Source organism: Hylobates moloch, unplaced genomic scaffold (assembly GCF_009828535.3).
Source record: "Hylobates moloch isolate HMO894 unplaced genomic scaffold, HMol_V3 SCAFFOLD_8, whole genome shotgun sequence".
Taxonomy (NCBI): domain Eukaryota; kingdom Metazoa; phylum Chordata; class Mammalia; order Primates; family Hylobatidae; genus Hylobates; species Hylobates moloch.
In genome coordinates this window covers 59,687,511-59,759,599 of record NW_026652283.1, presented here as the reverse complement: position 1 = coordinate 59,759,599, position 72,089 = coordinate 59,687,511, and the positions used below count along the sequence as shown (strand labels likewise).

At 40.3% G+C, this 72,089-nt stretch overlaps 1 non-coding gene and 1 pseudogene across 1 annotated transcript; both read right to left on the bottom strand.

The window, feature by feature from the left end:
* Positions 1–21,061: 21,061 nt before the first annotated feature.
* Positions 21,062–40,432, bottom strand: LOC116472436 (large ribosomal subunit protein eL30-like; annotated as a pseudogene).
* A 4,725-nt stretch (positions 40,433–45,157) lies between these two features.
* LOC116473978 (U7 small nuclear RNA) lies at positions 45,158–45,218 on the bottom strand. The gene has a single exon (XR_004249527.1). It is a non-coding gene; the product is annotated as a U7 small nuclear RNA (small nuclear RNA).
* Between the last annotated feature and the right edge of the window lie 26,871 nt (positions 45,219–72,089).

The following is a 72,089-nucleotide window of genomic DNA, read 5'->3' as shown; positions in this document are numbered from 1 at the left end:
CCTGCATTATGGTGAGTTGTATAATCATTTCATTATATATTACAATGTAATACTAATAGAAATAAGGTGCACAATTAATATAATGTGCTTGAATCATCCCTGCTGCTACTGGTTCACGGAAAAATTGTCTTCATGAAACTGGTCCCTGGTGCCGGAAAGGTTGGGGCTGTAGCACTAGACTACATAAAGTAGTACCTGATCTCTTGAAAGTTCATGAGCTGAAATATTGTATTTTTCTTTCATTTCTTCTAGATACCTACAGGAGGAGAAAACAAACTATGTTTGAACTGAGAAGGTACAAACGACCTGTTTAGTCTGTAAACTAGATAATTAGCATCCAAGAAACAGAATGAATGGAATAAACTTTTGAAGAGTTTAGCTATTTTATTTCATGCTATTTTTGCATCTTGGGCGTATTTCCTTTGTTTAACAATCATTCTTAAGTTTTAAATATGAAGCCAAAGTCATTATGTTTAGGTTTATAGTACTAAGTTGGGGGAAGTTCAAATTTTTCTCAATATTTACAGGAGAAAGAAACACTCGGCATGTATTTTAACTTCAGTTAACAGGTACGGAAAAGTAATAGTCAAAAATTCTAATTTTTTGCTTTGTATTTAGGGAGAAAGAGAAAAATAGTTACGTAAGTATACTAAAATAGTTAAGTCTTTAAAGATATAGAGAAGTTTGGGCACGAACTTCCTGTAATCCCAGCACTTTGGAAGGATTGCTTGAGTCCAGGAGTTCAAGACCAGCCTGGGTAACATAATGAAACCCCTATCTCTAAGAAAAAAGAAAAAGAAAAAAAATTAGCCAGGCATGGCGGCACATACCTGTAGTCCTAGCTATTCAGGGGGGAGAGCTGGGAGGATCACTTGAGCCTAGGAGGTTGAGGCTGCAGTGAGCCAAGATCATGCCACTGCACTCCAGCCTGAGAGATAGCAAGACCCTGTCTCAAAAATAAATAAATAAACGAACGTGGAGAACAAAACTTTTTTTAGTATATTAAAGTGTTTCCACCTTCAACCTGACCCACAGTTTTTTTTTTCTCTCTCTCTTTGTTTTTTATTCTCCCGCTCTCTCCAACTTAGGGTTTATGTATGTTATTTTATCTCTAAAATTACATTGTATTTCCTGGAAAAGGTAGGGAAATTTTTTTTTTTTTTGAGATGAGGTGTCTTGCTCTGTTGCCCAGGCTGGAGTGCAGTGGCACAATCTCAGCTCACTACAACCTCCACCTCCCAGGTTCAAACGATTCTCCTGCCTCAGCCTCCCAAGTAGCTGGGATTACAAGCATGTACCACCACACCCGCTACTTTTTTTTTTTTTTTTTTGTATTTTTAGTAGAGACAAGGTCTCACCGTGTTGGCCAGGCTGGTCTTGAACTCCTGACCTCAGGTGATCCGCCAGCCTCGGCCCCCTAAAGTGCTGGGATTACAGGCATGAGCCACTGCGCCTGGCAGTAACATCTTTTAATATCTTTTGTTGTTGCTAAAAAGTTAGCAATTTAATATTTTCTAAGCAAAGTCGTTCAAGACAAAAAGCTAAGGGAAACAATGATTTGAAACTTTAATTCTGCTCTCTTAAGCTTAAAATCTGTGGAAAACAGAAGGTAAAAGAAGAGAGAGGAACTTCACAGCCTAAGAATCAATTTTCCATTGTTGTTGGGAAACTGAAGAACATTAATCAAATAACCCAAGACGTTTAAAGAGGGAGGGAGCAAGTTTTCGTTTGGTGGTGACTTAATTGGGTTCAGTATGACAAGACGCATTGTGAAGCCAAGCAGTGGCTGCGTCATGTATTGGAACAACTGAGCTTCACTTCCAACAGGCAGCTGGATTTAGTATCATGTGGGAATTGAGAACAAAGGCAGCTGGTTTCTCTGTGTCATAATAAAGGCTCTGAAATGGTGTGGGGAGAGGGGTGGCTTCAGCATCATCTCAGAGAATCTTCAGAAAACTTTTCCTGGAGATTAGGCTCATTCGGTTGAATTCCGTTCCGTATGCTCAGTTGTTCCTGTCTTTGTGTCAAAGAGAGATCCATCAACTGTGAAATCTTGGACCGATAAAATTTACTTTCGGATAGGCAATGAAAAATAAGCCTTCCTCCTCTGTCCTCCAACTTCCCCGTTCCTTTCCCAAAGGCAAACGTTTTTTCCAGTTTCTGGAGTATTTATTTGCTGCTAAAATATTGTAACGTGTAGGTTTTAAAAATATACACTTTATATTTTTGCAGCCACAACCTCCTAAGTATCAATATATATATAATAGCTTTGTTTTAGAAAACGAATTTAGTCTTATGAGTTTATAATAAACCTCTGCTGATGCTTAATAATTGATTACTACTTCTTTTTAAAGTGATTCTAAACAATGTGTGTGTCCTCAAATTTCTCCTGGGACAGAATTCTGTAGTTTTTAGGGCTTACACATTGCAGTTTCTCTGAAGGCCAGGCAGAAAATTGAAACATAAAATGTCTGGAAGAAAACTGGAAGTGGTGGGTCATATACAAACTGAAGTTCCTAGTCTAAAGGTATTTCAAACGCCAAGATTGTTATAGACATGGTACAACTAAACTACTAGTTGTATGGTCCCTTATTATACAGTTCATTCTTCTTAAAAATCACAAATACGTGTATCTATCACCAGCCTTCTACTACCTAGCCCATTTTTCCTAATTTTTAAAAAATTACAGAGATCACTTCAATAATTTCAGGATCTGGTAGATAATTTGGTTTGGTCTCAAGAGATTTAAATCTAGTGTGGAAATATTGTTTTAATTTCATGAAGTGGCCAGGCACAGTGGCTCACCCCTGTAATCCCAGCACTTTGGTAGGCCAAGACAGGAGGATTGCTTGAGCTCAAGAGTTCAAGACCAGCCTGGGCAACATAGTGAGACCTTGTCTCTACCAAAAAAAAAAAAAATAGCCAGGCGTGGTGTTGTTTACCTGTAGTTCGGCTACTCAGGAGGCTGAGGCAGGAGGATCACTTGAGCCTGGGCGGTCAAGGCTGCAATAAGCTGTGATTGAGCCACTGTACTTCAGCCTGGGCAGCAGAGCAAGACTCTGTCTCAAAAAAAAAAAAAAAAATTATGAGGTCAAATCACAGAGTGCTTAAGGACACAGGCCCTGAGTTCTGAGACCTGAATTTGAACTTCAGGTTAGACATTGGCCAGATTGGGCAAGTTCTCCAACTTTTTGGGAACTTAGCTTCTTTTTTTTTTACAAAATAGGGATTAATAATTGTTGTTTCAAATGTTACATTAGGTAAGTCAGGTTAAGTGCTTCACACAGTACCTGATACCTACTTCATAACTCAATAAATGAGAGCAATGATTATTACTTAGAAAATCTTTATATATTATTATACTCCTTGGACTTGAATTCCCTGATAACTAGCTTTTTCCCACTTATTTTAATTTGGAGATCATTAAACTTTTTTTCTATCACATTAAATATTTGTCTCTTCTTTATGCTAGAACCATTCCAATTCTTCTCTTCTGGCTATTTTGAAATATACTATAGTCACCATACTAATCTATATAATAATAGGTCTTATTTCTTCTAGCAGAATGTTTGTTTGTACTCATTATTATCAACTTCTTTCTCTTCATTCCCTTTTCTCATTATCCTTCCCAGCCACTAGTAACGATGAATCTACTCTCTGTCTTTATGAGATCCACTTCTTTAGCTCTCACATGTAAGTGAGAACATGTGATATTTGTCTTTCTGTGCCTGGCTTATTTCACTTAACATAATGGCCTCTAGTTCCATCCATGTTGCTGCAAATGACAAGATTGCATTCTTTTTATGGCTGAATAATATTCCATTGTGTGTGTGTGTATCTATCTATCTATCTATCTATCTATCTATCTATCTATCTATCTATCTAATCACATTTTCTTTATTCATCTATTGAAGGCACTTAGGTTGATTTCATACTACGGCTATTGTAAATAGTGCTGCAATAAACATGAGAGTGCAGATATCTTTTCCATATGTTGATTTCCTTTCTTTTGGATAGACATACCTAGTAGTGGAATTGCTGGATCTTATGGTAGTTCTAATTTAATTTTTGGGGGGAAACTCCATGCTATTCTCCATAGTGACTATACTAATTTATATTCCCACCATCAGTGTATGATGGTTTCCTTATCTCCACATCCTCGCCAGCATCTGTTATTGCCTGTCTTTTTTTTTTTTTTTTGAAACTGAGTCTCACTCTGTCCCCCCAGGCTGCGGTGCAATGGCACAACCTCAGCTCACCACAACCTCCAACTCCCAGGTTCTAGCGATTCTCCTGCCTCAGCCTCCTGAGCAGCTGGGATTACACACACTTGCCACCACGTCTGGCTAATTTTTATATTTTTAGTAGAGACTGGGTTTCACTATATTAGTCAGGCTGGTCTCGAACTCCTGACCTCAGGTGATCCACCCGCCTCAGCCTCCCAAAGTGCTGGGATTACAGGCGTGAGCCACCATGTCTGGCTGCCTTTTTGATAGAAACCATTTTAACTGGGGTGAGATGATATCTCATTGAAGTTTTGATTTGCATTTCTCTGATGGTTAGTGACATTGAGCATTTTTTCATATACCTGTTAGCTGCTTGTATGTCTTCTTTTGAGAAATGTCTATTTAGATTTTTTTTTTTCTTTTGAGACAAGGTCTCACTCTATTGCCCAGGCCGGAGTGCAGTGGCACGACCTCAGCTTACTGCAACCTCCACCTCCTGGATTCAAGTGATTTTCCCACTTCAGCCTCCCGAGAAGCTGGGACTGCAGGTGCACCACCACACCTGGCTAATTTTTGTAATTTTTGGTAGAGACAGGGTTTTATCATGTTGGTCAGGCTGGTCTTGAACCCTTAACCTCAAGCGATCCGCCCACCTTGTCTTCCCAAAGTGCTGGGATTACAGGTGTAAGTCACTGTGCCCAACCTATTCAGATTTTTTTTTTTTTTTTGAGATGGAGTTTCAATCTTGTTGCAATGGTGGATCTCAGCTCACTGCAACCTCTGCCTCCTGGGTTCAAGCAATTCTCCTGCCTCAGCCTCCAAAGTAGCTGAGATTACAGGCATGTGCCAACACTCCTGGCTAATTTTGCATTTTTAGTAGAGACAGGATTTCTCCATGTTGGTCAGGCTGGTCTCCAACTCCTGACCTCAGGTTATCTGCTCGCCTCAGCCTCCCAAAGTGCTAGTGTGTCCGGAATTGGTGGGTTCTTGGTCTCACTGACTTCAAGAATGAAGCCGCGGACGCTCGCGGTGAGTGTTACAATTCTTAAAGGCGGCGTGTCTGGAGTTTGTTCCTTCTGATGTTCGGATGTGTTCGGAGTTTCTTCCCTCTGGTGGGTTCATGGTCTCGCTGGCTCAGGAGCGAAGCTGCAGACCTTCGCGGTGAGTGTTACAGCTCATAAAGGTAGTGTGTACCCAAAGAGTGAGCAGCAGCAAGATTTACTGCAAAGAGTGAAAGAACAAAGCTTCCACACTGTGCAAGGGGACTGGAGCGGGTTGCTACTGCTGGCTGGGGCAGCCTGCTTTTATTATCTTATCTGGCCCCACCCACATCCTGCTGATTGGTCCATTTTACAGAGAGCCAAGTGGTCTGTTTTGATAGGGTGCTGATTGGTGCATTTACAATCCCTGAGCTAGACACAAAGGTTCTCTACCTCCCCACTAGATCAGCTAGATACAGAGTGTCAACACAAACGTTCTCCAAGTCCCCACTGGAGTAGCTAGATACAGAGTGTCTATTGGTGCATTCACAAACCCTGAGCTAGACACAGGGTGGCAATTGGTGTGTTTACAAACCTTGAGCTAGATACAGAGTGCTGATTGGTGTATTTACAATCCCCTAGCTAGGCATAAAGGCTCTCCAAGTCCCCACCAGACTCAGGAGCCCAGCTGGCTTCACCCAGTGGATCCCGCACTGGGGCAGTAGGTGGAGCTGCCTGCCAGTCCTGCGCCCTGTGCCTGCACTCCTCAGCCCTTGGGTGGTCAATGGGACTGGGCGCCCTGGAGCAGGGGGCAGGGCTGTCGGGGAGGCTCGGGCTGCACAGGAGCAGGGGCCGGTGGGTGGGTGGGAGGCTCAGGAATGGTGGGCTGCAGGTCCCAAGCCCTGCCCCGTGGGAAGGCAGCTAAGGCCCAGCGAGAAATTGAGCACAGCCACTGCTGGCCCAGGTGCTAAGCCCCTCACTGCCCGGGCCGGCGGGGCCAGCCGGGGGCTCTGAGTTAGCGGCCCGCCGAGCCCACACCCACCCGGAACTTGTACTGGCTTGCAAGCACCGCACGCAGCCACGGATCCCGCCGGCACCTCTCCCTCTGCACCTCCCCGCAAGCTGAGGGAGCCAGCTCTGACATCGGCCAGCCCAGGAAGGGGCTCCCACAGTGCAGCAGCGGGCTGAAGGGCTCCTCAAGTGCTGCCAAAGTGGGAGCCCAGGCAGAGGAGGCACCGAGAGCGAGCGAGGGCTGTGAGGGCTGCCAGCACGCTGTCGCGTCTCACTAGGATTACAGGCCTGAGCCACCGAGCCCCGCCAACCTATTCAGGTCTTTTAACCACTTTTTAATCAGATTATTTCTTCTTTTGCTATTGAGTTATTAAAGCTCCTTATATATTCTGGTTACTAGACTATTGTCAGATGGGTAGTTTGCAAATATTTTCTCCCATTCTGTAGATTATCTTTCCACTTTATTGGTTGTTTCCTTTGCTGTACAGAAGCTTTTAAACTTGATGCAATCCCATTTATCTATTTTTGCTTTGGTTGCCTGTGCTTTTGAGATCTTATCCTAAAAATCTTTGCCCTTGCCGGATGCAGTGGCTCATGCCTATAATCCCAGCACTTTGGGAGGCAGAGGCAGGCGGATCACCTGAGGTCAGGAGTTCAAGACCAGCCTGGCCAACATGGTGAAACCTTGTCTCTACTACAAATACAAAAACTAGCTGGGCATGGTGGCAAGCACCTGTAATCCCAGCTACTTGGGAGGCTGAGGCAGGAAGACTTACTTGAAACCTGGAGATGGAGGTTGCAGTGAGCCAAGATTGCGCCACCACACTCCAGCCTAGGCAACAGAGTGAGACTCCATCTCAAAAAAAAAAAAAAATCTTTGCCCATACCAATGTCCTGGAGTTTTTCCCCAATGTTTCCTTCTAGTAGCTTCATAGTTTCAGGTCTTACATTTAGGTCTTTGATTCATTTTGATTTGATTTTGTATATGGTACGAGGCAGGGGTCTAGTTTCAGTCTTCTGCATATGGTTATCTAGTTTTCCCAGCACCATTTATTGAAGAGACTGTCCTTCCCCCATTGTATATTCTTGGCACTTTTGTCAGAGTTGCCTGTAAATGCATGGATTTGTATCTGGGTTCTCTATACATTCCATTGGTCCATGTGTCTGTTTTTATGCCACTCCAGTGCTGATTTGGTTGCTATAGCTTTGTAGTAAATTTTGAAGTCAAGGTAATATGGTGCCTGCACCTTTGTTCTTTTTGCTCAGGATTGCTTTGCTATTCAGGGTCTTTTGTGGTTCCACATAAATTTTAAGATTTTTTTTTTTTTCCTATTTCTGTGAAGAATGTCATTGATATTTTGATAGCAATTACATTTGTTTTTTTGTTTGTTTGTTTCAAGACAAGGTCTCACTCTGTCACCCAGGCTGGAGTGCCATGGTGCAGTCTCAGCTCACTGCAACCTCAGTTTCTTCAGCTCAAACGATCCTCCCACCTCCAGCCTCCTGAGTAGCTGGGGCTACAGGCACATGCCACCATGCCTGGCTAATTTTTGTATTTTCTGTAGACACGGGGTTTCACCATGTTGCCCAGTTTGGTCTCGAATTCCTGAGCTCAAGTAATGTGTCCACCTCAGCTCCCAAAGTGCTGGGATTACAGGCATGAGCCACCATGCTCGGCCTGTTATTGTCTTTATTTGGAAATTGAATATATTTAAGGAGATTTGTATGGGTTCCAAGTTAACGAGGGGTGAACTTTTGGACTTGATTTTAGGTGTCAACTTGTCTAGATTAGAGAATACTTAGAAACCTGGTAATGTATTATTTTGGGTGTGTCTGGAAGGGTGTTTCCAGAGGAGACTGTAGTGTGAGTCGGAGTGGATTAGGTGGGAAAGATCTGCCTTCAGTGTTCGTGGGCACCACCCAATCCACTGACGGCCTGGAGAGAACAAACACAAGAAGGTGAATTGGTCTCTCTCTTAGAACTGGGCCAAGCTTTTTTTTTTTTCTTCTGCCTTGAACATCAGAACTCCAGGCTCACCAGCCTTTGGGCTCCAGATTTACATCATCAGGCCCCCGAGCCCTGAGGCCTTTGGCCTCAGACTGAGAGTTACACCCTTGGCTTCTCTGGTTCTGAGGTCTTCAGACTTGGTCTGAGCCATGCTAATGGCATCCCAGGGTCTCCAGCTCACAGAAGTCGTGGGACTTCTCAGCCTCCATAATTGCATGAGTCAATTCCCCTAATATTCTCTCCTATATGTATACACATATCCTATTGGTTCTGTCTCTCTGGAAAACCCTGACTAATACAGACTCAGTATTGGGGAAGCTGAGTATGATTCCCCCTTACTGACTTTCTCACAACATAATGGAAAAGATCTGTGAAATTGTTTCCTTACAAAAAGGCTGTGATAATTGTATGAGTTTTCTTAATGATGAAATATAAAAGTCTAAAAGCTAATTATTACTGATGCTGTGAAAGCAGAAAATCGCTTAATTGCAATGGCTGAGCAATAACCCGAGTTTCAAATGGACAGCATATACTTTAGAAATTTGCAGGCCGGGTGCGGTGGCTCACGCCTGTAATCCCAGCACTTTGGGAGGCTGAGGCAGGCGGATCGTTTGAGGTCAGGAGTTCGAGACCAGCGTGACCAATATGGCGAAACCCTGTCTCTACCAAAAACACAAAAAAATTAGCCAGGCATGGTGGTGCATGCCTGTAGTCCCAGCTACTCAGAAGGCTGAGGCAGGAGAATCACTTGAACTCAGGAGGTGGAGGTTGCAGTGAGCCCGAGGTGGTGCCACTGCACTCCACCCTGGGTAACAGAGCAAGACTACATCTCGAAAAAAAAAAAAAAAAAAAAATTTATACCACAACCACTCTTTAAATACAAGTGCAGTGAGTATTTTGAAGATTACAGAAGTGAAAACACAGGCAAAAAATCCACAAGTCTCCCCTGCCAAATTATTCAATCATGTACAACTTTTGCCCCTTCATACACAGCACCATTCTTACCTTTAAAGAATGTCCTTTGTCAGAGAATAAAAATAATTCAACAAGCTCGGCAACCTTCTGAATCAAAGTTATTTGCTGATATTGAATGGCGAACTATCCTGAATTCAGGATTTGACTGTTGAAGAAGATAGACTTCTTATACTTTCCCGTAAATCTAACAGAAAAATCAGCACATGCTTATCTTTGGCTAATGGATGGCACTTTCAGAACTGTCCCCACTGTTTTTTCTTTTTTAATGAATTATATGCAATTTATGCCCCTGTTAAATCCAAAAGTTCTAGAATTTATTTTTTTGTTTACGTATCAATGACTGAAAAAAGTGAGGCACTTTATAAAACCGTATTTGTAGATTTGGTGGACTTGGTAGAAGAAAATGGATTTCAACTGAATCCTCAAACCATAATGACAGGTTTGGAATTAGGACTAATCAAGCTTTCTAAAAGTGAATTTCAAGGTATTACTAATAAAATTTGTTTTTTCCATTCAGTCCAATGCATTTGGTGGAAAATTCGATGAGTGGATTAGCCAGGCAATAAGGGAACAATGAAAACCTCAGTTTAAAAACCGTGTCATTTGCCTGCATTGACATTCCTTCCAGATGATGACATTCCAGGAGACTTTGATAAATTAAAGCCACATTTGCCTGAAGAAGCCAGTGAAGTTACTGACTAGTTAAAAAATAATTGTGTACATGGTAGGATGAGAAGACACTCAACGGTATTGCTGAGGTTTTTTTGTTTTTTGTTTTGAGACAGAGTCTTGCTCTGTTGCTCAGGCTGGAGCACAGTGGCGCGATCTCAGCTCACTGTAGTCTTTGGCTCCTAGGTTCAAGCAATTCTTGTTTCGCAGCCTCTCAAATTGCTGGGATTACAGGTGTATGCCACCATTCCTGGCTAATTTTTGTATTTTTAGTAGAGATGGGGTTTTACCATATTGGCCAGGCTGGTCTTGAACTCCTGACCTCAAGTGATCCACCCACCTCGGCCTCCCAAAGTGCTGGGATTATAGGTGTAAGCCATCTCGCTGGCCTGATATTGCTGTTTGATCACCAGTATTGTTTTCACCAAATCTGTGATCTGTATATGAGTGCATGTGAAATGGATTTCCACATGGCCAAAACAACATAGAAGCATGGCATGGGAAAAAATAATAGGGAATGCTGGTGTCTATGTATAGAGAATCATAGAAAAATTCCAAAAAGAGTAGCGTCACATAGAAAATGAATGTAAACGTATTTTTCAAGGAGACTCATGCCCTAAAAGAAAAAAAAGCAGGTATTCATTGAGATGTAAGACTTCAAAACATAGTCAATGATTATTAAAGTTGTTCAGCTCTTATGGACTACCTCTGTGCAGTTACTCAGTCTATCTCTGTAATGCACTTTTTTGTATGTCAGATTTTTTTAGCTTTTGGTTTAGTTTAGTTTAGTTTTTTTTTCCTGCTATTTTAAATTGCTGGCATTATTTTTTAGAAGTCTCTATGATATGTATCTCATCTTTGCATCATTTCCAATACTGGAGGTATAAATTGTGCAAAGACTTTCAGAGTTCTAATTCATTTTTTTTTTTTTAATGGAGTTTTGCTCTGTCGCCCAGGCTGGAGTGCAATAGCGCAATCTCCGCTTACTGCAACCTCCACTTCCCAGGTTCAAGTGATTCTCCTGTCTCAGCCTCCTGAGTTTTTCATGCATTTTTTGCAAATTTGTTTCCACAAAGGTGCATTTGTGTATAAGCATGTGCATGTACATAAAAACATTGAAATGTCCTCAAAAAATGAAGAGATGTTCATTTTGTGCATTTGCATTAGTGAAAGATAAAATTTCTCGAGAGTTCAGCTCTTTGGATGACTGCATCTGCAGTGGTGAACCATCATAGTTTTTGATTAACCTCATCAGAAGACTTAAGTTGCCCATCACAAGATGTCAGATTATTGAAGTTATATAAGCTCGCTTGCTTTCTCTTTCCTTCCTTCCCTCCTTCCCTCCTTCCCTCCTTCCTTCCTTTCTTTTTCTTTCTCTTTCTTTCTTCCTTTTCTTTCTCTCTCTCTTTCTTTCTTTCTCTCTCTCTTTCCTTCTTTCTTTCTTCTTTTGAGACAGATTCTTGCTCCACCACGAGATATCAGATTATTGAAGTTATACAAGTTCTCTTTATTCTTTTTCCCTTCCTGCCTGCCTGCCTGCCCGCCCGCCCTCCCTCTTCCTTCCTTCCTTCCTTCCTTCCTTCTTTCCTTCCTTTCTTTCTTTCTTTCTTTCTTTCTTTCTTTCTTTCTTTCTTTCTTTCTTTCTTTCTTTCTTTCTTTCTTTCCTTTTCTCCTTTCGAGACAGGTTCTTGCTCCATCATCCAGGCTGGAGTGCAGTAGTGCAATCTCCACTTGCTGCAACCTCCGCCTCTTGGGCGCAAGCAATTCTCCTGCCTCAGCCTCCTGAGTAGCTGGGACTACAGGCATGCACCTAATTTTACCCCATGCACCTAAAATTAGCTCAGCTAATTTTTGTATTTTTAGTAGAGATGGGGTTTCTCCATGTTGGCCAGGCTGGTCTCAAACTCCTGACCTCAAATGATCTGCCTGCCTCAGCCTCCCAAAGTGCTGGGATTACAGGCATGAGCCACTGCACCTGGCCATAGTTCTTTATGAATATGGTTCATCTGCTCATAAATGTTACACCCAAGTGACTGTTTTTAGGATATCTGAGTGTTTATGCTTGCAAAAATATGTATCTTAATGCCTAATCTATTGTGTAAAGTGGTCTATAAAGTGTTCTGCTTGTTGTTGTTATTGTTTGACTCAGGGCCTCACTCTGTGACCCAGGTTGGAGTGCAGTGGCGTGAACGCTACAACTCCACCTCCCGGGGTCAGGCCTCCCGCTTCAGCCTCCCAGGTAGCTGGGACTATAGGTGCTACCACACCTGGCTAATTTTTCATATTTTTAATAGAGACGGGGTTTTGCTATGTTGCCCAGGCTGGTCTAGAACTTCTGGGCTTGAGCGATCCACTCACCTCAGCTGTAAATGCTGGGATGACTTGGGTGAGCCACCACGCCTGGCCTACTTCTGTTCTGTTTTTGTTTCTCTAATAAGTCCCCATTTAAATATGTAAATAAATATCTTTAAAATTTTTAGAATTATGTTTCCAGAATTATATTTTCATTTTTGCTCTTTTGAGATTTCAGCATTCAGGATTATGGTGTTCAGGATTGTGTCTTTCAGGGTTATAATCGGCTCCTACCACAGTGACCTCTTTGGGTGCTGTTCTGTTTTGGTCTTTGCCAGAGGCATTTGCAAATGTTTCCCTAACACTATGCTAGCTATACCTATAGTCATGTAGCCATCCTTCCCTGGATCATCTCGGAATTCTCCCTGTAAAAACCTCAAGACACAATTTATCTTTTTGTCACATTTCCCCTACCTCCCACCCACAACTCTGCTCCACAAAATACTGAGAAGAGCCAGTTTTTACTAAAGATTTTATGGAAAGAAAAAGGTGAAGAATTTACAAGGCACACCACACACAAATGACTTAAAGTTTCCAGTTGAACATTTTTTGTCCTCTCCCCAAAATGCTACCAGCCAGTCTCTCGCTCTCGCCTAATCTTTCATACACCCTCTCTTAGAGTAATTTAGCACTTTTTGATTTCTCTATCATTGCCAACCTTCCCATGACTTTTGAAGCCTAGTCTCTCTAAATGGGTTTAATCAAAGCAGGACTGTCCCCAGGGAAGGATTCTCCTGCTTCTTCTCCCCTCATCATCTTATTCATGTTGTGACATTCCTGATTCTCTCTTTCCAGGCCAAATCCCTTATGAACTTTTTCATATCTAGTTGCCACCTGTCTTCTCTGCCTGAATGTCGCATAGCTACTTTATTTGATGATGTCTCAAATCCAACTTGCATTCTTTCCTGTCTTTCCAATTCTATTTCTCTTATTTCAGAAAAGGGTACCGCAATCCACCCAAGTATTCCAAGGCAGGAACCTGGGAACCATCCTTGACTCTTCCCTCCTTCTTCACACCCATGTTATCACTCCTTCCATCCATCTAGCAATCAATCACCAGGTACTATTGAATCTGATATTTCAAAAAAATATTTTTAATCTACTCCCTTCCATCCCCACTTGCCATAATGAATGAATCTCTTCTGCTCAGAAATTTATAACAGGCTGGGTGCAGTGGCTTATGCCTGCAACACCAGCATTTTAGGAGGCTGAAGTAAGAGGATCGCTTGAGCCCCAGAGCTGGAGGCCAGCCTGGGGAACATAGTGAGACTCCGTCTCTATAAAAAATAGAAAAGAAGTAGCCAGGCATGATGGCATGCCCCTGTAGTCCCAGCTACTATGGAGGCTGAGGTGGGAAGATGGCTTGAGCTCAGGAGGTTGAGGCTGAAGTAAGCCATGACTGTGCTAGTCTTGGCAACAGAGCAAGACCTTGTCTCATTAAAAAAAATAATAATAAATTACAACAATGCTCCATTGTTTGACACATAAAATAAAAACCTCTCTGCCTTTTAAAATGGATACTAATATGAAAACACTTCATTATGATCACAGGGTTGTCTGTTTTCCTCCCAAGAAAGCTATTTGCATCTGATTAAATTGTAGAGGTCCCTTTCACTATCTCCCCTTATTTATTTATTTATTTATTTATTTATTTATTTATTTATTTATTTATTGAAACTGAGTCTCCCTCTGTTGCCCAGGCTGGAGTGCAGTGGTGCAATTCAGCTCACTGCAACCTCTGCCTCCTGGGTTCAAGCGATTATCCAGCCTCAGCTTCCCAAGTGGCTGGGATTATAGGTGCTCACCACCATGCCTGGCTAATTTTTGTATTTGTAGTAGAGATGGGGTTTCACCATGTTGCCCAGGCTAGTCTCAAACTCCTGAGCTCAGGTGATCTGCCTGCCCCAGCCTCCCAAAGTGCTGGGATTACAGGCGTGAGCCACCACGCCTGGCCTCCTCACACTTCTATACAACATATTCCTCTTTCTTGTTTTATGTTTCCCCCTAATTTGGGTGAAGCACACACCAGTAGCTTCCTAAGAAAGAGTACATAAGAGGTAAATTTTTTGAGACCTTGTATGTCTGAAAATTTCCTTAATTTACTCTCACAGCTAATTGGTGGTTTGATCAGATATATAATTCTAGGTTAGAAATAACTTTTCTAAAAGAAAACATTGGGCAAACACTCTAGGACCTTGGACTGGGCAAAGATTTCTTGAGTAATACCCCCAAAGCACAGGCAACCAAAGCAAATTTGGACAAATGGGATCACATTAAGTTAAAAAGCTTCTGCGCAGCAAAGGAAACAACAAAGTAAAGAGACAACCCACAGAATGGGAGAAAACTACCCATCTGACAAGGTATTAATAACGAGAATATATAAGGAGCTCAAACAACTCTATAGGAAAAATCTACTAATCTGATAAAAATGAGCAAAAGATTTGGATAGACATTTCTCAAAAGAAGACATACAAATGGGCTGGGTGTGGTGGCTCACGCCTGTTATCTCAGCACTTTGGAAAAAGGTTAAGGTGGGTAGATCACCTGAGGTCAGGAGTTTCAGACCAGCCTGGCCAACATGGCCAAACCCTGTCTCTACCAAAAATACAAAAATTAGCGGGTGTGGTGGCACCCACTTGTAATCCTAGCTACTCAGGAAGCTGAGGCACGAGAACTACTTGAACCTGGGAGGTGGAGGCTGCAGTGAGTCATCATCATGCCACTGTGCTCCAGGCTGGGTGACAGAGTGAGATTCTGTCTCAAAACAAAGAAACTAGTGAGAAAACTAGACATTATATGCTGTCAGATGTTAGGCAGTATCAGGTATACAACGCCATTATTTAAAAAAAAAAAGAAGAAGAATAAGAAGGAGAAGGAGAAGAAGAAGAAGAAGAAGAAGAAGAAGAAGAAGAAGAAGAAGACATACAAATGGCAAAGAGGTATTTGAAAAGGTGTTCAACATCACTGATCATCAGAGAAATGCAAATCAAAATTCCAGTGAGATATCATCTCAGCCCAGTTAAAATGACTTATATCTAAAAGATGGGAAATAACAAATGCTGGCAAGGATGTGGAGAAAAGGGAACCCTGGTACACTGTTGCTGGGAATGTAGATTATACAGTTGCTATGGAGAATAGTTTGGAGGTTCCTCAAAAAACTAAAAATTGAGCTACCGTATGATTCAGCAATCCCACCACTAGGTATGTACTCCAAAGAAAGGAAATCAGTATATCAAAGAGATATCTGCACTCCCATGTTTGTTGCAGAGCTATTCACAGTAGCCAAGATTTGGAAGCCACCTAAGTGTCCATCAACAGGTGAATAGATAAAGAAAGTTTGTTACATGTACACAATAGAGTGATGTGCAGCCGTAAAAATGAATGAGATCCTGTCATTTGCAACAACATGAATGGAACTGGGGGTCATTATGTTAAGTGAAATAAGCCAGGCACAGAAAGACAAACTGCGTGTTCTTATTTGTGGGAGCTAAAAGTTAAAACAATTAAACTCATGGAGATAGGAGAATGATGGTTACCAGAGGAAGGGTAGTTGGGGCGAGGAGGGCGGGCAGATGGTTAATGGGACAAAAAATAGATAGAATAAATAAGATCTAGTATTTGATAGCACAAGGTAACTTTAGTTAACAATAATTCATTGTACATTTTAAGGTGACTTAAAGAGTGGAATTGGATCGTTTTATAACACAAAGAAAGGATAAATGCTTGAGGTGATGGATACTCCATTTACCCTGATTTGATTATTATGCATCGTATGCCTTTATCAAAATATCTCATGTGCCCCATAAATATATACACTACTATGTACCCACAAAAATTAAAAGTAAAAATTTTTATTTAAGAATACATAACTTTTCTTCAGAATTTTGAGTATCATGGTTGTTGTCCAGCTTCTGTTGTTGCTGTTGAGAAGCTGTATTCATTTTCTTTTGCTGTTAATAAATCACCACAAATTTAGCAGCTTAAAAAAATACCCATGTATTAGTTTACAGTTCCATAGGTCAGAAATCTGAGCAGAGCATGACTGGGTTCTCTGTTCAGGGTATCCTAAGGCTGAAATTAAGGTGTTAGCTGGATTGAAGGCTTGTCTGGAGACTCTGGGGAAAAATTTGCATCCAGGTTCACTCAGGGTGTTGGCAGAATTTTGTGCTTTGTGGTTGTAAGACCAGGATCAGCATTTTCTTGAGGGCTATCAGCTAGGGACCACTCTCAGCTCCTACAGGCCTCTGCATTCTTTGCACTGTGGCCTGCTCATCTTCAGAGCCAGCTATGGAGAATCTCCTTTGCCAGGAAGAGTCCTCTCAGCCCCTCATAAGGCTAATTAGGTCACGCCTTTCTCAAAGCCAACTGTGCCATGATAACAACCTAATTATGGTCATGAAATCTATGACATTTCTGGTACCAGAGACATGTCCACAGGGGGTGGGGACTCTTGCAGGCCATCTTAGAATTCTGCCTACCACAGAAGTCTAAAATTATTCTGATTTGTGATTTATATTATATGTCCTATTTTTACCTCTGGATGCTTATAAAATTTCCCATTGTCCTCAGGTTTCTGAAATTTCATGATATGCCTTTGTATGAACTTATTTTTATCTATTGTGCTGTACACTATATAAACCACTTCAGCATGGAGACTCACATTCTTCAATTTAATTTGAATATTTTCAGTAACTATTTTCTCCCTTTCATTTTTCTGTTCTTGTTTCTGGAACTGTAATTATTTGCATATTAGTCTGTCTGGATTAATCCTCTAATCTCCACTGGCTTTTTCGTCCTTCATTTCTAACTTTACTTATTTTTTCTCAACATTATCTTCCAGATATTGAATTTTTCATGTAGGTTCTCAAAGTTTTAATTTACAAGAGCTGATTTTTTTTGGTTTTATTTTGTTTATTTGTATCATAAATGTTCCTGTTGTATGGCATCATGGTCTGTTTAATGGATGCAACATTTTCTCTTATTTCTCTGAGGATATTTATTTATTTATTTACTTTCTTTTGAGACAGAATTTTGCTCTGTCACCCAGACTGGAGTGCAGTGGCGTTATCTCAGCTCACTGCAACTTCTGTCTCTCACGTTCAAGCGATTCTCCTTCCTCAGCCTCCCAAGTCGCTGGGATTACAGGTGAGTGTCACCGCACCCGGCTAATTTTTGTATTTTCAGTAGAGAGGAGGTTTCACCATGTTGTCCAGGCTGGTCTCAAATTCCCAACCTCAGGTGATCCACCCGCCTCAGCCTCCCAAAGTATTGGGATTACAGGCATGAGCCACCATACCCGGCATCTCTGAGGATATTTAATGAGGGTTTTCTTTAGAGAGTATTCTTCTCTCCACATAGTCTTTGTTTCTTCTAAGTTACTTTTATATATTTATTAGAGGCTTTCCTTAGATAACTGCAATCTTTGCTCATCTGTTTCAAACCACTAAAAGGCTGATAGGAAGTTCTGTGCCCATGAGTACAGTTTGTCAACTGTGAAATTTACTGTAGAGTAAGCTGCTTTGGCCACTATGCTAAGGAACTCCCAATGCTGTTATCTTCAAGTCTTTCCTCTTGAACAACTCAGATAGTCCTGAGTAGACATCCTAAAGCCTTTCACATCTCCTGCCTAGAGGTTGTTGGCCTATTTCTCAGCTTCTTAGAGCTGAGTAGAAGATAAAAACTTAGGGTGTATATTTCTGGCAGTGGGCCTGGAATTCAAAATCCTCTGTGTGGCATCAACATTAATACATCCTGTGGTTTTCTGCCTCCACACCTGCTAGAGTACTTAGAATGCACTCTTTGCTTCTCTTTTTTGTCTGTTGAATTTCTACCATTCTTCATAGCTAAGTTCTATTGACCTGCCTAGAAGTCATCCTTCCCACCTTAGTAATTGTTTAAAATGTGTTTTATATCACCATAACACTTTGTTATACCTGCCTTGTTTACTTATTCTGCAATTTCCTGAGCATCCTAATGCTTTTCTTCAACAAAGAGACTCTCAAAAACCTGGAAAAGCCATTTTCTCAATATTAACAATGTAGGCAAGTGGCTGGATTATCGGAATTTTTTTTTCTCTTTCTAGCTCCATATTAATTCTGGTGGACATGTTACTTTTTTTTCTCATGGTATCAGTTTCATTTTGTAAAAATGGCAAATAAAATGTCCTAAATGTTAGTCATCAAGTATTTTTTAAAAAAACATCTTGGAAGATGCAACTTCTAGAAGCTAGATTTTCTCCTGCTTTCTGATTCACTATAGAGATTATGGTAGCTAATTTTAAACCTCCTCCCATTTACTTTTCTCATAATTCTCACTTAATTTCTCTTCATCCTTTAAACCTCAGCACACATTATACCCTCTTTACTAAATAATCCATGTTAAGTAAAAAAGTTTTGGAAATATAAAACAGACCAAGAAGAAGATTGAAATTTGTAATCCTACTATTCAGGGAAATTGATTTATTAATATTTTGGAATCTCTTCCTTTTTTTCTGGATAAAAGTATATACATAATTTATTTTTAAAAATTATATATGAAATTAGATTAATATATTGCATTTTTGACTTAAAACTATATTATGGATATTTTTCCATATAGGAATGTTTCTCAGGGAATGGTGGAGTTAAGAGCAAGGTTTCTAAAGTTAAACTCTTCTCTGGATTAAAATATCACTTCTCCTACTTATTAGCTATACGATTATGGGTGAGTTACTTAGCCTGTCCATGCAATAGATTCCTTATCTATACAATGGAGATGATAATGAAATACCTACTTCAGGATTTTTGTGTTTATTAAATGAGTAATTATATGAGTTACTGGATATAAAACACAACAATACCTCACACATAGTAAGCACTTAATGGACATTAGCCATTACTATTTTAAAATATTTTAAGTCATAACATAGCACACCATTATTTGGATATACTATAATTTATGTAGTTGATTCCTTATTATTGGACACTTAGATTGTTTCCAATTTTTTTTTTTTTTTTTTTTTTTTGAGATGGAGTGTCACCCAGGCTGGAGTGCAGAGGCTCAATCTCGGTTCATTGCACCCTCCGCCTCCCAGGTTACAAGTGATTCTCTTGCCTCAGCCTCCCAAGTAGCTGGGATTACAGGCTCCCGCCACCATGCCTGGCTAATTTTTGTATTTTTGTAGAGACGGGGTTTCGCCATGTTATCCAGGCTGGTTTTGAACTCCTGACCTCAGGTGATCCACCCACCTCGGCCTCCCAAAGTGCTGGGATTACAGGAATGAGCCAAAGCGCCTGGCTGGTTGTTTCCTTTTTTTTTTTTGAGACTGAGTTTCACTCTTGTTGCCCAGGCTGGAGTGCAATGGTGCGATTTTGGCTCACTGCAGCCTCCATCTCCCAGGTTCAAGCAATTCTCCTGCCTCAGCCTCCCAGGTAGCTGGGATTACAGGCGCCCACCACCATGCCTGGCTAGTTTTTGTTTATTTTTGTTTTTTGTTTTTTGTTTTGAGATGGAGTCTCGCTCTGTCGCCCAGGCTGGAGTGCAGTGGCACAATCTCGGCTCACTACAAGCCTCGCCTCCCTGGTTGACGCCATTCTCCTGCCTCAGCCTCCCTAGTAGCTGGGACTACAGGTGCCCACTACCATGCCTGGCTAATTTTTTTGTATTTTTAGTAGAGACGGGGTTTCACCATGTTAGCCAGGATGGTCTCGATCTCCTGACTTCGTGATCCGCCTGCCTCGGCCTCCCAAAGTGCTGGGATTACAGGCGTCAGCCACTGCGCCCAGCCTAGTTTTTGTATTTTCAGTAGAGATGGGGTTTCACCATGTTGGCCAGACTGGTCTTGAACTCCTGACCTCAGGTGATCCACTGGCCTCAGACTCCTAAAGTGCTGGGATTATAGGCGTAAGCCACTGCACCTGGCCTCCAATTTTTAAAAATTATAAGTAACATTATAATGTGTCAACATGTTTGTGCCTGTATCTGTGTATATTTATCTGATTGTTTACCTTGTCAAATTCCTAGAAATTATGGGCAATCTTGTAATTAATTTATTATTTCTTCCCCCTCTCCCTGTAAGTTCCACAGGGCAGAGAATTTACCTTTCTTGTTTAGTACTTTATTTCCACTACCTAGACATGCACGTGATATACACTAAGGACTTGAGAAATCCTTGTTTCTTGAAAGAAGTACTACATCCATTTAAAGAATCTTAATAGATATTGCCAAATTAATCTTCAGAATTAACACTTTCACCTGAAACTATGAGTCCTTAATTCATCACTACTTTTCCTGTCTGATAATGTCATTTACATTCTTTGCCTGAAGAATCTTTGATACCAGTATCCATGAGGTGTCATTGTAATTCTGGTATGCTGTTTATCATATTCCACTAAATGTATGTTTGTTAAAGATGGCGCCTAGCGTTATATTTTTCCTCAATATTTTGTGTATAGAATGATATTCTGTTACAGTTAGTCCTATCTGTTCATCATGCTTATTCTTATTCTTATGACTAGTGGGCTTGGATAAGGTACATTGGTTCTGAATAACAGCACCTAGCACAAAGTGATTTAAGCAAAAAGGGAAATTATTTTAAGGATATGGTGTTTTCTCACAGAACTCAAGGACAAGAGTGTAGTAAGAGACTCTGGAAGCATGTAGTAGGTTCTAGAACCAAGAATTCAGGATTTTCTTTTTTCTCTTTTTATCTCTGCAGTTTAGCTTTCCCCACTTCTCTACCCATCTATGGCTCCTGATGTTATGTGGTACAGTTCCAGCCATGCTTAGGGAACTACCTCCCTATTTTGAACCTCAATTCAGAATTTCTGAGATAGAATTTGATTGGCTTCACTTGGTTTGGGTCAAGCATCCAGTGCAATTACTTCTCTTGTGGCAAGATTGATTAGACTGCACTGGATGTCCACCAGGTGCCCATTCCTGTGAAGGGAGAGCCAGTTCTGAGAGGAAAAGGAGAAATTATTCTGAGATGAGCAGAAACCCTCAAGTATCTACCACAATGATCTTGCTCAAATCCTTTCCCTAACTGAACTTGTTGGTTTACTTAAACTTTATCCCTCCTTAAAAGCCCAGGAAGAATCTCCAATTTGGAGAAGACCATAAAAATTCCTTGATAGTCCAAATTATTTTTTAATCTCTATCCTTTCTGAGTGCTTATTTTCTGCCCTGTACAGTTTAGTTTTATGTTAAACAATAGGTCATTTTCCAATTGGTTTATTCAGGAAGCTTTTGATTTCCAAACTGATAAGCATTTTAAGGAAGAAGGATATCTCTTAAATTTCTTTCTTTTTTTTTTTTTCTCTATCGCCCAGGCTGGAGTGCAGTGGCATAATCTCGGCTCACTGCAACCTCCGTCTTCCGGGTTCAAGTGATTCTCTTGCCTCAGCCTCCCGAGTAGCTGGGATTACAGGCTCCTGACACCACAACTGCCTAATTTTTGCATTTTTTGTGGAGACAGGTTTTTGGCATGCTGGCGAGGGTGGTCTTGAACTCCTGGCCTCAGGTGATCCACCTGCCTCGGCCTCCCAAAGTGCTGGGATTATAGGCATGAGCCACCACGCCTGGCCTCAAATTTCATTTCTGTACACTCCAAAGATATTCAATTAATATAATGAAATGATTAAAGTGCTTGATAACAGCTTTGAGTTCATTAAAAGTTAACAGAACTCATTCTGTCAAATGAAATTATTATACTTTGAGTTATTTTCCAATATATATTTTGCATAGAAACACTTTACTAATAACCAGTAGAACTATCAGTATCTCTTAAAATACATTTCAAATTTATGAACAACTTTACATCTCCATCAACACATTTATTGAGTTCATTGTCATCTATCTCAGGGAAAATTGCATTAGACTTTTATTTTATCTCCCTGTTGCTATTTGTTTCTTTCCAACCCATTCTTCTCAAAGTAGCAAGAATCTTCTTAAAATACAAATCCAATTATTTCTCTGTTTAAAATCTTTCAGTGACTTTATATTTTCCTTAGAATGAAATCCAAACTCCTACCATAGCCCACAAAACCTGGTATCTGACCCCGACTTAACTCTTCAACCTCGTTTTTTAAAGGCTCTCTTCCCCTTGCTTGCTATGCTGTGAGCATCTGGTTTTTGTTCAGTTCAGTTCTGTTTTGTTTTGTTTTGTTTGCAGTTCGTCAGGCACATCAGGATCTTTCTCTTCTCAGGGCTTTTGTGCATGCTATTTATTGCCTCTGTTGGGAGAGCTGCAACCCCTGAAACGCTGCCTCTCCTCAGGTTTCAGCTGAAATGTCAGCATCTTTTCTTGACCTGACTTCTTGAACAGCCTGCCTTCGATCGTTTTCCTCTGTTCTTTATTATTTCACCCTCATGTTTACTTTCTTTGCAAAATGTCACAACTCACAACTATTTTCCTTCTCTCCTCATTTTTTGGTCTGCCCCTCCCCCTCACATAAGCTCCACAAATATGCAGGGACTGAGCTGGTTTTGTATTTTTGTTTTTTTCCCTAACGTATCTCTAGCATCTCCCACAGGGCCTCGCATGTAGTAACTGTTCAAAATATATTTGATTATGTAAACAAAAGAGTAATAAGATAGAATGTTAATTTTCTTTTTCTTTTTTTTGAAGACAGTCTCGCTCTGTCGCCTAGGCTGGAGTGCAGTGGCATGATCTCAGCTCACTGTAATCTCCGCCTCCCAGGGTCAAGCAATCCTCCTGCCTCAGCCTCCCTAGTAGCTGGGACTACAGGCACGTGCCACCACGCCTGGCTAATTTTTGTATTTTTAGTAGAGACGGGGTTTCACCGTGTTGGCCAGGCTGGTCTCAAACTCCTGAGCTCAAGTGATCCACCTGCCTCGACTTCCCAAAGTGTTGGGATTACAGGGATGAGCCACCTCGCTGGCAGAATGCTAATTTTCTAGTAGCTCTAAGTGGTTCCAGTGGTTTCCGGTGGTTCTATGATTGTCAGAAGGCATAATCTCCCTCCTCCCTCTTTCACTCTCCAGTGGGTCCCAGTGTCTTTTGTTTTCTTCTTTGTGTCTATATGTACTAAATGTTTAGCTCCCACTTACACATTTGATCCTTTTGTTCTTTAGTTTCCCACATATAAGTAACATATAATCATACCCTATTAATTGGTTTATGGAAACATTACTCATAAAGGCAATTTGGAAGTGATGATGAGTGGCCACACTTCTAGTCAGGCATGCAAACAGTGTGTGTGAATACATTTAAGAAAATGAAACGCATACAGCCGGATGTGCCTTCTCCCTGAAAACTGAGAAATCTCTCTATGAAAACCAGTGGCAGTTTGTCTGAGGACAGTGCATGATCACATGATGAAAAGATCCTTTAGCAAATCTTTATGAATTAATTTGTATTTCTTCTTTGATGTGGAAAAGGGACTAGTAGTTGGGGCAGGGTGGCTGACGCCTGTAATCCCAGAACTTTGGAAGGCCTAGGCAGGCGGATCACTTGCGCTCAATACGGTGAAAGCCTGTCTTTACTAAAAATACAAAAATTAGCCGGGCGTGGTGGCATAGGCTGTAGTGCCAGCTACTTGGAGGACTGAGGCAGGAGGATTGCTTGAACCTGGTGGGTCAAGACTGTAGTGAGGTGAGATTGCGCCACTGCACTACAGCCTGGGTGACAAAGTGAGACCCTGTATGAAAAAAGGAAAAAATGGACTTGTAAAATCTTAAGGGGCTGGAGAAAATAATCTTAAAATCGTGACTATAGGTTGCTGCTTTTTGTCTCTGTTTGGACTAATAAGATATACACTACTACCAGAAGATTCCAAAGCCAATTGTTACAGGCCTGGAATCAAAAGGATATTATGTAGGATTGCATTTTGTTTCTACAATTTCTTTTTCTAGCAGCTTGACATTTTATATGTTAATAATACTTTATGCATTTACAACATTTTGCAACACATTTTCACATTCATAAGCAAGGGAGACATTATCACTCTTGTAGAGGTGTGGAAACAACACCTTTAAAGTATCAAGTATTTTGCTCCAGGTCACAGAATTAGTAAAAGGCAATGTGAGGCCGGGCGCGGTGGCTCACGCTTGTAATCCCAGCACTTTGGGAGGCCGAGGCGGGCGGATCACGAGGTCGGGAGATCGAGACCACGGTGAAACCCCGTCTCTACTAAAAATACACAAAAATCAGCCGGGCGTGGTGGCGGGCGCCTGTAGTCCCAGCTACTCGGAGAGGCTGAGGCAGGAGAATGGCGTGAACCCGGGAGGCGGAGCTTGCAGTGAGCCGAGATTGCGCCACTGCACTCCAGCCTGGGCGATAGAGCGAGACTCCGTCTCAAAAAAAAAAAAAAAAAAAAAAAAAAGGCAATGTGAGTGGAGAGAGGTGCTCTCAAACTCCAGATTTTTTGCTTCTGGCCCAGGGTTTATTCCACTACCCCAAGCCATCTCTCTCATAAGTGCGAAATGATAAACTGACATTTCCTGGTAGCACTAATAGAGGCTTGCAGATAAATAATCGAAATCATTTTATAAGCAGAAACACTAAAAAAAATCTATAATTGTGTAAGCATCTCAAATATTGACCTGAGTGATCTTGCCAATATTTATATTTCAAGCCTCCTTTCTTTGGTTCATGGCTTATTCCAGTTTTGAAACATTTGATATGCTTTTAAAAATCACGACTCTGTTTTTAGATACAGTTCAGAAAGATACTTCTATTAACTATTTTGCCACACGAAGTTCAAAACTATCTTGGTTACCTAGTGCCCTCTGCTGAAACAGTCATAGTATAACAAATTAGTAATAGAGGAACGAATTTCTTCTAAGCAACTGAATATTGATATTATGTCTCAGGATAGAAAACCCCCCTAATTTTATAGTAATTCTTCAAGAAACTCCTCATATCTAAGTGTATTAGATTATATAAATGAAGAATTTATATTAGTAGTCCCTAACTCAGTGGCCAACTCATAGGACATTTAATAAATGTTTGGTGAATTAATGTACATATCCTTCCGTTTATTCTAGTGGTGCTCATGTGACAATCTACTGTGGCGTTCCTTTGTGAAGTAGGATCATTCTTTTACAGTTTCAATTAGTCTTGAGTAATTTTCTCTTGTACTCCTATAGCCCCATGTTGAGACTTGGCAGCCATAGTGATTCCTCATCTCTCCCCAGCCCCACCCCCCAGATTGTTATTTTGGTTTTGCTCAAAATACACTGGAAGTTTCCAAGAGCTTAGACTTTTGAGTAAAACAGATCTGAGTTTAAATCCAGGCTCTGCCATTTTCTTTGACAAATTACTCATCCTTTAAAAGGGTTTCTATCTGTAGAATGGGGAAAATAGCCTAACTTATAGGATCATTGTGAGGATTTAAATGACGTAATGCAAAGAAAGGGCCCAGTACAACACGTGCCACTTAGCGACTGGTCAGTAATTGCTAGCTTTCATCTATAATTATTTTTCGTATCTCACATTCTAACAATTTTCAGCCAAAAAGATTTGCCCTAGACTCCTTATCCTTTCAGGCCTCTTTACACTTATCAACCATTTTTTATTAGATCTTCCTCCTTCCTTGTGAAGATGGCAAAACGGTCTTTATTTAATACAATGTGAGGAACCTGGAGCACAGAGAAAAAACTTGGGAATCATTGAAGTGGAACAAGACAGGAACAAACAAGTTTTTATTGTTTATTTCACTCTACTAGTTTAAAGGAGTTGGTCACATTTTAATATAATTTAATTTTAACAAAGGAAACATCTTGGGTTTGTTGTGTTTTCTAAATTTACTTTAAATTTTTATCACATTAATGCATGTACATAGTTTTAAAAGCCAAAAAGGATGATAAGGCTTGTAAAAAATGGAGTTCCTGGTCCCATCCCTCCCCCAAAATGGCCCCCTCCCTCCATTCCCCAGCAATCACTCTTTCAAGCCTTTTAGCTGGTGTATTAGGGTTCTCCTGAGAAACAGAATATATATATACAATATATATGATATGATATGCATGTATTATCTATCATAGATAGATATCTAAATTATCTATATATGCCTGGCCATAATGGTCTTTTGAAAAATAGTTTTATCGACTGGGTGCGGTGGCTCATGCCTGTAATCCCAGCACCTTGGGAGGCTGAGGTGGGTGGATCACTTGAGCTCAGGAGTTTGAGACCAGCCTGGCCAACATTGTGAAACCTCATCTCTACTAAAAATACAGAAATTAGTTGGGCGTGGCGGTGCACACCTGTAGTCCCAGCTACTTGGGAGGCAGGGGCAGGAGAATCGCTTGAACCCGGGAGGTCAAGGCTGCAGTGAGCCAAAATAGTGCCACTGCACTCCAGCCTGAGTGACAGAGGGAGGCCCTATCTCAAAAAAAAAAAAAAGGCTGGGCACGGTGGCTCGCACTTGTAATCCCAGCACTTTGGGAGGTTGAGATGGGTGGATCTCCTGAGGTCAGGAGTTCGAGACTAGCCTGGCCATGATGGCAAAGCCCTGTCTCTACTAAAAATACAAAAATTAACCAGGTGTGGTGGTGCACACCTGTAGTCCCAGCTACTTGGGAGGCTGAGGCAGGAGAATTACTGGAACCTGGGAGGCAGAGGTTGCAGTGAGCAGAGATGATGCCACTGCACTCCAGCCTAGACAACAGAGCAAGACTCTGTCTCCAAAAAAAAAAAAAAAAATGTAAAAATAAAAATAGCTTTATCATCTAGCATAGCATAGGGATGCTACCTCTCCTTTTATCTCTTTGAAGTTGTTAAAGTATGGGTTTTTTTTTTAACTGTAATTTTTTTTCTGTTACTACTTGTCTCAGTTTTCTCCAAGTTCCTTTTGACTATTTCTTTTGGTTTCTTCCATATTAGACTTTCTTCAAATGTCTGATGATTCTTGGCTGTTCATTTATAGTTAAGTTAGAGATAAAAATGCTCACTTAAATCTTAGTGTGTTTGAAGCTTTTCAAAACTAGTAGGTTTCACTGTAGGGATATCACAGTTCAGATTCCTAGTTAATTTCCTCAGAGAGTTCTGTAATTAAAAAAAGTATGCCAAACCACACAGTGCACTTAGTGACATAGTAGATTTACATTCTTGCACAAATTCCATATCTTGTTGTAGACCAATAATGAATACCAGTTTGTGAACCCAACATTGGGTAGCAACGTGTTAATCGCTCTCTAAGGAATGAAACCCTGGATGCCAACATCATGGAGCTCAATTGGAGGTTAAATATATTACTTGGAATAAGTAGATTTTCACTTGCTGCACATTTACTAATTTCAGTAAATTACTCATACCTTCAGATATTCCTCGTGTCTCTGAGTCTACCTTTTCTCTGCTTCAAACTTTCCAGATAATAAACCTCCAATCTAATGGTGTGATTCTCAAATTCTAACATGTACTAGAGTCCCATGGAGGGCTTGGTAAAACACAGGTTGCTGGATCCCATTGAGGCAGGAGAATAGGGTCTGGAGGCAGGGAACCTAAGGCTGTTTCACTCTGACTTCCTAGAACTAAATTGAAAGGAAAATCCTAACTTTGCACACCTAAGTAACAAAAAGAGCAGAGGCTACTCCTTTGGATCTTTTCTGCGTGGCAGATGGGAAATTTGCTGTCTACAACAAATCATGCTGAGTGCGGGTAGAGTCTTTGTTTGCAACTTTGTAACTTCACTCCAGCCTCTGAATGGTTGCTTTCTGCAACCAATCAGACTGAGCGGGGGATACCACTTCATTTACATGAGGTTAGCATGAAGTGCCCAATGGGAAACTTCTAGGGGGCCCAAGAAGATTCTGTATCTGGGCCCTTGAGCCACTGCTTGGGTCTGCTCCCACACTGTGGAGTGTACTTTCTTTTTCAATAAATCCTTGCTTTCGTTCCTTTGTTGCTTCATTCTTTCTTTGCTTTGCTGGGTGTTTCTTCCAATTCTTTGTTCAAAACGCCAAGAACCTGGACAACTTGCAGTCATGACTCTCTACCGGTGACACCATCTCTAGAGTTTCTCATTCAGGAAGTCAGGGGTGAAGCCTGAGAATTTGTATTTGTAATTTTCTATTGCTGCTGGTACAGAGACCTCACTTTGAGATTACTGATTGACAGCCTATGTGGGTTGAAAGAAGGCATCTACAAATGACCTTCCCTCCTTATAATTCAACCAGTTCTTCTATTTTCAATACCATACTTACCCCTCCTCTGGAGATAGCTGTGCCTTCAATTTAAGAACCATTGCAGGGTGCTGCAACAAAATTAAGCTTACTCCTCTCTGGATTCACACCCCCACCTCCAACGTACACACACACACACACACACACACACACACACACACACACAACTTTAGGCTTAGATTTTGGCTTTTTCAGTTCTCTGAAGTCAGTTCTCTCTAGTCGATCCACTTTTCAGCTTCCAAAATTTTACTGACACATCTTAGCCATTATAGTCTCCTCTCCCAGGCTTTTAGTGCTTTTGAGCTTATGCATTTTCAAAAAAAAAATTCTGACATTTTGGTATAAGCAACGAAATGAACACTTGCTTCAAACTGGCATGTTTAATAGGAAGTCAATGCAGGACGCTATAAAGGAGAAACTAATAGTTATCTTCAAATTTCACTGTTCAGAAATAATCATCATTGACATTAGGTAAACATCTTTCCCTGAATATATACATGTAAAAAACAGAAGGCTGAGCGTAGTGGCTCACGCCGGCAATCCCAGCACTTTGGGAGGGCAAGGCAGGTGGATCACGAGGTCAAGAGATCGAGACCATCCTGGCCAACAGGGTGAAGCACCGTCCCTACTAAAAATACAAAAATTAGCTGGGCATGGTGGCGTGCCTGTAGTCTCAGCTACTCAGGAGGCTGAGGCAGAAGAATCACTTGAACCTGTGAGGCAGAGGTTGCAGTGAGCCAAGATCGCGCCACTGCATTCCAGCCTGCTGACAGAGCAAGATTCTGTCTCAAAAAAAAAAAAAAAAAAAAGAAAACTCTTTATTTTTATATGTGATTATATTATATGTCTTTGTTAAAATTTATTTAATTTACTTAAAAGGAAAATTTTAAAACTGAAAAAAATTACTGAATTACAAATAAATATTTTTTCTCCAAAGTGATATTAGTCCTCACTGGGGGCATCACATCATCTGACTTTAAAATCTGCTACAAAGTTGTAGTAAGCAAAACAGCATGATAGTGGCATAAAAACAGACACATAGACCAATGGAACAGAATAGAGAACTCAGAAATAAATCCATACATTTATAGCCAATTCATTTTCAACAAAGGCACCAGAAACATACATTGGGGAAAAGACAGTCTCTTCAATAAATAGTACTGGGAAAACTAGATAACCATATGCAGAATAGTGAAACTAGACCCCTATCTCTTTTGACCATATACAAAAATCTAATCAAAATGAATCAAAGACTTCAATGTAAGACCTGAAACTATGAAACTACTAGAAGAAAACATTGGGGAAATACTCCAGGTCATTGGTCTGGGCAAAGATTTTTTGAGTAAGATTTCAAAAACACAGGCAACCAAAGCAAAAATACACAAACGAGATTACATCAAGCTAGAAAACAAACAAACAAAAAACCCTTCTAAACAGCAAAGGAAATAACAGAGTGAAGAGACAACCTACAGAATGGGAGAAAATTTGCAAACTATCTATCCGATGATAGATTAATAACCAGAATATATAAGGAATTCAAACAACTCGATAGCAAAAACAACAACGAAACCAAATATCTGATTTAAAAATGGGCAAATAAGCTGAGTAGACATTTCACAAAAGAAGACATACAAATAGCCAACAGGTAAATGGAAAAATGCTCAACATCACTAGTCGTCAGAGAAATGCAAATCAAAACCACAATGAGATATCATATCACTCCAGTTAAAATAGGTATTGTCAAAAAGACCATTTGCTGGCAAGAATGTGGAGAAAGGGGAATGTTCACATACTGTTGGTGGAAATGTAAATTAATACGGCTACTATTACAGCGGCTGTACACTATGACACTACGTAAAGGAAAACAGTATGGAGAATCCTCAAAAACTAAAAATAGATCTTCCATATGATCTAGCAATCTCACTGCTGGCTATACATCCAAAAGAAAGGAAATCAATATCAAAGAGATATCTGCAATCTCATGTCTACTGCAGCAGTATTCACGATAGCCAAGATTGTAAACAACCTGTCCACCAACAGATGTAAGGGTACTTCTCTGTAGAGTTTAAAAAGAAGAAAAAGAAAAGCAAAAGCAAACAAAAAACAAAAACAAACCAAAAAAATTCACAGACCCTTTGAAAGAAGCAACTTGCTGCTCTAAACTCCATGAGACGGTAAATAAACTGTGAGTGGCCAATGTGTGAGAGGGGAAAGTCTGCCTCTGAACACACATCCTCACTGGGGAACCTGAAAATCCAGATCACGGGAGAAGGATTTAACCTAACCTAGAGCTAAAACAAATTTAGAGAGTTGAGTGAAATATGAAGGTAGAAGAAGCAGTGGGAAAAGCCCTATAGGCACTCCTCGTCCCCAGGAAGGCCAGGAAAGGAATTTCTGACTTTTTCTCACAGGGGTCTTTGTTGGGGGACTGCCAGTGGAACTGGGAAAGGACCACAGGGGGAAAGAAACTTCAAGCTGAACTTTGTAATAATTTTGACCAAGCGTGAATTTTCCTGGGCAAAATGGAGAGGGGCGTGAACAGGAAGTGCAGATAAGAGCATGGAAGCCACAGCAGGCAGGGAGAGGCAGGGCGTGAAAGCCCTGCTTGCTTTCTCAGCAGGGAAGCTTGTAGCCTGGGGCAAGATCTCAGTCCTGCTCACCTGGATATAAACTCCATGCTGTTGGTGGAGCGTGGTGGGAGTGAGATTGGCTTTGCTGGCTGCATGGGAGCTGGATGAGACCTGTCACTGCCGTCAGGTGTTCCTGAGGAAGAAGAGAAATCTGACAGTCTGGAAAACTTATTCGAGGGAATAATCGAGGAAAACTTCTCTGGCCTTCCTAGAGATCTAGACATCCAAATACAAGAAGCTCAAAGAACACCCAGGACATTCATCACAAAGAGATCATCACCTAGATACACAGTCATCAGGTTATCTAAAGTCAAGGCAAAAGAAAGAATCTTAAGGACGGTGAGGGCAAAAGCATCTGGTAACCTATAAAGGAAAACCTATCAGAATAACAGTAGATTCCTCAGCAGAAACCCTCCAAGCTAGAAGGGATTGGGGTCCTATCTTTAGCATCCTTAAACAAAACAACTATTAGCCAAGAATCTTGTATCCAGCAAACCTAAACTTCATTAAGTGAAGGAAAGATAAAGTCTTTTTCAGACAAACAAATGCTGAGAGAATTTGCCACTACCATGCCAGCACTACAAGAAACGCTAAAAGGAGTTATAAATCTTGAAACAAAACCTCAAAATACACCAAAATAGAACCACTTTAAAGGATAAATCCCACAGTGCTTCTAAAACAATAACAACAACAAACATAAGATATTCAGGCAACAACTAGCAGGATGAACAGAATAGTATCTCACATCTCAATATTAATGTTGAATGTAAATGACCTAAATGATCCACTTAAAAGACATAGAATTGCAGAATGGATAAGAATTCACCAATCAAGTGTCTGCTGTCTTCAAGAAACTCAGCTAACACATAAGGACTCACATAAACTTAAGGTAAAGGCGTGGAAAAAGATATTCCATGCAAATGAACATCAAAAGCATGCAGGAATATCTGTTTTTATATCAGACAAAAAAAAAAAAAGACCTTAAAGTAACAACAGGTAAAAAAGACAAAGAGGGACATTATGTAATGATTAAAGGAGTAGTCCAACAGGAAAATAGCACAATCCTAAACATATATGCACCTAATTCTAGAGCTCCCAAATTCACAAAACAATTACTACTAGACCTAAGAAATGAGATAGATGGCAACTCAATAGTAGTGGGGGACCTCAGTACTCCACTGGCAGCACTAGATAGATCATCAAGACAGAAAGCCAAAAAAGGAACAATGGACTTATACTATACCCTAGAACAAATGAACTTAACAGATATTTACAGAACATTCTACCCAACAACTGCAGAATATACATTCTATTCATCTGTAAATTCAATGCAATTCCCATCAAAATACCACTGTCATTCTTCACAGAACTAGAAAAAGCAATCCTAAAATTCATATGGAACAAAAAGAAGAGCCTGCATAGCCAAAACAATACTAAGCAAAAAGAACAAATCTGGCTGGGCACGGTGGCTCACACCTGTAATCGCAGCACTTTGGAAGGCCAAGGTGGGTGGATCACCTGAGGGCAGGAGTTCGAGACCATTCTGGCCAACATGGTGAAACTCCATCTCTACTAAAAATACAAAAAATTAGCTGGGTATGGTGGCATGCGGCTCTAATCCCAGCTACTCGGGAGGCTGAGGCAGGAGAATTGCTGGCACCCAGGAGGTGGAGGTTGCAGTAATCACATCATTGCACCTCCAGCCTGGGCAACAAGAGCAAAACTCCATCTCAAAAAAAAAAAAAAAAAGAACAAATCCAGAGGTCACATTACCTGATCTCAAACTATACTACAAGGCCATAGTCACCAAAACATCATAGTACTGGCATAAAAATAGGCACATAGACCAATGGAACAAAATAGAGAACCCAGAAATAAAGCCAACTACTTATAGCCAACTGATCTTCAACAAAGCAAACAAAAACATAAGTGGGGAAAGGACACCCTGTTCAACAAATGATGCTGGGATAATTGGCAAGCCACATACGGAAGAATGAATCTGTAGCAAAACTCCATCTCAAAAAATAAATAAATAAAAATAAAAAATCTGCCAGGTGTGGTGCCTCATGCCTATAATCTCAGCATTTGGCAGGTCAAGGTGCGAGGATCACTTTAGCTCAGGAGTTCGAGACCATCCTAGGCAACATGGCAAAACTCCATCTCTACAAAAAATTGCAAAATTAGCAGGGCATGGTGGCATGCGTCTGTAGTCCCACCTACTGGAGTGCAGTGGCACGATCTGGGCTCATTGCAACCTCCGCCTCCCGGGCTCAAGCAATTCTGTCTCAGCCTCCAGAGTACTTGTGACTACAGGTGCATGCCACCATACTCGGCTAATTTTTGTATTTTTAGTAGAGGCAGGGTTTCACCATGGTGGTCAGGCTGGTCTTGAACTCTTGACCTCAGGTGATCCACCCGCCTTGGCCTCCCAAAGTGCGGGGATTACAGGTGTGAGCCACCACACCCAGCCGGTCTTTCATGTCTTTTAGTGCTATTGTGAATGTTGGGCCTTACAATTTTCAATTCTGATTTTTTCTTCCTAGTATTTAGAAATACAATTAATTTTTGAAATTGATCTTGTAACATTCAACTGTGCTGAACTCATTTATTAGTTCCAGCAGCTTTTTTGTACATTCTGTAGAATTTTCTACTTAAAATGATGTCATCTGCAAGTAAAGGCAATTTAATGTCTCCTTTTCCAATCTGGATGTATTTTATTGATTTTTCTTGCCTTAATATACTGGCTTTCCTTAGTACAATGTTGAATACAAGTGGTGAGAACTTACATGCTTGCCTTACTCCTAATGTTAGGGAGCAACATTCAGTCTTTCACCATTAAGTATCAAATTAGCTTCAGATTTTGAGGGGTAACTTTTATAAAGTTGAGGAAATGTTATTCCTTTTAGTTAGATAACATTCTATTATTTATTTATTTGTTTGTTTGTTTGTTTACTTATTTGAGGCAGTCTTGCTCTGTTACCTAGGCTGGAGTACAGTGATGCACTCATGGCTCACTTCAGCCTCAACTTCCCTGGCTCAAACAATCCTCTCACCTCAGTCTTCTGAGTAGCTGGGACTACAGACACATGTCACCATGCCCTGCTAATTTTGGAATTTTTTGTAGAGATGGAGTTTTGCCATGTTGCCTACGATGGTCTCGAACTCCTGGGCTCAAGTGATCCTCCCACCTTGACCTCCCAAATTTTAGGATTATAGGCATGAGCCACCACACCTGGCAGATTTTTTATTTATTTTTATTTACTTATTTATTTTTTAAGATGGAGTTTTGCTCTTGTTGCCCAGGCTGGAGTGCAATGGTGCAATCTTGGCTCCCTGCAACCTCCCTCTCCCAGGTTCAAGTGATTCTCCTGCCTCAGCCTCCCAAGTAGCTGGGATTACAGGCATGCGCCACCACTCGTGGCTAATTTTGAATTTTTAGTAGAGATGGGGCTTCACGATGTTGGCCAGGCTGGTTTCAAGCTCCTGACTTCAGGTGATCCACCCGCCTGTGCCTGCCAAAGTGCTGGGATTACAGGCGTAAGCCACCACACCTGGCCCTGGCAGATTAAAAAAAAAAAAAATCAGGAACAGATATTAGATTTTTGTGAAATCTTTTTTCTGCATCTACTGAGATGAACATATAGCAGTTTTGTTTTTTGTTTGGTTTGGTTTTGGTTTTCTTCTATGGTAAATTCCATTGATTTTCAAATGTTAAACCAAACTTGCATTTCTGAGGGGAAATTCCAGTTAGGCATAATGTATTACCAGTTTTGGACATTGTTTGATTCAACTCGGTAAAATTTTGTTAAGGCTCTTTTTGCATTTATGTTCATGAGGTATATTGGTCCTTAGTTTTTGTTTGTTTGTATGTTTGTTTGAGTCTTGTAATTGTTGTATTTTGATGTCAGAGTAATGCTAGCCTCTAGTCTCATAGGATGAGTTGGTATTTTATTCTTCTCAAATTTTTGGAAGAATTTGCATAGCATTGGTCTTATTTCCTAAATGTTTGGTAGAATTCACCAAATAATTTAATTGTTAAAATTTGTTTAATTTTTATGTTTTAACTTTTATTTTAAGTTCAGGGTTATATGTGCAGGTTTGTTATATAGGTAAACTTATGTCATGGGGGTTTGTTGTACAGATTACTTCATTATCCAGGTATTAAGCCAGTATCCATTAGTTATTATTCCTGATCCTCTCCCTCCTTCCAACCTTCACCCTCTGATAGACCCCAGTGCATGTTGTTCCCCTGTATGTGTCCATGTGTTATCATTTAGCTCCCACTTATAAGTGAGAACATGCAGTATTTGGTTTTCTGTTCCTTTGCTAGTTTGCTAAGGATAATGGCCTCCAGCTCCATCCGTGTTCCTTAATAGGACATGATCTCATTCTTTGTTATGGCTGCATAGTATTCCATGGTGTATAGGTACCACATTTTCTTTATCCAGTCTACCATTGCTGGGCATTTAGGTTGATTCCATGTCTTTACTATTGTGAATAGTGCTACAATAAACATATGCATGTATGTATCTTTATAACAGAACAATTTATATTCCTCTGGGCATATACCAAGTAATGGAATTGCTAAATCAAATGATATTTCTGTTTTTAGGTCTCACCAAAGAATTTATATGAGCCCGGAGTAGTTTTATTTTAATAGGATGATTTTAACTACAGGTGCAAGTTCTTTAATAGAAATGGTGCTATTTGGGATTCTCTTTCTTTTGTGTGTGCTTAGGTAGCTTGTATCTCTCAATGAATTTGTCCATTTCATCTAAATTGTTGAATTTATTGGCATGACATTGCTCCTAATTTCCTTTGTTTTGCTTTTAATACCTGTGGGTTCTGTATTGATATCACGTCCTTATTCCTGACATAGGCAATTTGTATCCTCTCTTTCTTTTAATTCCTTCCTTCTTTCCTTTTTTCCTTTTCTTTTTCCTTCTCTTCCTCCTCCTTTTACATCCAGAATACACACTGCAGTTCCTTTCTTCCTTTTACTAATCAGCCTGGCTAGAAGATTATCAATTTAGTTGATCACAAAGTAACAGCTTTTGGTCTCATTAATTTCCTCTATTACTTTTCTGCTTCTGTTTATGCTCTTTATTCTTCTTATTTATTTATTTATTTATTTTTGCTTACTTTGGGTTTCATGTACTCTTTTCATTTCTAGATTATTAAGGAGGAAGCTGATGACACTGATTCAGTTCTTTTTTTCTAATATAGGCATTTGGTGCAATAAATTTCCCTCTGAGTACTGCTTTAGCTACATTTCACAAATTTCAGTATGTTGTCATTTTGTTTTAACTCAACTCAAATTGTTTTCTGATTTCCCTTTCTGATTTCTTCTTTGACCCTATGGGTTGTTTAGAAGTGTCTTATTTCATTTACAACTATTTTGAGGGTTTTTTTCAGATATTTCTATTTTTGATTTTTAATTTGATTCCACTTTGGTTAGAAAACATACTTTATATGATTTGAATCCTTTAAATTTATTGAGATTTTGGGGCAGTTCACAATATCATCTGTCTTAGTAAACGTTCCATCTGCACTTAAAAAATATGTATTTTGTTGTCTTTGAGTGGAGTGTTTTATAAATTTCAATTTTGTCAAATTATTTGATAGTGTTGTTCAACCCCGTGTCTTTGCTAATTTTCTGTTCACTTGTTCTATCACATATTGAGAGATGGATATCAAAATCTCTGACTATAGTTGAGGATTACGTCTATTTATTCTCGTTTCTATCAGTTTTGCTCCTTGTACTGTGAAAATGTGTTATTAGGTCCGTAATTTAGGATTATTATTTCCTCTTCATGAATTGACTACTGTATCATTAAAAATCATCTTCTTTATCTCGGGTAGTACTTTTTAAGTACTGAAATATTTGCCTATAACTACTCCAGTTTTCTTTTGATTAGTGTAAGCATATTATATATTATTCTATTCTTTTACTTTTAACGTATTTGTATTTTTATATTTAATGTGGGCTTCTTGCAGGTAGGATATAATTGAAATCTTACTCTTTGCCTTTTTTTTTTTTTTTTTTTTTGAGATGGAGTCTCGCTCTGTCACCCAGGCTGGAGTGCAGTGGCACAATCTCGGCTCACTGCAAGCTCCACCTCCCAGGTTCACGCCATTCTCCTGCCTCAGCCTCCTGAGTAGCTGGGACTACAGGTGCCCACCACCACGCCCAGCTAATTTTTTGTATTTTTAGTAGAGATGAGGTTTCACTGTGTTAGCCAGGATGGTCTCAATCTCCTGACCTTGTGATCCGCTCACCTTGGCCTCCGAAAGTGCTGGGATTACAAGCGTGAGCCACCACACCCGGCCTACTCTTTGCCTTTTAATGGGCTATGTTTAGACCATTTATATTAAATGTAATTATCATTATTATTTTTATTAGAGATAGTCTTTCACTTTCAGCCAGCCTGAGTGTAGTGGTGTTATCATTGCTCATTGCAGTCTTAAATTGTTGGACTCAAGCAGTTCTCCTGCTCTGGCCTCCCACAGTGTTGGGATTACAGGAGTGAGCCACCATGCCTGGTCTACATTTCATGTAATTTTTTTTTTTTTTTTTACGTTTTGCATTTCTCTCTTTTTTATGTCTTTTTTTAAAGTTCAGGGATACATGTGCAAGATGTACAGGTTTGTTACATAGGTAAAAATGTGCCATGATGATTTGCTGCACAGATCATCCCATCACCTAGGTATTAAGCCCAGCATCCATCAGCTATTCTTTCTGATGCTCTCCTTCCTCCCTTCTCCTCCCACCCTCAACAGGCCTTAGTGTGTGTTGTTCCCCACCATGTGTCCATGTGTTCTCATCATTCAGCTCCCACTTATAAGTGAGAAAATGCAGTATTTGGTTTTCTGTTCCTGCATTAGTTTGTTGAAGATAATGGCCTCCAGCTCCATCCATGTCCCTGCAAAGGACATGATCTCATTCCTTTTTTATGACTGCATAGTATTCCATGGTGTATATGTACCACATTTTCTTTATCCAGTCTATCATTGCTGGGCATCTCTTGTAAATAGTGGTGCAATGAACATATGCATATATGTATCTATAATAGAATGAGGGCTGGGCACAGTGGCTCATGCCTGTAATCCCAGCACTTTGGGAGGCCAAGGCAGGTGGATCACCTGAGGTCAGGAGTTTGAGACCAGCCTGGCTGACATAGTGAAACCCCGTCTCTTCTAAAAATACAAAAATTAGCCAGGCATGGTGGCATGTACCTGTAGTCCCGGCTACTTGGGAGGCTGAGGTACCAGAATTGCTTGAACCTGGGAGGCGGAGGTTGCAGTAAGCCCAGTTCACACCACTGCACTCCAGCCTGGGTGACAGAGTGAGACTCGATCTCAAAAAAAAAAAAAAGAAAAAGAAAAAAAAAGAATGACATATTCCTTTGGGTATATACCCAGTAATTGGATTGCTGGGTCAAATGGTATTTCTGCTGCCTCTAGGTCTTTGAGGAATTGCCACACTGTCTGTCACAATGGTTGAACTAACTTACACTCCCACCAATAGTGTAAAAGTGTTCCTTTTTCTCCATAACCTTGCCAACATCAGTTTTTTTTTTGACTTTAACAATAGCCATTCTGACTGGTGTGAGATGGTATCTCATTGTGGTTTTGTTTTGCATTTCTCTAATGATCAGCAATGTTGAACTCTTTTTTATATGTTTGTTGGCCACATGTACATATTCTTTTGAGAAGTGTCTGTTCTTGTCCTTTTCCCACTTTTTAATGGGGTTGTTTTCTTTTCTTGTAAATTTGTTTACATTCCTTGTAAATGCTGGATATTAGCCCTTTGTCAGATGGATAGATTGTAAAAATTTTCTCCCACTCTGTAGGTTGTCTGTTCATTCTGATGATCTTTTCTTTTGCTGTGCAGAAGTGCTTTAGTTTGATTAGATCCTATTTGTCAATTTTTGATTTTGTTGCAATTGCTTTTGGCATCTTCATCATAAAATCTTTGCCTGTGCCTATGCCCTGAATGGTATTGCCTAGATTTTCTTCTTGGGTATTTATGATTTTGAGTTTTACATTTAAGTCTTTAATCCACCTCGAGTTGATTTTTTAATATGATATAAGGAAGGGGTCCAGTTTCAGTTTTCTGCATATGACTAGCCAGTTCTCCTAGCACCATTTATTAGCTAGGGAATCCTTTTCCCATTGCTTGTTTTTGTCAGGCTTGTCGAAGATCAGATGGTTGTAAGTGTGCGGTTTTATTTCTGGGTTGTCTATTCTGTTCCATTGGCTTATGTGTCTGTTCTTGTACCAACACCATGTTCTTTTCGTTACTGTAGGCTTGTAGTATAGTTTGAAGTCAGGTAGCGTGATGCCTCCAGCTTTGTTCTTTTTGCTTAGGATTGTCGTGGCTATTTGGGCTCTTTTTTGGTTCCATATGAATTTTAAAATAGTTCTTTTTAAATTCTGTGAAGAATGTCAATGATAGTTTATTGGGAATAGCATTGAAGCTATAAATTGCTTTGGGTGGTATGGCCATTTTCATGATATTAATTCTTACTATCCATAAGCATGAAATGTTTTTCCATTTGTTTTTGTGTCATCTTTCGTTTTGAGTTTTTATTGTTTTTGCATTGATTCTTTTCTTTGTGGGCTTATTGTCCACCTTCAATCTTCAAGGTTGCTGACGTTTGGTGGGATTTTTGTGTTGTTTTCTTTGTTGTTGTTGTTTTCTGTTTGTTTGTTTGTTTTTCTTTTAACCATCTGGCCACTCTTCCATGGAGCTGCTATGGTTTTCTGGGGGTCTGCTCCAGACACTAGTCACCTTTGTTTTTCCTGTACCTGAAGGTATCACTGATGAAGACTGTGAAACACCAAAAATGGCAGCCTGCCCCTTCCTCTGGAAGCTCCATCGCAGGGGGGTACTTATCTATTGTCAGCCTGAATTCACCTGTAGGAGATGGCTGGAGACCCTGGTTGGGAGGTCTTACCCAGTTAGGAGGAACGGGATCACAGACCCACTTAAAGAAGCAGTCTGGCTACTTTTTGGTAGAGCAGCTGTGCTGTATTGGAGAACCTTTCAGCCCCTGATCAGTTTGGGCTCTCCAAGGCCCACAGGCTGGACTAGCTGAGAAGCCTGAACGGCCAAGGTGGTGGCCTGTCTGTTCTGGCACGCTTCTAATGACATCAGAATTGCCTGGATCAATGATAGACAGCGTGCATACTCTGCAGTATGTCCCACATGCTATGCCCAATTCAAAATTATTGTCACTGTAGTGATGGACACCCGTTTAGGTCAACATGGTATAGTACTCTATTTTGGATTTCCTCAAAGCTGGGCAGTTTTCAGTGAGGATAGCCAATTTTGCTTTGCCTTGCCTGATCATCTTTAGAGTCTACTTGTACCCCAGTATGTACTTTCCACTTTTTAACAAGTAGGAGCCTAGAGTTGATCTATTCCACTGACTTTTTAATCTTCTTTGCAGCCACCATCTTCCTGCATTAGGTGTGGGATGGCCCCCAAACAAAAGCAGCTGCCAAGATAACCAGGAGGCAAGAAGGGAAGACCTAGAATTTTTCTAAAGCAAAACTTTGTTGGGCTGCGCACCTGTTTCATTCCCAGGAACCTTGTAATTATTAATTATTGCCACAAATCTCTTGGGTTAAAGCACTCGATTAACATTTCCTCTCTGCAGCTTAATGTGGTAATTGCATCTATCCTGTCTCTGATGATTAATGCTGCCACCTGGCCTTCTACACACCGGGATTCTATTATTCCATTGAAATCAGGGATTCCTAATTTCATGGCAACATTTCTGACCATCATCACTGACCTACAGAATACAGCCAATGCAGAGCTTTAAAAGGATACTGAGGCTCCCAACCCAGGCATTTATTAAATGATTAATTTTTCATATTTATTACTTTATTAATGGCTTGGTGAAGGAAATACCCTCTAGGCCTCCAGGAGGTATGGTTGGTATGTGGGTGATCATATCTGCTCTAACATACTTATTTCCCTAAGCCTGAGGTTTAATTCCTAGAGCATACCAAAGACGTATTGGCATCTCAATTTTTTTTTTTTTTTTTTTTTTTTTTGAGACAGGGTCTCACTCTGTCACCCAGGCTGGAGTGCAGTGGCGCAATCTCATCTCACTGCAAGCTCCACCGCCCGGGTTCAAGCGATTCTTCTGCCTCAGCCTCCCAAGTAGCTGGGATTACAGGCGTGCACCACCACATCCAGCTAATTTTTATATTTTTGGTAGAGACGGGGTTTCACCATCTTGACCAGGCTGGTCTTGAACTCCTCATCTCATGATCCACCCGCCTCGGCCTCCCAAAGTGCTGGGATGGCATCTCAATTTCATTCACTATAGGCCACTATTGAAGTCAGTCCTGCTAACCAGCCAAGCAAATTGTTAGTTACACCTAGGCAGTTAAACATATTAAATCCCCATATTTATATTAATAAATTTAGCCAGATCCAACCTTATATTTTTTTTCTCTGTGGACTAATACCTTTAGAATATACTGTCAATATGCTCCCCAAATTTCTGACAATACAAGTTATCCTTCAACTGCTGCATTTTCTGTGTATGTAGTATTTTCTTTCATTCAGTAGACCTTGCAATTTTCCCTCTGAGCTATACTGGGAATTAATTATTATTGTGAGTTTGGAGTTGATGCAGGTCTTGAGGAGCGAATTTTTTTTTAATTGGATATTGTCAGAATATAGATTGTATTTAAGCCACAAGATTGGATGTGACCATCAAGACAGTGAGCATAGATAGGAAAGAAAAGAGTTGCAAGGGCCAAACCCAATACTTAGGGATGGGGTTGAGGGAAATGGATCAGCAAAGGAAGAACGGCCAATGAGGTAAGAAGAAAACAAATCCTGAAGCAAGCATAGAATGTGTTTAGCAGAGAAAAGAAAGATCAATGGTCTGAGAGTTAACCGTTTGATTTGGGCACATAAAGGTTATTGGTGACCTTAGCAGGCAGTTTGAGTTGTGATGAGGGCAAAACCCTAACTGGAGTAAGTTTAAGAGAAGACATGGAAGGAACTTGTAGATGGAAAATACAGGCAACACTTATGAAGAATTTTGTTGTAACAAAAGTAGAGAAATGGAATGTAAGTTGGAGGAGGATGTCAGGTCAAAGGAGGACATCTCTCTCTTTTTAGAATGGGGGATTTTTCAGCATGTTTCTGTGCTCATGTGAATGATCCAGTAGAGACAGAAAAACTGATGCAGGAGGGTGAAGGGAGAATTACCAGAGTAATGTCCTCAATGAGGTGAGATGAGAAGGAATGGGATCTAGTGCTGCAATGGAAGAGTGGCTTTAGGAGAAAAGATAGTTCATTTTTATAAACAGGAGGAAAGGCAGTACCTGGGCACAGATATAGGATGGATAGATATGATGATGGTAGGAACCTGTGGAAATTCTCTCCTGGGTGCTTTTTATTTATTTTTCACTAATTAATTTTACTGAGATATAAGTTGCATACAGTAACATGCACAGATCTTTTGTATATAATCTGATGAGTTAAGACAAATGTACCCTTCTGTGTAAAAAACACCCCGGTCAAGACAAACCCAGAACATTTCTGTCAACACAGCAAGTTCCCTCTAGCCCCTTTCCAGTTAATCCCCTCATCCTCCTCCTTGCCACCAACACCCCCTCCTACTCCCCAACAACCCCAGGCAACAATTATTTTGATTTTTATCACTATAGACGAGTTTTACTGGTCTTAATCTTCACACAAATAGAATAATAAAATATGTAGTGTTTTCTGGCTTTTTTTCCTTAATATGATGTTGTTTTGCAGTCACCTATTGTATTATATATATCAATAGTTTATTATTTTATTACAGAGTAGTATTCTATAATACAAATGTACCACAGTATGCATATTCATTCTCCCATTGAACATTTGGATTGTTTCCAGTTTTTGGTTTTTGTGAATAAAGCTTCTATGAACATTCTTAGGCTAATCTTTTTGACAATTGTTTTTAACTCCAAGACCTGTACACTGAGAAAGATATTGTCCCTTAGCTTCAGATTCATATACCTAGTTGTCTACTTGAATGATTCCTAGCTTCCTCAAACTCAAAAAATTCCAAACTGAGCCCTTCCCTTAAACCTGGTCCTCCTGCAAGATCTCCCTTCTCAGTAACAGCACCATTATCTACCTCACAGCCCCTGCTAGAAACTTAGAAGTTGCTCTTAACTTCTCCTCTCCCTTACCTGCTGTTTCCAGTCACTCACCATATCCTGTTGATTTGATTTCCTATCTTTTTTTGCAAACATCTTATGAATCCACCCACTTATCTACTACAGTCTAATCCATTTCCTATATAGAAAAAATGTGGTTGGGCATGGTGGCTCATGCTTGTAATCCGAGCACTTTGGGAGGCCCAGGCAGCCGGCTCACTTGAGCCCAGGAGTTTGAGACCAGCCTAGACAACATGGCGAAATTCTTGTCTCTACAAACAAACAAACAAAAAAAACTAGCTGGGCATGGTGGTGCAAGTCTGTGGTCCCAGATACTCAGGAGGCTGAGGTGGGAGGATTGCTTGAGCCTAGGGGGCGTTCGAGGCTGCAGTGAGCCATGATGGTGCCACTGCACTCCAGCCTGGGCGACCAAAAGGAGACCCTGTTTCAAAAAAAAAAAAAAATGAGTATTTTCTGAAGCTCAGATTTGATCATCTTTTTCCTGATCAACTCTTCCATAGTATCTATCCCTTGCCTTACCTTTACGATAAAAACCAAAGCCCTTAGTATGGTTTACAGTCATGATCCAGCCCCTGACTACCTTGGTAGCCTGATCTCAAAGCTCCAGGCCCACTGAACACATTTCCATTTTTCAAATGCTCTCTCTTGCTTGAGGCTCTTCACTTTGTCTAGAATATTCTCTTCCCTGCTCTTGTTTGCCTGCTAATTTCTAGCATCGTTTTAACATTGCACTTCTGGGTGGCCATCAACCTCCACTATATGCTTCATAGCACACACTTGACCATAATTACTTTTTTTTTTTTTTTTGAGACAGAGTCTCATTCTGTCACCCAGGCTGGAGTGCAGCGGCACCATCTCGGCTCACTGCAAACTTCACCTCCCAGGTTCAAGTGATTTTCCTGCCTCAGCTTCCCGAGTAGCTAAGATTACAGGCACTGGCCACCATGCCTGGCTAATTTTTGTATTTTTAGTAGAGATGGGGTTTCACCACGTTGGCCAGGCTGATCTCGAACTCCTGACCTCAGGTGATCCGCTCGCCTCAGCCTCCTGAAGTGCTGGAATTACAGGAGTGAGTCACCGTGCCCGACCTATAATTACTTATTGACTTGTCTTTATTTCCCTCAAGTGGAATAAACAGTCTTGTTCACTGTTGCATTTCCATTGCTTAGTACATAGTAAAAATACTTAATAAATATCTGCTAATTGAATAAATAGCACTTAATAGGATTTAATGTCCATTGTTCTTATTTTATAGCACAACTTCCTCATTTGGAATTCCTTTTTTTTTTTTTTTTTTGAAATGGAGTCTCGTTCTGTCTCCCAGATTGGAGTGCAATGGTGTTATCTCGGCTTACTGAATCCTCTGCCTCCCAGGTTCAAGCGATTCTCCTGCCTCAGCCTCCTGAGTAGCTGGGATAACAGGTGCCTGCCTGGCTAATTTTTGTATTTTTAGTACAGACAGGGTTTTGCCAAGGTGGCCAGGCTGGTCTCGAACTCCCGACCTCAGGTGATCCACCTGCCTCGGCCTCCCAATGTGCTGGGTTTACAGGCATGAGCACCACACCTGGCCTTCATTTGGAATTCTTATTCTGAGTTCCTAGTTAGTTGAAGATACTCAAGATTTATTTATTTATTTATTTAGAGATGGAGTCTCACTCCAGTTGCCTGGGTTGGAGTGCAGTGGCATAATCTTGGCGCACTGCATCCTCGACCTCCCTGCCCCAAGCGATCCTTCCACCTCAGCACCCTGAGTAGCTGAGATTACAGGCGTAGGCCACCACGCCCAGTTAGTTTTTTTTTTTTTGTACTTTTAGTAGAGATGAGGTTTCACCATGTTGCCTAGACTGGTCTTGAACTCGTGAGCTCAAGTGATCCTCCCACCTTGGTCTTCCAAAGTGCTGGGATTACAGGCATGAGCCACCGCTCCCAGCCAAGTTTTATTTCTTAAAATTTATTTTTCTTACAAAAATTTTTTGCATTGTGGGGGACTTTCTGATAAAGACCAGAAAACCTGCTAGACAAATCTTAAAAGAGCTGTAATGTGATTTATTTTTTATTAAAAAAAAGTTTTTAGACATGGGTTTCACAATGTTGCCAAGGCTGACCTCAAACTCCTGGGCTCAAGCAATCCTCCCACCTCAGCCTCCAGAGTCCTGAGTAGTTGGGACTATAGATAAAAGCCACCATGCTCGGCTATGCTCAAGACTTTTTTAAAGAAGAAAATATGGGTATTATTTTATTCTGAAACTTCTCATGTTTTCTCTTGCCATCATACATAAACACATTAGTTTGCACTTAAACAGTAGCTTAAATTTTAAATTTTATCCATCCAAATTTTGTTACAAACTTTGTTATAGGAAGCTCTAAATGAGGGTTATCTGATTTTTAGTTATTTATAAGTAATCTGTTTTAGTCTACCGGAATGCTTGCAAACTCCTTGTTATCTTCTCTGCCCCCTAGGATATGTCTGGACATGGATCTTTGACCATTAATCTCATGTCACCTTTTTCTTTACTTTTAGGTCTTCTTTTAAGTCTAGATATTTTTATTCAATTTGCCTTTGAGTTGCTATTACTTCTGTTTAAATTAGTCTAGATTACTCCTCAAACATACTTGTAATTCTCAGATTGGGTTTTATCTCATCTCTTTTGTCTTCCTGCTTCTGTTTCATGCAGGCCTCATCTTCTTGCTTTCTTCCTGAGAATGTAAATTTTCTAAAAGAGTTATCTATTTCCTTAGAAAATCACTTTCAGAGATAAGCAAATCTTCTGAATCTTCTGTATTCTGATCCTTTCCCTTTTGTATATTATTTTTTATGTTTTTCTTGGGACAAGAAGAGGGCTTGGGAGTCCGATATGGACCAAGGTTCCAAGGACTTGACAGGTCATGTGCAAGTAAGCAGAGCTGACCACCAGCTGTGGACAGGGAACAAAGGGGAGTCGAAGTCTAAGAGCCTTGCCAAGCAGCCTTGAGAAGCAAACAATAACCTGAAACTTCAAATCTGTGAGGGAAGATGAAGTCAAGAACCGGATCTTTTTCAAAGGTTGTCAGGCAAGATGGACCTTAGCTAGTAGAATCTGGAGACAGCCAGGAATGTTAACTTGAGGAAATAAAATACACAAGGATGTGGTAGCTTTTCATACTGCTAGATGTGGAGAGAATTAAGATCTTAGGTCAGTTTGGACAGGTATTCCCCTTCTTTATTTTCTCATCTATATCCAGTATATCAGTCACCTATTCAGATAGGAAATGTGGATTTCCTTTGGCTCCACTCTTAGATCTCTAAGTAGAGTCCAGATTGATATGCCCATGTAAGAGTAATTCCCAGGGCCTTTTCTTATTCCATTGCCTTAAACCAATGGAATCCATGATCAGCTATCATTTCAGCAAGCACTGCGACCAGCACTCACCCCATACACTCTATTCATAGGGACAAATGTGACAGGGCAAATGGACAATTACCTGTCTCTCCATCCACCCCATCTTTCCCCACTGAATTCCGGAAGTTGCAGTCCCCAGTTACATGCATAAAGACGATAGTCTCTAACAGTATTATAACCACCTCTCAAAGCAGGATTTTAGATTCGAGAGGCTGATATTGTTTGGATCTGTGTCTCTGCCCAAATCTCGTGTCGAATTATAATCCTCAGTGTTGGAGGTGGGGCCTGGTGGGAGGTAATTGAATCACAGGGGTGGATTTCTCGGGAACGGTTACCACCATCCCCTTCACCATGCCTCTTGATAGTGAGTTCTTGTGAGAGCTGGTTGTTTAAAAGTGTGTATCACCTCCTCCCTTGCTTTCTCTCTTGCTCCTGCTACTGCCATGTAAGATGCCTGCTCTCTCTTTGCCTTTTGCCATGCTTGGAAGCTTCTTGAGGCCTCCCCCAAAGCAGAAGCCACAATGCTTCCTGTATAGCCTTCAGAACCATGAGCCAATTAAACCTCTTTTCTTTATAAATTATCCAGTGTCAGGTAATTTTTTTTTACAGCAATTCAAGAACAGGCTAATACAGAGTCCAAAGAGGGCCAGCTGCTTAGTTTGCAGCTCTGATGGACACCGGCTCTCCAATTCAGTGAGCAGACAGTGGGAAAGGGATGCTCAGATGCCAAACTTTCTTTCAGATGGGTGGATCTGTTCTGTACCATGAAGTAGAGTATGGATAAGCCAACAACTGTTTTTCTGAATCCACCTCCATTAGCTTCATAAATTAGGGCAATTCCTCCTGGTAATGAGCAAACAGCTTGTCATTGTTTATGCTCTGTGTTAGGATTAATTTTGTCATTTTTCTTTACCTTTTTATGTTTTAGGCAGCAGTTGAGAGACCCTGAGGCAGGGCTGCTAGCCAAATACTGTTTAAAGCTAGAAATGCCTCATTGATTTTTATTTTAGATTGCTTCAACCTGTGTTCATTTCTTCAGCCTCTGACTATAGGATTTCCCAGGGTGCAGTCTTTGGCTGGCTGCTTAGTCTGCACTCTCCTTTAGAGGACTAATTTACTCTTACACCTTCACATCGGACACCTGAAGACTCTCAAACTGTTATCTCTAGTCTTATCTTCTCATTTAAATTGTGACCCTGTATTTTCTGACTATAAGACATTTCTACTTGTCTATCCCACAAAATTATTGTATCCATGGTGTGTGTACTCTTACCTTAATTATTAAAACTGCTAAATTATCAAAGACCAAAGTCATGAGGACAGGAAACAAACATTTTGTGCAAGGACTGCTGATAAAACTTTTGGAGGCACAACCCCATTTATACTTCTTTGGTTCCTGGAGAAGAGAAACTGCACTATGTATTATTCAAAGGTTCTGAGCATTTACCTCTTCCCTCAGGACCACATCCCAGCTTCACACCCCAATATAGCATGGCCTGAGAGCTGGCAATGTAACTGAGTTTTTGATAGCCATGTCACTATTCTATAAGATCAACATCAACTCCTTCTGGCTGATGGGGTGCAAGATAAGACCTGTAAATCTAATGAGTATCAGAATATTGACTGACAGAGTTCATTTGTTGAAGCAATGAAGCAAGGTTGCACGGAAAATTCACATCACATAGGATGTTTTCATTTGCAAGGAGCAGACTACCCAGTGAGTTACAGTTCTTGAAGTTTCTCCCACAGGGAGGATATCCCTTTCCCACCATCCTTCAGGGTCTACCTAGATGGAACTGAATGCTACAGCAATCCATTTAGGGCAAGAGCTATCACACCATACAGATATTTCTATAAATTTGGTTAGGTTTTTTTTTTTCCTCCCCAGGCAAGTGATCATAAGGAAGTATCCGTGATTCCACAGGAGTGGGATATGGAAAGTGTGGCAGTGAAATCAGAAAAGCCATGCTGCAGTGTGAGCCATCTGCATGTGCAATTTTCTTGTGACTTTGGACCTGTTGGGTCTAGTCCTGTTTACATTGTTTCCACTTGATGATGGTGGAAACCATCCTCAGATATAACGTGGTTTTGGTTCTAGACCACTACAACAAAGTGGATATGGCAATAAACCAAGTCACACAATTTTTTTTTGTTTCCTAATGTGTATAAAAGTTATTATTTACAATACGCTGTAGTCCATTGCTAGTGTGCAATAGCATTATGTTAAAAAAAACACGTACATACCTTAATTAAAAATACTTTATGGCTAAAAATTGCTAACAATCATCTGAGCCCACAGCAAGTCCTAATTTTTTTGCTGGTAGAGAGTCTTGCTTCCATGTTGACAGCTGCTGACTGATCAGGGTGGTGGTTGCTGAAAGTTGGAGTGGCTGCAGCAATTTCTTAAAATAAGACAACAGTGAAGCCTGGCACATTGACTGACTCTTCCTTTCATGAACGATTTCTCTGTAATGCTGTTTGATAACATTTTACCCACAGTAGAACTTCTTTCAAAATTGGAGATAATCATCTCAAAACCTCCCACCATTGCTTTATTAACTAAGCTTATGTAATATTTTTGATCCCTTGTTGCCGTTTCAACAGTGTTCACAGCATCTTCACCAGAAGTAGATTCCATCTCAAGAAACTACTTTCTTTGTTCATCCATAAAAAGCAACTTTTCATCTGTTCAAGTTTTATTGTGAGATTGCAGCATTGCAGTTAATCTTCAGGCTCCATCAATTACAAATGTTTTTAATGCCATTAGAATGGTGAATCCTTTCCATAAGGTTTTCCATTGACTTTGCCCAGATCCACCAGAGGAATCACTATCTATGGCAGCTACAGCCTTACGAAATATGCTTCTTAGGTAATAAGACTTGAAAGTTGAAATTACTCCTTAATCCATGGTGGATCACTAGTGCCTCAGATCTACTCAGTGCGGACCCTAAGGTCCCTTCCACCCCCGTGAGATGATGGCAAATTCTAGTAAAGGAGTCAAAATGGAGGTACCTGATAATTTGGGAGAAAACTATACCCTTTTTGGCAAGTGACTATTCTATTTTTGATAAGCAACTCTTGTTGTGATAGTGGTTTCTGATAGAAACCGAGCACCTGACCGTAAGGTACCAAGGAGCCATGGATTTTGAGGAACATTCCATGAAACAAGTGTTGTATGACCTACCTAGCCATACAGTCTGATGTTGCCAGCAGCATTCTATCAAGTGAAAGCAGTGTATATGTAGGGCCAGAAACAAGCAAGATACAAGTAAGTGTCATGTGAAGATGTCTCATATTTACAGCATTTTTTCTGTTGCTTCTTCCTCAGCCCATACCTAATGGCTTTGTGTAGAATTCTCTATGATCATGGGGAGGAAAAAAAAATCCAACTTGGTTACAGAGATTTAGGTTTCATTGGTACCAAATGAAAAGCTTACAGTTTCATTCAGCTGGAAAAGCAGGTCAGGGGCTTAATTTTGAATGAAGTTTAAGATATATATTATTAATCCAAGTGGAGATGGCTTTAGCTGGATATATGAATGTGAATTTCATGAAGACGACTTGATGATAGCTTAATTCAGACGCAATCCTGAAAAGTAATGGAAAAAAGAAATCCCCCAGTTAATGACACTTTAATGAAGACTTCTCATTGTCCACTTTATCTAAAAGGAGAGATGACATTAGATAAATAAGTACAATGATTCCTGGAAAATAACGAAAGATTTCACTGAATGGTCAGGGTCTTGGGAGTAAATGGACTGAAGAGCTGCTGACAAGGAGTTTTAGAAATGTGGTATAAGGCTGGATCTCTCAGAATGGGTCCAGAATGTTAGAATATTTGAGTCCCATGAGAATGACCACAAAAGATGCCCACTTTAGAGGACCATCTCAATAACGAAGTGGATAAAATGACTGATACTATAGATGTCACTCAACCTCTTTCTGCAGCCAAGTACCTGCTCAGTAAGCTCATAAAGTGGCCATTGCAGCAGATGATGGCTATGAGTCAGGTCAACGACATGCATGTCCTCTCACTAAGGCCACTATGGCGGCTGCCTCTGCTGAGTGCCCCATTTTCTAGCAGCAGCAACAAGCCCTAAGCCCCTGACGTGATATTGCATGAAAAAGATCTCAATGCACATCTTATTGACCTATCACGAGCATTTGGCACAGTTCATCTCTCTTTCCTCCTTGAAAAACATTCTTCAATGACTTCTAAGGCACCCCTCTTTTTTTTTTAAGTTGAAAAAGCAGAGGCAGCTCCAGACATTGCATGGTTTAGGCTTTGGCCTTACACTCTTGCAAGTCTCCTGTCCAGGAGAACCACTAGTGCCTCAGATCTACTCGGTGCGGACCCTAAGGTCCCTTCCACCCCCATGAGCCACCTGTCAGGGTGAGCTAAGAAATCAGCTGTGGGGAGCAGAGTCACCTATGGCCAAGAGGAATTGTTCTGGGGTTCGTTAGTAAGCAGGAGAGAGAAAGGGGAGAAGGAAATTGTGCACAGGGGTCAAATGCCTCCAGCCGAAGAGGGCGAGGCATAGAGATCTCTCATCACTAGGGAATGTGTCTGAGTCACATGGCACCAAAATATGTTTGCAGTGGTGAATATGAGTTACTGGTGGCAAATCTGTATGGGTCTGCAGCAACCTCAATTATTGCCTCCTGAGAAGAAAGAATTCAACTGAGGGGCATAAGGCAGAAAAAGAGACTGAGGCAAGTTTCAGAGCAGGAGTTGAGGTTGATTAAAAAAGCTTTAGAGGCCAGGCGAGGTGGCTCACGCCTGTAATCCCAGCACTTTGGGAGGCTGAGGTGGGCGGATTACCTGAGGTTAGGAGTTTGAGACCAGCCTGGTCAACATGGTGAAACCCCGTCTCTACCAAAAATACAAAAATTAGCCCGGCATGGTGGCACATGCCTGTAATCTCAGATACTCGGGGGAACGAGGCAGGAGAATTGCTTGAGCCTGGGAGACAGAGGTTGCAGTGAGCCGAGATTGTGCCATTGCACTCCAGCCTGGGTGACAGAGCAAGACCCTGTCTCAAACAAACAAACAAAAAACCAAAACCAAAACCAAACAAAACAAAAAACAAACTTTAGAGCAGGAAAGAAAGGAAAGTACACTTGGAAGAGAGCCAAGCAGACACCTTGGAGGCCAAGTGCCACTCCTCCTTGATTTTCCTTCTTTAATCATTTCTTCTCAGAATATCTTTGCTAGTTCCTTCTCATTTCCCTCAGTGAAACTGAGAGATGACATATTGCTGTAGTCTCAATGTTTGTGTCCTCCCAAAAATTCATATGTTGAAACCTAATCACCAATGTGATAGTACTAAGATGTGGGGCCTTTAAGTGGTGATTAAGTCATGAGAGCGGAGCCTTCATGATTGAGATTAGTGCCCTTGGAAAAGAGATGCTAGAGAGCTGTGTTGCCCCTTTTAGCAGGTGAGGACACAGCAAAAAGGCACCACCTATGAAACAGAAAGCAGCCCTCACCAGACTTGGAATCTGCTGGCATCTTGATCTTGGACTTTCCAGCCTCCAGAACTGTAAGAAATCAATTTTTGTTGTTTGTAAGTTATCCAGTCTATGGCATAGCTTATATACCAGACTAAGACAAGGAGAAATGGCCTCAAAATTCTGAAGCAGAATTATTTCCAACTTTGAATTCTACACCCAGTACGTATGTTTTTTAAAAAGAGGAAGCAGACATTTTCAGACATGCAAGTATGCAAAAAATTTATTTCCCATACATTCTCTCTGAGGAAGTTACCAAAGGTGTGCATCATCAAAACAGGAGCTCTATCCTAGGAGAGAAGTGAAAGGATTTTCCAAGATGTTTATCAAGGGAGACCCTAGGATGACAGCTATGTGACAAGTCAAAGTTAAGGCAGGTCATAAACCCTGGGACAGAAATATTTAGGAAGATGAAATTGATAGAATATATGAACTTAAACAACTGTAAGAGAGTTTGATTGAATTAGAAGTTAGAAAGTTAAACACACACACACAAATTATTAGCTGTAGGGAAAGCAAAATATTTTGTAGGAAAGGAAAATGATTATAGTTGACTATATTGCTCCATTCTGAAAGCATAGTCATAATAATAGAAACACTATTATTTATCTAACCAAAATTATATCACTATATTGTGATAAGAATGATAACTGCTTTGTATGTCTGTGTTTAATTGTGGTGTGGAGAGGAAAGACCATAGGGAATGCCTACAACTAAAAGAATATGACATGGCAAGACAAACATGTCATCTAGAGTATGGAGGTACATATGAAGAGAATCATTTAGAGGTAAGTGTAGTTGTCTTTGGACACAAGGAAATGATGGGTGGAAGAACAATTGAGAGCTGTTCTTTATTTTAACATATCTCATAAAATTTGTTGACTTTTAAAAATAAAGACACAAAGTTAACTTATAATCACAATATTTCAGAGGCATTACTTAGGACACCGAAATAGTTATTTTGTTTACCATGCCTTGTACATGATAAAGACACTTAATTGTTTTTTGAATGGAATCCTTTTAAATGTGTCAGAAGTTATAAGCCATTACCAGTCTGTAAAATTGAGATCAGGGATTATTTCTTATACTTCTTTCTTATACTTCAGGACACAGTGTGGCATTATTTGCATTGTATTTTTATTAGTATGTAGGATATTGTGTGTATAAGACTCAAGAAGAACCAAATCAAATTGCTTTTTAGTCTCAGTTAATGTATAAACAATCCTGAGTAGAATATTTCACTTTACAAATGAGATCTGCTTTTTCCCTTGCTATGAGTCGAAACATTACCTCCCAATCAAGAAATCAACAATGCAGTGGTTTGAATATATGCCCTCCAAAATTCAGGTATTGTCAATGTGGTGCCTTTAAGAAGTGATTGGGCCATGAGGGCTTCTCCCTTGTGAGTGGGATTGGATGCTCTTGTAAAAAGGCTTGATGGAGGCAGTTGGTCCCTTTGCCCTTCTGCTTTCCACCATGTGAGGACACAGTGTTCCTGCCCTCCAGAGGATGCAGCAACAAGGCACCATCTTGGAAGTAGAGACTGGACCCTCACCAGACAACAAATATGCCATTGCCTTGATCTTAGATTTCCCAGCCTCCAGAACTGTGAGAAATAAATTTCTATTGTTTATAAATTACCTAGTCTGGCCAGGCGCGGTGGCTCACGCCTGTAATCCCAGTACTTTGAGAGGCTGGGGCAGGTGGATCTTCTGAGGTCAGGAGTTTGAGACCAGCCTGGCCAACGTGGTGAAACCCCGTCTCTACTAAAAATACAAAAATTAGCTGGGCATGAAGGCTTGCACCTGTAATCCCAGCTACCTGGGAGGCTAAGGCAGGAGAATCACTTGAACCCGGGAAGTGGATGTTGCAGTGAGCTGAGATCACCCCCACTGCACTCCAGCCTGGGAGACAGAGCAAGACTCTGTCTTGAAAATTTAAAAAAAAAAAAAAATAAAATAAATAAATAAATAAATAAATAAATAAATAAATAACCTAGTCTGTGGTATCTGTAATAGTAGCAAAAATAGATGAAGATAAATCAGTTTTTTTGGAGTACTTATCTTGGACAAGACAGATAACATAGTTTCAAAAATCAATTATAGTACATAATAGTTGTTTTTTTTCGAGACAGGGTCTGACTCTGTCATCCAGGCTGCAGTGGTGACACAATTTCAGATCACTGCAACCTCTGCTTCCCAGGTTCAAGCAATCCTCCAGCCTCAGCCCACCAATTAGCTGGGATTACAGGAGCACGCCATCATGACTGGCTAATTTTTGTATTTTTTGTGGAGACAGGGTTTTACCATGTTGCCCAGGCTGATCTGGAACTCCTGAGCTCAAGTGATCCACCTGCCTTGGCCTTCCAAAGTACTGGGATTATAGGCATGAACCACTGCACTTGGCAGTACATATAGTTCTTTAATAACTGGATTACTATATTTATTAACTATGTTACATTCTCTAGGAAAAGAATCTGAGAGATTGCCAAGGTCACCCGGAGAATCAGGCATACCACCTCTTCAGATTATTTACCCTAAACTAAACTTTTGTGAAAAATACACACTGAGTAGGTGTGAGGAAAAAGTCAGAAAGGTTTACCCCACTTGAGATTAACGAGCAGTGTAGTTCGTCTTCAACTAAAGTGTTGATGGATAAAAGACAAAAACTGGTGTGTAAATTCAGCTTTCACTTTGTTGAAAGGGGATTAAAAATAGAAAGGAATTCTATTTAGGTTTAGACAGTGAAAGTTGAGAAACAGAACTTTTTTAAAGGAGTAGGTTTGAGATATTTTTTCCTACTGAAGAGTCCAAATTGTGGAGTTGCCAGAATAAGCATCTTGTCTGCCTGCTTGTATTTTTGGTGTCTCAATTAATTGCATAGCTGCCCTGCATCAGCAGTTTTAAATCTATAAATTCACAGCTCTCAGGAGTTAATATGAGATTATCCAGACACTATTTAAAGGGCCAGAGATCAAAGAAACAAAGGAACCTCTTTATAGGGGCTATTTGAGTACTTTACTAGTCCTTAGGCACTTGGTAATTTTACAAAGTAGATACGATGTATTTGTCAAGAAAATATCTTTCAACACATTCTTCTCCTCTTCATTTGTTCCCTCTTATAAATAGAGTCATATTCTATGCCTCTAAGAGGGTGTAATTATTTTATGTAGAAAAATTCTACTTTCCATTTGCTGTATTAATTGTTGTCTCCTGTATGGAAGCTTATTTTTGGTATCTTAGGTTTAAAAAACCTCAGTAGAGAGTAGAATAGTGATTACCAGAGACTGGGAAGGGAAGGAAGAGGGGTTGGTTAATGGGTACAAAAATACAGCTAGATGGAAGAAATAAGTCTTAGTATCTGATAGTACTGTAGGGAAATTATAGTTAACAATAATTCACTGCATATGTCAAAATAACTAGAAGAGAAGAATTTTAATGTTCCCAACACAAAGATAAATGTTTGAAGTGATGGATATCCCAATTACTCTGATTTGATCATTACTCATTATATACATGTATCAAAATATCACAAGAACCCCTAAAATATGTACAACTATGACATACCAATTAAACAAACGCCAAAAGTTCAGAAGAGCATCCCTAAGACTTAAGGGATGGTAAGTATAATTCAGAAAACTTTGGAAAGAATGGAGTTTTGGAAACAGTAAGTACAAGAAAACTGTGTTAATAATTACCATTTAAAAATCTGCCATGCAGAAGATAACCACACACTTAAAATGACTTACCTGTTAGCTTCTATAATTTTAAATTGATTTTTCCGAGACATATTTCCTACATATAACCAAAGGATGCATTTGACATTTTTAGCATTAAATGCTGGAAGGTGTAATAATTTAATAATAATGCTTTGTACTTACTGTTTTGTACCTTTAAGATGCTTTCACATATGTAATTTGAGACAGATAGTGCAGGTATTATGATCATTTATAGACTGAGGAAACAGATATGAGAATTTAAGTGACATGGCCAAGGCCCCAAGACCACATTGTGAAAGGCAGGACAGGAATTCTTGTTCCAGTGTTTTGTTCTTTACTATCTATCAGTAAAAATTATATCTTTGATTAAATATAGGCATTCCCATCTTGTATTTCAGTATATGAAGATAAAGCAAAAATCTTAAGAGGTTTGTTCAAGGTTACTCTGTAAGAGAATGAACAGCTCTGAAAAATATACACAAACTCTGACTTGTTATTATTTGCTGAAAATACTTGACCGCAATGAACGTGAGACTGAAGGCTGAAGATTTGCACAGAACACATTGTCCATTACTGCTCTTCTTAAAGTTTGTCTTAGATAAAAGGTTCCCATTAAAATCCATTTCTTCTTGGCAAACACTCTAGCCTATGTGTAACTACTCTTCTCCTCACGACATATTAAAAACAAAAAGAGAGAAACTTTTTTCCTGGATAAATAATAGAAATGGAGCAATTCTTTATGATGAACAAAGGTCAGGATAATTAAACTTTTACAAACAAAGTACAGTATTATTTCCATCATACAATTGCATAGTATATAATGGGTGTAAACTATTATGTGGTCAAATAATTACAATGATATTATAAGTAACATTCTATTAATCTGACTTTAAGGATTAATTTTGATGGTCTTCAGACATCTATTACATAAAAAAAGATTTTTGAAATCAAAGAAACCATTATATATCCAATGAATGGTTGCCTCACTGTATTTAAGTAATATTAGAGAATTAAAAGTAATTTGGATATTAATACAAATTAGTAGAAATTGGTCATTATTTGGGCCACTTCAACAGCTTCCCTATGTTTAGGATATGTCTCACCATGTTAATCTTTTTGACAAGCAAAGGCTGTCTCCCGTAATGGAAGCAGAAGATGTCACATACTTTCTCTGGGGTACAGGCGTGTGATCTAGGCTTTGCAGCCAGACATCTGTGTTAGACCTTTGACTCAGAGCTAAAGAGACAAGCAACAGTTTTTTTCCTCTCTCTGCCTTCTCCCTTCCTCCTTCTGTCTCTCTCTCTCTCTCCTAGTGGCAGTAGAGGTTACTGCAAGCGTGAGTTCCCATTGTACAAGTGGCCAAAGGGCAAATTGTGTTGTCTAGTGCTTGATGTCTCTAGTGGTAGCTGTAAGATTACCACATTGTCAGGCATACTTTGCCCAGCACTTTTCAGATTTTGGCATGGAAGGATCTGAATCCTTGGAAACTACAGTCACCAAAAACGACAGGACAGTTGTTAACATTAGCCAACTTCTTCATCATGTCCGTTCTGTGGGTGGTTTATTGTTGCTGTTTAAGTTCAAGCCCGGTTTTACAGCCCTCTCAACAATTCTATGAGCTACCCGATATCTTTTTAAATTTTTGTTTTTTGAGATAAAGTCTTGCTGTATCACCCAGGCTAGAGTGCAGAGGCATCATTATGGCTCACTGCAGCCTTGAACTCCGGGATAAAGCGATCCTCTACATCAGCCTCTTGAGTAGCTGGAACTATAGGAGCGCACCACCATGCCTGGCGAATTTTTATTTTTTTTTTGTAGAGAAGGAGTCTTGCTACCTTGTGCAGGCTGGTCTTGGACTCCTGGCCTCAACGGATCCTTCCGCCTTGACCTTCCAAAGTACTGGGATTATAGGCATGAGTCACTGCATCTGGCAAAAAAAAAAAAATTAATGGAAGTATAACTCAGTATCCGCTATGGTCTGAATGTCTGTATCCTCCCAAATTCTTACGTTGAAACCTAATCACCAATGTGATGGTGTTAGGAGGTGGGGCCTTTAGGAGGTGATCAAGTCATAAGAACAGAGCCACTATGCATGAAATTAGTGCCCTTATAAAAGAGGCCCCAAGAAAGCTGAGTCTCCTTGTAAAGAATGCCTCTTACACCATGTGAGGATACAAGAAGGTGCCATCCACGGCTGAAGTAAGGGGCCTTCATTAGACACCAAATATGCTAGTCCCTTGATTTTGGACTTCTCAGACTCCAGAACTGTGAGAAATAAATTTTTGTTGTTTGTAAGGTACTCAGTCAATGGTATTTTGTAATAGAAACCCAAATAACTAAGACAATATCCTTTTAATCAACTACTGCTCTGCTTAAATCAAAGAGAATTGGTCTCAATTATTCTTACCAAGAACTTTGACTGAAACAGACACCTTTGTGTATAAGCAGTTTGGTAACCTTCTATATTTCACAATGACCCTATGAGTCATATTGGCTTAATTCAGCTCGTATAGTTATTACAGACCCTCTTTGATGTTAGTGAACTTTTTAGCATGTCGAAAAGTTCTGAAAAAGCATCAGTAATGAGTGTTCTTGTTGTATTTTTGAAATCCTGAGATATTTCTGATGGTTGAGACTACCATGAACCATTTTTTCCGTGGTGATGAGACAAACAAACATTGACAGAATGTAAAATCAAGTAAAAATAAAGGTGCTAGGCTGGGCGCGGTGGCTCACGCTTGTAATCCCAGCACTTTGGGAGGCCGAGGCGGGCGGATCACGAGGTCAGGAGATCGAGACCACGGTGAAACCCCGTCTCTACTAAAAATACAAAAAAATTAGCCGGGCCTGGCGGCGGGCGCCTGTAGTCCCAGCTACTCGGAGAGGCTGAGGCAGGAGAATGGCGTGAACCCGGGAGGCGGAGCTTGCAGTGAGCCGAGATTGCGCCGCTGCACTCCAGCCTGGGCGACAGAGCGAGACTCCGTCTCAAAAAAAAAAAAAAAAATAGAGGTGCTGACAGAAAATCTTAGATTTTCTCCATCCCATTCCATAACCTCCAAATTTATGAATGCTTAATTATCAAGATGAAGAATTTTTAAGGTCAAGGCAATAGAAGAAAGTGGTAACCTAAAACCCATTTAACTATTCATCTTTGGACCATATATAACAGTTCTTTGTTGTTTTGCTGACAGGCATCTCTCCTGAACACACCCACCTCTCACCAGCTTCACCTTCCTAACATCCTCATATTCCTGCACTTTGATTTTCCATCCTTTGGAGAGGAAACCTTCAATAAAGATACTCCTGCTCATTAAAATGTTTATTACAATGTTATTGCATAAACAATACATCTTTATTAAATAAAATAAAATACTGGAAGACAAATAGAAACAAGCATCCATAATTCTGCCACTACTAACATTTCGATATTCTTTTCTGTAAACACTCATATCTTTAATTATACAATTTTTAAAAATTTGGGGGTGTCAAATGATGCATACTATTTCAGAACCTGCTTTATTGGTAGAATTGTGGATTTCTTTCTAGATAGATATAATTTCAAATGATTGCACACTTTTACAATGTATAGAAGTATCATAACATGTCATCATTGAGTTTTTTTTTCTTTTTTTCTTTTTTTTTTTGAGATGGAGTCTTGCTCTGTCACCCAGGCTGGAGTGCAATTGTGGGATCTCCGCTCACCACAACCTCCGCCTCCTGGGTTCAAGCAATTCTCCTGCCTCAGCCTCCTGAGTAGCTGGGATTACAGGCACATGCCACCATGCCCAGCTAATTTTTTGTATTTTTAGTAGAGATGGGGTTTCACCATGTTGGCAAGGCTGGTCTCAAACTCCTGACCTCATGATCTGCCCGCCTTGGCCTCCCAAAGTGCTGGGATTACAGGCGTGAGCTACCACGCCTGGCCCATCATTGAGTTTTTTAGGCTGGAGTGTAGTGGTGTAATCATAGCTCACTGCAGCCTCAATCTCCTGGGCTCAAGTGATCCTCCAGCCTCAGCCTCCTGAGTAGCTGGGACTACAGGCACACCACCAGGCCTGGCTAATGTTTGTGATTTTTAGTAAAAAGGAAGTCTTGTTGTGTTGCCCAGGATGGTCTTGAACTCCTGAACTCAAATAATCCTCCTGCCTTGGCTTCCCAAAGTACTGGGATTACATGCGTGAGCCACCACTCCCAGGCTATCATTGAATTTTGTTAAACATTGTTAGTCTTTATAAATAATACTGCCAAAATTGTGTATTTATCCTTCAACGTTTTTCTGATTATTTCTCAAAAATAAATATTAGAAATTGAATTTTTACACCAGAGATACCAGTCTTGGTATCTCTCCAAGAAAACCAGTCTTGAGGGTTTTCTTATATCTTGACAAATTGCCTCCCAGAAAAGTTGTGCCTTTTTTATGCTCTTACCAGTCAGCTATGAGACTACTTCCACCCTCAACAACACTGGGTATTATCATTCTTTTTAATCACCATTAATTGGATAAACAAAGAGATATCTCATTGTTTTATTGATTACAAGTGAGGCTAACATTTTAATGTATCTGTTGGCCTTGTATTTCTTCTTTTGTGAATTATCTGCTCCTCTCAAGTGTTTGTTTTTCTTCATTGTAGATACATGAGATTAACCACTTAATTCCATCTTGAAATGCGGAGAAGCAAACTCACATTCTGAAGTAATTATCATCCCCTTCATTAATTCACATTATTTGGTTTGTCATCATCTAGCCATTTGGTTTTTACAAATTATTTCCTCCCTGAAATAGCTTTCTAGTTGATTTTTCACTCTTTTATTTCATTCTCAAGAAGTGTTTAGATTTTCAAAATTTATTTTCTTTTACTCCTAAAAGTATCATACTCAGAGTGAATTATCTATTTTAAATATGGGTGCTTGGAAATGTATACCTTGTATAGGAAGGAATTAAGTAGGTGGTACCAAAATGCAATTCAATTTATCTAATCAATCTGTTTTTTCTTTAGGTTAAAAATATTTTCTCTCTTTCGAAAAGAAAACAATTACATCTTTTGTCTTTTTCATTTATTTGTTTATTTATTTTATTTACTTAGAGATGAGGTCTCACTTTGTTGCCCAGACTGGTCTCAAACTCCTGGGCTCAAGTAATCCTCCCGCCTCAGCCTGACAAAGTGCTGGGACTACAGGTGCAAGCTACTGTGCCCAGCTTTTCTTCTATTTAAAGAACATATAAACTATTAAATAAAAATACTTACGATGCTGGCATTTGTCACAAGGTGGGAGTTTAGAGGAAGTGCAATCAGTATCTTTGCAGCAGTATTTGCTGCCTGTTTCCTAACTGCTTTGCTGTTTTTTGCTGACCTTCATGTCCAATATTACCTCAAAATCCATCATCACTCTCTTCTAAAGCCTACCCACTGGGCATTGCTGGAGGCTGTTAATATCAATCACACCAGAGTAAAGAGAGAAACTCTTCAGGGGTTCTTGTTGGCTTCCATATCTTAGCGCTATTTTTAACTCCCTGCAATCAACACTGATGACATTAGACATTTGCTTAATCTCAGTGTACTCTTTCCTTGGCTCATTCCTCTCACACCTTAGAACCTTTTCCCAAGCTACACCCTATGCTGTGAGTGACCATATGCTCTCTATTTTGTGGAGAGTCTCAATTTCAAATATTCTGTCTTGTTGCCAAATCAGCTGCCAAGCCATATGCTTCATATTTTCTTTGGGGAAATATATTTACCTACTTATGCTTCAGTTCCTTGAACTCTGCTCATGAAGATTTTTATTAGTTTTACATAATAGTTTATGAAAATTTTTTATTAGCTCAAAATGTAGCTCAGATGTCTTTTCCCTTGGGAAGCCTTCCTTCACAGTCCTCCTCCCTAGATGATACTCTCACCGATTAGGATTGCCTTCCTTGGTAGGGTTGGGAAAAGTGAAGGTGAAAGGGGTTGCTCCACATCTGTTACGGGTTTAACCCACCTGCACTCTGCTGCTCAGGAAGGCTTCTCTGCCCAGTTAGAGGATACGCTTCATTTTTCTGCTGCAAATGGTTTGAGCCATAGGCTGTAGTCTACATCTTCCTCCCGTCTCCTAGTAGTCTATGGATCTGAGTATCTTTAGCAGCACATTGCCTCACCTTGCACATTTTAGTCTAGAATAATACCATAGGGAAGGGATGGGGTTCCTGGTGGGCTTTACACTCTTAAGTCCAGTTGCATAGTTTAGAGCCTAGGGAAGAGTTTTGGCAGTCTAAGGATCTGGGAGACAATTATTGGATCAGGCACATATATACACATTGATCTCCCAAGGACAGAGATCAATTTTCAGTGCTGCATCAATAAGGAGGAAAATAAACATTTTCCTAACTATTCTATGTAACACAGCCCTGGTATGCAATGAAGTTAGAGCTATGCCTTATAATGTGAACAGCATTAGACCTTTAATTCATTTTCCTCCTCTCCTCTTTTGCTTTTATATTACATATTTATTTATTTATTTTATTTAGTTTTTTGAGATGGACTCTCCATCTGTCACCCAGGCTGGAGTGCAGTGGTGCAATCTCGGCTCACTGCAACCTCTGCCCCCCAGCTTCAAGCAATTCTCCTGCCTCAGCCTCCCTAGTAGCTGGGATTATGTTGCACTACCATGCCAGGCTACTTTTTGTATTTTTAGTAGAGATGGGGTTTTGCCATGTTGGCCAGGCTGGTCTCAAACTCCTGACCTCAAGTGATCTGCCCACTTCACCCTCCCAAAGTGCTGGGCTTACAGGCATAAGCCATCATGCCCGGCCTTCTTTTGCTTTTAAATAGGAAAGTCCAGGCCAACTAAAAATTTAAAAATGGGCCAATTGCTGACCCTAATTTCCCTCTAATAAATGAAAGTATGATATAAACTGTGGCCCTTTTCTGCAAGAAAAGATATACCCAGTCAATGTACAAAGAATTTTACATAGCTTCAGTGCATACACACACCTTTCTAGAAGATTTCTGCATTTTACAATAATTCCTATCATATTTATATTTGTGCTAGGCACTGGGAAAATAGACATTAATCAAAGAATCATACAGACAAATGTAAAATTAACATTGTAATGTTAGATCCATAATAGGTTGAGTTACTTTAGCAGAGAGGTCCCAGAAAGTTTCTCTAGTGAAAGGACGATTGAGGTAGAGTCAGCCAGAAGGGCAGAGAGAGTCCAGACAGAGGAAATTGCATGTTCAAAAGCCCTGTGACTGGGAGAAGTAAGCACATTTAGGGAATGGAAAGGCCAGTGTGGCTGAAGTACAGAGAATAAGGGGAACTAGTGAAACAGATTGGAGAGAGAGGCAGGGGTCAGCTTGTAAAGGGCCTTGTAGATCATATTAGGAAATTTGGTCTTAATTCTAATAGTACTGGGCACTGTTCTTGATGGAAGGTTGATATCCGGCTTTGGGTTTTTTTTTTTTTTTTGAGATGGAGTTTCGCTCTTGTCACCCAGGCTGGAGTGCAATGGTGCGATCTCGGCTTACTGCAACCTCTGCCTCCTGGGTTCAGGCTGTTCTCCTGACTCAGCCTCATGAGTAGCTGGGACTACAGGCATGCACTACCATGCCCAGCTAATTTTGTATTTTTAGTGGAGATGGGGTTTCGCCATGTTGGCCGGGCTGGTCTTGAACTCCTGACCTCAGGTGATCCACCTGCCTTGGCCTCCCAAAGTGCTGGGATTACAGGTGTGAGCCAACTTGCCTGGCCCTGGCTTTGGTTTTTACTATAACACTCTGGCTATCATGTGAAGAATGAGTTATAGGGGAGCAAGAATGAATAAAAAGAGATCAATTAGGACACTATGGCTAGTCCAGGTAAGAGAGAAGGGTAACATGAAGTAGAGAGATGGCAGTAGAGGAAAACAGAAATGTCTGGGTTTAAGGAATAGTCAAGAAGTGAATTGATAGAACTGAGAGATAAACTGAAAAATGAGAGAACAGGTGAGAGAGAGAGAGAGGAAAATGTGAAGAGTAATGTCTAGGTTTTGGGCTACCATAACAGGTTAAATATTGTCATTCAGAGAGATCAAGCATGCTAATAGAGGACCAAGTTCTGGTGGGGAAGATCTTGGGTTCATTTTGCACTTGTTGAATTTGAGATATCACTAATTCTTTCAATTGAAGTGTGCATTAGTGTGCTAGCGTTGCCATAACAAAATACCATAGACTAGGTGACTTAAATTACATATATTTATTTTCTCATTGTTCTGGAGGCTGGAAGTCTAAGATCAAGGTACCAACAGCAGGATTGATTTCTGGTGAGGTCTCTCTTCCTGGTTTGCAGATAGTTGTCCTTTTGCAATGTCTTCATAAGGCCTTTTTTCCTGTGTGCGGGTGAGAGAGAGGGAGAGAGAGGTGTACATAAGCATGCACTGTGGGGTTTCTTCCTCTTGTAATGACACCAGTCCTGTTGGATTAGGAACCTACCCTTAGGACCTCATTTAACCTTAATTACCTCCCTAAAGACCGTATCTCAAAATACAGTCACATTGGGGGTTAAGGCTTCAACATATGAATTGGGGGTGGGGGAGACACAATTCAGCCCATAACAAACTGTATTCCACGGTTGATAAAGTCATAGACATTCAAGTCAAACAAAACTGGATTTAAAAACTTGGCTACCTGGGAGGCTGAGGTGGGAGGATTGCTTGAGCCCTGGAGTTTGAGGCTGCAGTGAGCTATCATTGTACCACTGCACTCCAAGTATGGGTGACAGAACAAGAGCCTGTTTCTAAAAAACAAAACAAATTCTGGTGAGAATGTGGAGAAAAAAGAAGCCTTGTACACTGTCAGCGGGAATGTAAATTAGTGTAACCACTATGGAGAGCAGTTTGGAGGATCCTCAAAAAACTAAAAATAGAGCTACCATATGATCCAGCAATCCCACTGCTAGGCATATACATACTCAAAAGAAAGAAAATCCGTACATCAAAGACATATCTGCACTCCTATGTTTATTGCAGCACTATTCATAATAGCTAAGATTTGAAAACAATCTAAGTGCCCATCGACAGATGAACAGATAAAGAAAATGTGGTCCTTATACACAATGAAGTACTATTCACCCATGAAAAAGAATGAGATCCTGTCATTTGCAACAACATGGATGAAATTGGAGGTCATTATGTTAAGTGAAATAAGCCAGGCACAGAAAGACAAACTTCACATATTCTCACTTATTTATGGGAGCTAAAAATTAAAACTACTCTCATGGAGATAGAGAGTAGAATGATAGTTACCAGAAGCTGGGAAGGGTTGTGGGGGAATGTGGGGGAAGTAGAGATGGTTAGTGGGTAAAAAAAATAGTTAGAAACTATGTTAGTCAATTCTCACACTATTATAAATACCTGAGACTGGGTAATTTATAAAGAAAAGAGGTTTAATTGGCTCATAGTTCTGTAGGCTGTATAGGAAGCATAGTGGCTTCTCTTTGGCTTCTGGGGAGGCCTCTGGAAACTTACAGTCATGGCAGAAGGTGAAAATGAAGCAAGCATGTCTTACATGGCCAGAGCAGGAGGAAGAGAGAGAGGGGCAGAGGTACTACACACTTTTAAACAACCAGATCTCATGAGAACTCTATCATGGGAACAGCACTAGGCCGATGGTGCTAAACCATTTATGAGAAACTGCCCCCATGATCCAGTCACCTCCCACCAGGCTCCACCTCCAACAATGGGGATTACAATTTGACATGAGATTTGGGCCAAACCATGTCGGAAACAATGAATAAGATCTAGTATGTGATAGCACAATGGGGTGACCTGAGTTGATAATTTAATTCTACATTTTAAAATAACTAAAAGAGTATAATTGGGTTATTTGTAATACAAAGGATAAACACTTGAGGTGATGGATATTCCCTGATATGGTTTGGATCTGTGTCCCCACCCAAATCTCGTGTTGAATTGTAGTCCCCAGTGTTGGAGTTGGGGCCTGGTGGGAAGTGATTGGATCATTGGAGCAGTTTCTAATGGTTTAGCACCATCTGCCTTCGGTACTGTACAGTGAGTTCTCACAAGATCTAGTTGTTTAAAAATGTGTAGCACCTTCCCCCATCTTCCTCCTGCTCTGGTCATTTGAGGTGCTCAGTCCCCCTTTGCCTTCTGCCATGATTGTAAGTTTTCTAAGGCCTCCCCAGAAGACAAGCAGATGCCAGCCACTATGCTTCCCGTACAGCCTGCAGAACTGTGAGCAAGTTAAACCTCTTTTCTTTATAAATTACCCTGTCTCAGGTATTTATCTAGAGCAGTGATAACAGACTAATACAGAAAGTTTGTACCAGGAGTGGGGGATTGCTATAAAGATACCTGAAAATGTGAAGCAGCTTTGGAATTGGGTAACAGGCAGAGGCTGGAACAGTTTGCAAGGCTCAGAAGAAGACAGGAAGATGAGGAAAAGTTTAAAAACTTCCTAAACTTGAATGGTTGTGGTCAAAATGCTGGTAGTGATCAATGGTTGTGGTCAAAATGCTAGACAGTGAAGGCCAGGCTGAGGAAGTCTCCAGATAGAAATGAGGAATTTATTGGGAACTGGAGCAAAGGTCAGGTTGGTTATACTTTAGCAAAGAACTTGGAGGCACTGTGGCCCTTCCCTAGAGATCTATGAAACTTTGAACTTGAGTGTGATGATATCCAGGGTATCTGGAGGAAGAAATTTCTAAGCAGCAAAGCATTCTAGATTTGGCCTGGCTGTGTCTAACAGCCTATGCTCATATGCATGAGCAAAGAAATGACATAAAACTGGAACTTATGTTTAAAAGGGAAGTAGAATGTAAAAGTTGGGAAAATTTGCAGACTGGCCATGTGGTAGAAAAGAAGAGCCTATTTTCTGGGGAGGAATTCAAGCAGGCTGCAGAAATTTGCAAAAGTAAAAGGAAAGCAAATGCTGATAGCCAAGACAATGGGGAAAAGGCCTGGAAGGCATTTCATAGATCTTTGTGGCAGCCCTTCCTACCACAGGCCCAGAGACCTAGGAAAGAAGAATGGCTTTTTGGGCCAGGTTCAGGGCCCAACCATTCTGCACAGCCTTGGGACACTGCTCCCTGTGTCCCAGCTGCCCCAGGTCCAGCCTCGGCTCAAAGGGGCCTAGGTACAGCTCAGGCAGCTGCTTCAAAATGTGCAATCCATAGCTTTGGTGGCTTTCATGTGGTGTTAAGCCTGTGGGTGTACAGAATGCAACAGTTGAGGCTTGGGAGCCTCTGCCTATGTATGTGTGGAGGATGTATGGGAAAGCCTGGATATTCAGACAGAAGCCTGCTGCAGGGGTAGAGCCCTCACAGAGAACCTCTACTAGGACAGTGGAGAGGGGAAATGTGGGGTTGGAGCCCCCACATTGAGTCTCCACTGGGGCACTGCCTAGTGGAGCTGTGAGAAGAGGGCCATTGTCCTCCAGATCCCAGAATGGTAGATCCATTGGCAGTTTGCACCCTGTGTCTGGAAAAGGCAGAGGCACTCAACATCAGCCCCTGAGAACAGCTGTGTGGGCTGAACCCTACAAAGCCACAGGGGTGAAGCTGCCCAGGACTTTGGGAGTCCACCCCTCATACCAGTGTGCCCTGGATGTGGGACACAGAGTAAAAAGAGATTATTTTGGAACTTTAAGATTTAATGACTTTCCTGCTGGGTTTTGGACTTGCACAAGGCCTGTAGCCCCTTTCTTTTGGCTGATTTCTCCCTTTTGGAATGGGAGTATTTACCCAGTGCCTGTACTCCCATTGTATCTTGGGAGTAACTAACTTGTTTTTGATTTTACAAGCTTGTAGGTGGAAGGGACTTGCCTTGTCTCAGATGAGGCTTTGGACTTTTGAGTTAATGCTGAAATGAGTTAAGACTTTGGGGGATGGTTGAGAAGGGATGATTGTATTTTGCAATGTAAGATGGACATGAGATTTGAAAGGGCCAAAGGAAGAATGATATGGTTTGGATCTGTGTCCCCACCCAAATCTCATGTCAAATTGTAATCCCCAATGGTGAAGGTGGGGCCTGGTGGGAGGTGATTGGCTCATGGGGGCAGTTTCTTTTTCTTTTTTTAAAAATTTTTTCTTTTACATTAAGTTCCAGGATACAAGTGCAGCATATATGCAGGTATGTTACATAGGTATACATGTGCCATGGTGGTTTGCTGCACCTATTGATCCATCCTCTAAGTTCCCTCCCCTCACCCCATGCCCCCAACAGGCCCTGGTGTGTGTTGTTCCTCTCCCTGTGTCCATGTGTTCTCATTGACCAACTCCCACTTATGAGTAAGAACATGCGGTGTTTGGTTTTCTATTCCTGTGTTAGTTTGCTGAGGATGATGGCTTCCAGCTTCATCCATGTCCCTTCAAAGGGCATGATCTCATTCCTTTTAATGGCTGCATAGTATTCCATAGTATATATGTACCACATTTTCTTTATCCAGTCTATTATTGATGGGCATTTGGGTTGGTTCCATGACTTTGCTATTATAAATAGTGCTGCAATAAACATACGTGTGCATATGTTTTTAAGCAGAATGATTTATATTCCTTTGGGTATTTACCCAGTAATGGAATTGCTGGGTCACATGGTATTTCTGGTTCTAGATCCTTGAGGAATTGCCATACTGTCTTCCACAATGGTTGAACTAATTTACATTCCCATCAACAGTGTAAAAGCATTCCTATTTCTCCACAACCTTGCCAACCACTATTGTTTCTTGCCTTTTTAATAATCACCATTCTGACTGGCATGAGATGGTATCTCATTGTGGTTTTGTTTTGCATTTCTGTAATGATCACTGATGTTGAGCTTTTTTTCATATGTTTGTTGGATGCATAAAAATCTTCTTTTGAGAAGTGTCTGTTAATAACCCTTGCCCACTTTTTGATAGGGTTTTTTTTTTTTTCTTGTAAATTTGTTTAAGTTCCTTGTAAATTCTGGATATTAGACCTTAATCAGATGGGTAAATTGCAAAAATTTTCTCCCATTCTGTAGGTTGCCTGTTCACACTGATGATAGTTTATTTTGCTGTGCAGAAGCTCTTCAGTTTTATTAGATCACATTTGTCAATTTTGGCTTTTGTTGCAATTGCTTTTGGCATTTTTGTCATGAAGTTTTGCCCATGCCTATGTCCTAAATGGTACTGCCTATGTTTCCTTCAAGGGTTTTTATGGTTTTGGGTTTTACATTTAAGTCTTTAATCCATCTTGAGTTAATTTTTGTGTAAGGTGAAACGAAGGGATCTAGTTTCAATTTTCCGCATATGGGTAGCCAGTTTTCCCAGCACCATTTATTGAATAGGAGATCCTTTCCCCATTGCTTGTTTTTGTCAGGTTTGTTGAAGATCAGATGGTTGTAGATGTATGACGTTATTTCTGAGGTCTCTGTTCTGTTCCATTTGTCTATATGTCTGTTTTGCTACCAGTACCATGCTGTTTTGGTTACTGTAGCCTTGTAGTATAGTTTGAAGTCAGGTAGCACGATGCCTCCAGCTTTGTTCTTTTTGCTTAGGATTGTCTTGGCTATACAGGGACTTCATTGATTCCATACGAAATTTAAAGTAGTTTTATCTAATTCTGTGAAGAATGTCAGGGGTAATTTGATGGGGATAGCATTGAATCTATAAACTACTTTGGAAAGTATGACCATTTTCAAGATATGGACTCTTCCTATCCATGAAGTTGGAATGTTTTTCCAATTGTTTGTGTCCTCTCTTATTTCCTTGAGCAGTGGTTTGTAGTTCTCCTTGAAAAGGTCCTTCACATCCCTTGTTAGCTGTATTCCTAGGTATTTTATTATCTTTGTAGTGATTGTGAATAGGAATTCATTCATGATTTTGTTCTCTGCTTGTTTATTTTATTTTTATTTTTTTTTTATTATTATACTTCAGGGTTTTAGGGTACATGTGCACAATGTGCAGGTTTGTTACATATGTATCCATGTGCCATGTTGATTTCCTGCACCCATTAACTCATCATTTAGCATTAGATGTATCTCCTAATGCTGTCCCTCCCCCCTCCCCCCACCCCACAACAGTCCCCGGAGTGTGATGTTCCCCTTCCTGTGTCCATGAGTTCTCATTGTTCAATTCCCACCTATGAGTGAGAACATGCGGTGTTTGGCTTTTTGTCCTTGCGATAGTTTACTGAGAATGATGTTTTCCAGTTTCATCCATGTCCCTACAAAGGACACGAACTCATCATTTTTTATGGCTGCATAGTATTCCATGGTGTATATGTGCCACATTTTCTTAATCCAGTCTATCGTTGTTGGACATTTGGGTTGGTTCCAAGTCTTTGCTATTGTGAATAGTGCCGCAATAAACATACGTGTGCATGTGTCTTTATAGCAGCATGATTTATAGTCCTTTGGGTATATACCCAGTAATGGGATGGCTGGGTCAAATGGTATTTCTAGTTCGAGATCCCTGAGGAATCGCCACACTGACTTCCACAATGGTTGAACTAGTTTACAGTCCCACCAACAGTGTAAAAGTGTTCCTATTTCTCCACATCCTCTCCAGCACCTGTTGTTTCCTGATTTTTTAATGATGGCCATTCTAACTGGTGTGAGATGGTATCTCACTGTGGTTTTGATTTGCATTTCTCTGATGGCCAGTGATGATGAGCATTTCTTCATGTGTTTTTTGGCTGCATAAATGTCTTCTTTTGAGAAGTGTCTGTTCATGTCCTCTGCCCACTTTTTGATGGGGTTGTTTGTTTTTTTCTTGTAAATTTGTTTGAGTTCATTGTAGATTCTGGATATTAGCCCTTTGTCAGATGAGTAGGTTGCAAAAATTTTCTCCCATTCTGTAGGTTGCCTGTTTACTCTGATGATAGTTTCTTTTGCTGTGCAGAAGCTCTTTAGTTTAATGAGATCCCATTTGTCGATTTTGGCTTTTGTTGCCATTGCTTTTGGTGTTTTAGACATGAAGTCCTTGCCCACGCCTATGTCCTGAATGGTATTGCCTAGGTTTTCTTGTAGGATTTTAATGGTTTTAGGTCTAACATATAAGCCTTTAATCCATCTTGAATTAATTTTTGTATAAGGTGTAAGGAAGGGATCCAGTTGCAGCTTTCTACATATGGCTAGCCAGTTTTCCCAGCACTATTTATTAAATAGGGAATCCTTTCCCCATTTCTTGTTTTTGTCAGGTTTGTCAAAGATCAGATAGTTGTAGCTATGCGGCGTCATTTCTGAGGGCTCTGTTCTGTTCCATTGATCTATGTCTCTGTTGTGGTACCAGTACCATGCTGTTTTGGTTACTGTAGCCTTGTAGTATAGTTTAAAGTCAGGTAGCGTGATGCCTCCAGCTTTGTTCTTTTGGCTTAGGATTGACTTGGCGATGCGGGCTCTTTTTTGGTTCTATATGAACTTTAAAGTATTTTTTTCCAATTCTGTGAAGAGTCATTGGTAGCTTGATGGGGATGGCATTGAATCTATAAATTACCTTGGGCAGTATGGCCATTTTCACGATATTGATTCTTCCAACCCATGAGCATGGAATGTTCTTCCATTTGTTTGTATCCTCTTTGATTTCATTGAGCAGTGGTTTGTAGTTCTCCTTGAAGAGGTCCTTCACATCCCTTGTAAGTTGGATTCCTAGGTATTTTATTCTCTTTGAAGCAATTGTGAATGGGAGTTCACTCATGATTTGGCTCTCTGTTTGTCTGTTATTGGTGTACAAGAATGCTTGTGATTTTTGTACATTAATTTTGTATCCTGAGACTTTGCTGAAGTTGCTAATTAGCTTAAGGCGATTTTGGGCTGAGACAATGGGGTTTTCTAGATATACAATCATGTCATCTGCAAACAGGGACAATTTTAATTCCTCTTTTCCTAATTGAATACCCTTTATTTCCTTCTCCTGCCTGATTGCTCTGGCCAGAACTTCCAGCACTATGTTGAACAGCAGCGGTGAGAGAGGGCATCCCTGTCTTGTGCCAGTTTTCAGAGGGAATGCTTCCAGTTTTTGCCCATTCAGTATGATATTGGCTGTGGGTTTGTTGTAGATAGCTCTTATTATTTTGAGATACGTCCCATCAATACCTAATTTATTGAGAGGTTTTAGCATGAAGGGTTGTTGAATTTTGTCAAAGGCCTTTTCTGCATCTATTGAGATAATCATGTGGTTTTTGTCTTTGGTTCTGTTTATATGCTGGATTACATTTATTGATTTGCGTATGTTGAACCAGCCTTGCTTCCCAGGGATGAAGCCCACTTGATCATGGTGGATAAGCTTTTTGATGTGCTGCTGGATTCGGTTTGCCAGTATTTTATTGAGGATTTTTGCATCAATGTTCATCAAGGATATTGGTCTGAAAT